Source organism: Oryctolagus cuniculus, chromosome 12, assembly GCF_964237555.1.
Source record: "Oryctolagus cuniculus chromosome 12, mOryCun1.1, whole genome shotgun sequence".
Lineage (NCBI taxonomy): Eukaryota > Metazoa > Chordata > Mammalia > Lagomorpha > Leporidae > Oryctolagus > Oryctolagus cuniculus.
The window spans coordinates 109,214,542-109,281,456 of NC_091443.1; the positions used below are offsets into that span (position 1 = coordinate 109,214,542).

Below are 66,915 nucleotides of genomic sequence, written 5' to 3' on the forward strand. Positions count from 1 at the left end.
ATGTACGCAACTGGCTCTCCAACGCCCTCAAATGGGAAAAAGGAATAAAGCATGTCTAGAATGACAGAGAAAGAATGGTAGGTAAGGGGCCGGCACTGTGGCGCAGTGGGTGTAAGCCCTGGCCTGGGGCGCCAGCATCCCATATGGGCGCCAGTTCTAGTCCCAGCTGCTCCTCTTCTGATCCAGCTCTCTGCTGTGGCCTGGGAAAGCAGTGGAAGATGGCCCAAGTCCTTGGGCCCCTGCACCCACGTGGGAGACCAGGAAGAAGCTCCTGGCTGCTGGCTTTGGATCAGCGCAGCTCCAGCCCTTGTGGCCATCTGGGGAGTGAACCAGCGGATGGAAGACCTCTCTCTCCCTCTCTCTGCCTCTTCTCTCTCTGTGTAACTCTGACTTTCAAATAAAATAAATAAATCTTTTAGAAAAAATGATAGGTAAATGTAAAATGCTAATAATTGGGGACTTTGGGTAAAGGGTAGAAGGGAGCTATTTCACACTACTTTTGCAACACTGCTGTCAACTTGAAATTGTTTAAAAAAAGCAAAAATATATTTTCAAAGACAATTTTAACATGAGAAAATATTCAAACTAAGTGAAACGTTATTAATTTTTTTTTTTGACAGGCAGAGTGGACAGTGAGAGAGAGAGACAGAGAGAAAGGTCTTCCTTTGCCGTTGGTTCACCCTCCAACAGCCACCGCGGCTGGCGCGCTGCGGCCGGCGCACCGTGCTGATCTGATGGCAGGAGCCAGGTACTTCTCCTGGTCTCCCATGGGGTGCAGGGCCCAAGCACTTGGGCCATCCTCCATTGCACTCCCGGGCCACAGCAGAGAGCTGGCCTGGAAGAGGGGCAACCGGGACAGAATCCGGCGCCCCGACCGGGACTATAACCTGGTGTGCCGGCGCCGCAAGGCGGAGGATTAGCCTAGTGAGCCGCGGCGCCGGCTGTGAAATGTTATTATACAAGCATGTAGAACTATCTAAGTTTTGTTGAAGACGTGTTATTTAAATCAATCAACTGTGTTTATTTTTTAAATGCAGAGTGACAGAGAGAAAGAGACAAAGAGAGACACACACAGAGAGAAAGAGCTCTTCCATTCGCTGGTTCATTCCTCAATGGCTGCTACAGCCGGGGTTGGGCCAGGCAGGAGCGTTAGCGGGTCTCCCATGTAGGCGAGGGCCCAAGCACATGGGCCCGCATCTGCTGCTTTCCCAGGTGCACGTGGGCTGGCAGCAGAGCAGCTGGGCCTGGAACTGGCACTCACACAGGATGCCAGCCTTGCAAGCAGCTGACGAACAACGCTGAGACAACACCAAGTTCTCGACTATATTTTCAGAAGCATAAAGTAAGCTAACAATTGCCGTCAGTCTGTGCTAGAATACCCATCCTATATCAAAACAAAACAGAATGTGAGCACCCATGCCACCAGAAGTCAGTGTATTCTGTAGATGTAGCTATCTTTGGGTACAGGAATCAAGATGCGTGGTACTGGCACAACGACAGAAAACTGTATTGATGGTGGGGCAGGTGTCTGAGTCAGTGGTTAACGGGCTGTTAGGGAGGCTGGCGCTGTGGCACAGAGGGGTAGGCTGTTGGCCTGCACTGCCAGCACCCCATACTGGTGCCAGTGCAAGCCCCGGCTGCTCCACTTCAGATCCAGCTGCCTGCTAATGCCCCTGGGAAAGCAGCAGCAGATGGCCCAAGTGCTGAGACCCTGCACCCACGTGGGAGACCAGGAAGAAGCTCTAGGCCCTGCTCCGCCCATTGTAGCCATCTGGGGAGTACACCAGGGGGTGGAAGATCTGCCTCTCCCTCTTTCAAATCCATCAACCTAAAAAAAAAAAAAAAAACACACACTAATGGGACAGAATTGACAGAAACTGACTCATACACAGTCACCTGATTTTTGACTTTCACAATAAAACTTTCCGTGAATATTTGCTAATGGTTTGCTCACACACACACACACACACACACACGCTCAGTTTGGCTCTCTTATTTCCTGTCAGACAGCTTTGGCTTGCTCCAAAGAGCATTTATGTTGCTTTGCCATGAGCCTCAGGACCAGCTTTGGGTGTTCCTGCACAGCCTTGGAAAGTCCCCCTCACACGGGCACAAAGACACGTTTCGGTTTCCGATTCTCGGGTGAGCCCCGACTTTCACACATCAACTCCCCGCCCACTGCCCTCGCCGGGCCAGGCAGAGAGAACTTCCCGTACCCTCCCTGCAGGCTGGCCGTGACCTTCCCCGCTCTCCGCCCTTTCACTTAGGGTGCAGCTATTTTAAGGGTTTCAACTTCAGGCGGAGCTGGTTGTCAGTTTCAGCATCTCAGGTGTTAAAGCAAAAACTCCCGCAAGGTTGCCCAGACCGCAAGTCTTTCTGGGGAGGGGCCCAGCGGCGCTGACGCTCACCGCTGCGTTTCGGTTCCTCCATCTCCGGCGGGGGCTTTTCCACTTCTCCTGGGACTGCAGCCGTGCGGTCCTCATGTATGACTCCATTCACGCTTGGGTTGCATAGAATTATTAGTATTCTACACACACTTGGGCTGGGACTTTTGCTGCTACCTCGCCAGACCCAGAAATCCTTGTATTAATTTCAAAAGCAGGAAAGAACGCTATTTGTAACATGTCAGCACCCACGTGCTGTGAGGGGTGCTGCGTGGGCTGCTCGCTCTCTTGCCGGTTCTGATGGCCCAGCGCTATCTCAGAGCCCCTCACCGTGGACGGGCCGAAGGGCTGGGCCTGCTCCTGCGTCCCGGTCTTGTGTCCAGGTTAGCATTTTCTCTAGGACCCGGCCGACCCTCACGTTGGAGCCCAGCGCCCATCCACGGCTGGGTTCCCAAAGAATCTGTTTATTCCCTCATCCACTTGCTCATCTCCTCTTGGGGAGCAAGACAGCTAGAGCGCATAGCTGTGGCCCGAAGAATCCATCCAACACTTCCTTACTGCGCACCCACTATGGGCCAGGCCCTAGTCCGGTGGAGGGCAGGACAGAGTCCATTCCCCCACGGAGAGGCCAAAACTACTCTAAAGAACATATTCACAAGCTCCCAGCGCGGTCAGACAGGGTCGCGGGCTCCTGCTGCAGGCGCCAAGGCACAGTACGGACGTCTGATAACAAGACGGGCAGCGTGGTCAGCGAGGCAGACAGGACCCCAAATAGGGCGGGATGGTTGGGGCGACTCCTGAGACGTGGCGTGGCTAAGGGCGGGCCGGTAGGGTGGGCTAAGGGGGCGCCTATGGGGACAGCCATGAGGGGCCTGGGCTTCCGTCCGAAGCCAGGGCAGACCCTGGGGGAGCCCAGCAGGAGGGCGGTCATCCTGTGGCCGGTGTCCGAAGCCAGGGCAGACCCTGGGGGAAGCCCATCAGGGGCGGGGGTCATCCTGTGGCCGCTGTCCGAAGCCAGGGCAGACCCTGGGGGAGCCCATGGCGGGGGTCATCCTGTGGCCGGCGTCCGAAGCCAGGGCAGACCCTGGGGGAGCCCCGCAGGGGGGCGGTCATCCTGTGGCCGGCGGAGCAGCCCCGGCGGCCGCCATCGTCTACCTCGCCACCTCCGGACATCCACCCTTTCTGCGGCGGCTCCTCTCGGGGCTCCAGGCCACCCCACCCCGAGCCCGGTCCGGAGTCTCTCTCCAGCACGGAAGCTAACTCTAAACTCGTGCAAACTCCCCCTCCGCACCCCGCCGCGGCAGAGGGCGCCCCGGGAGCCCCTCCGGGACCAAAGCCGGGCGCACACCGGGACGCCCCCATGGGTAAGTCGCTGGCGGCGGGCGCAAAAGAGGCCGACTCCACGCGTGGGCGGAGAGCCCACCGGCGACGGGCGTAGCGAAGGGAAGGAGGGGTCGCGGCGGGACGCGGGTCAGGGGCCGCCGAGGGCCCAGCGGCGGGCGTCTCCACCGCCGGACCCCACACGCTCCTCAGCGGCGCGCGGGAACCGCCGGGCTGGACACTGTCTTTGAAACAAAAAAAAACGAAAAAACCCACAAATGCCTGTCCCGCGACTCGCGGGGGCGGAAGATGCGGGACGCTGCCCACAGAGAGGCGAGGCGCAGCGCTCCCGCGGGGCAGTTCGAACATCCCGGAAGCCGCGCCCTCCCCGGAACCGGAAGCGTCGCCGCCACGAGCCCGCCCGGGGCGGGGCCACGGCGGGGACTGCAACTCCCACAATGCAGCGCGGCGCTTCCGGTTTCCGGCGCGAGGGCCTGAGTGAGTGTTTACACCGGCGGCCCTGCGGCCGGGTTCCTTCCGCGGGACGGGTGAGGGCGCCGGGCCCCGGGTCGCGCGGGCTGCACGGGGGGCGACTGGTTAACTGGCCGCGCGAGAGCGCTGGGGTCGCCGTGGGACAGCGCCCCTGCCCCCACCCGTCCCTGTCCGTGATCGTGACCGGGTCTCGATCGCGGCGTCGAGTGGAGGGATGGTGCTGCCCGCCTCGGGAACGCGTGTCCGGCTTCAGTGAGCGCGGTGCATATAAAAAGCCCCCTTCCCGCATCTCTTCCCTGTCTTGAACCTGGGGTGGGAGGTCCCTTGGGGGTGCAGCCTCGTGGCCTTTTCCGTCCTCTCTGCTGCCAGAGGCCTGCTTGAGGCGGTAGCGATGCCTGTGACAAGGGCCTGACCCGAGTCTCCCACCCTCAGAGGTTCCCGATTTATTTTCTGGCCGGCCGTGTGTACCAGGGACGGAGACCCTAAAGGCGGCAGATTTTAGGGTCTTCTTGGCAGTGTGGGGCGGGGGCGGGGGCGCTGATGGGAAGCTGTAGCCCCCTTTGCCTCCAGGGGGCAGGGGACGTGGACACGGAGGAGGTTGTAGGTGGGTCGGTCTTGCTAGAAGTGTGCCAAGAGGCCAGAAAGGGAAGAGGACACGGGTGAGCGGGCCTGTGCCCTGGGCGGTGGGCGGTGGGCGGCGAGGTGGGGCCGGGCGGAGCTCTGATGGGGCGGAACCTTCAAGCCGGGCCGTGCAGGTCAGAGCGTGGAGCCGCTGGAGCGGTCATAAGCAGAGAAGTGACCGGACCGCACCTGCGTGTCAAAGCGCTGGGGGGCCGGCCCGGGGGGAGGGGCAGCGGTTAAAGGCCCCGCCCGGGCGCCGCCTCCCACGTCGCAGTGCGGGGGTTCAAATCCCAGCTCCTCCTGCTGCACTTCAGCAGGTGAGGGCTCAAGGAGCTGGACCTCGGCCATGCACCTGGGACACGTGGGTTGAATTCGGGGCCCCCAGACACTGGCCGATGGGCAATGGAGAGTGGCAGGTGTCTGTTTCCGTGCCTTGCAAATAAAATGTAAATAAATCAGGTTTACGATGGTGAGTTGGGTGGCCTCGTGGAGGTTTGGTGAGAGGCAGCAGGCAGAGAACTTGCTATGAAGCCGGGAGTGAGTGGGTAGACGAGAGGGGGCTGGGTGGTTTCCTTTGGGCCTCAGGACATTCCTGTGGGGTTGGATGGTGCTGCAGGCCCCTGCTGCCCGACGCAGGATGAGTGCTGGTTCTGGCCCAGATGCTGCATCCCGGGCTTCAGGACACCTGTCTCAGTCAGCCCCTTGGCAGGTGGGCGTGGTGGGGAGGGGCCTGAGCTCCGGCCACTGAGGCTGTGTTCTTTCACAGGGAGAAAGAGAGAGCGCGAACGAGAGAGGATGTCTCTCTCAGACTGGCACCTGGCAGTGAGGCTGGCTGACCAGCCCCTGGCCCCCAAGTCTGTTCTCCGGTTGCCAGAGACAGAACTGGGGGAATACTCGCTGGGGGGCTACAGTATCTCCTTCCTGAAGCAGCTGATTGCCGGCAAACTCCAGGAGTCTGTCCCGGACCCCGAGCTGATCGGTGAGCCTCCGCGTCGAGGTTGGGCGGCTCTCGGCTCTCTCTGAGGAGGGCGCTTCTGGAGTCCTGGGCTTGGATTTGTCTGGAGGTGTTGGTACACCAGGGACGTGCGTGTTGGCTGACCAGACACACGTGTCTTACAACAAAGCGGCTGGTTGCCGTCTCAGTCCGTGTTGTACTGACCGCTTCACCACCAGCTGCTCGCCTGTGACCTCACTGAGCTCTGCCTCTCGAAGGGCAGACACCTGGGAGGGAGGGTCGGCCGGGGAGGACTGCTCAGCGGGTAGCATTCGGGACGATCGATTGGAAGGTCTTTTTTGTTCTTGCATTGTCCCGTTCATTTGAATCTCGCAGCGTCCGCAGGGTTAAGCTGGAAAGCTTTTCTGTGCCAGTTTCCGTGTAACTCCATTTTATGAGTTTGTCCTAACAATTGTTAAAATCCATTGATTGAAGCCGGCATTGTGATACCGCCGCTCGTGATGCCGGCATCCCATACAGGTGCCGGTTTGAGTCCTGGTTGCGCTGCTTCCAACCCAGCTCCCTGCTAATGCGCCTGGGAAGCCAGCAGATGATGGCTCAAGAACTTGGGCCCTTACCACCCACGTGGGAGACCCGGATGGAGTTCCGGGCTCCCGGCTTCAGCCTGGTCCATCCCCGGCCATTGCAGCCATGTGGAGAGTGAGCCAACTGATGGAAGACCTCTGTCTCTGCCTCCCCCTCTACCCGGCTCTGCCTTTTGAAGAAAGAAATTTTTTTTTTTTTTTGACAGGTAGAGTTATAGACAGTGAGAGAGAGAGACAGAGAGAAAGGTCTTCCTTCCATTGGTTCACTCCCCAAATGGCCACTATGGCCAGAGCTGCGCCGATCTGAAACCAGGAGTCGGGTGCCTCCCCCTGGTCTCCCATGCGGGTGCAGGGCCCAAGCACTTGGGCCATCCTCCACTGCCTTCCTGGGCCACAGCAGAGAGCTGGACTGGAAGAGGAGCAACCGGGACTAGAACCCGGCGCCCATATGGGATGCCAGCGCCGCAGGCGGAGGATTAACCAAGTGAGCCACAGTGCCGGCCCCAAAAGAAATACTTTTTAAAAAATCTATTAAATAAGAGTGTCCTTTAAAGTGTACATCACTCCCCAGCTGTCTGTGCGACCAAAGTAAGGTTCTCCGGGGCCAGAAACTGTACATTGTTGGAGGAGCAAACTGTAAAGGGGCGGTTCTTCTCAGATTTGATCTACTGTGGCCGGAAGCTGAAAGATGACCAGACCCTTGACTTCTATGGCATCCAGCCTGGGTCCACTGTCCACGTCCTGCGCAAGTCCTGGCCTGAGCCTGATCAGAAACCGGGTGAGTAGGGGTCGGCCGTCGCACAAGTGGGCGGGCCTTCTGTGAGGGAGGGGTCAGCGTGCTCCCCAGGCAGCAGTAGGGGGGTTGGTTTGTTACTTACGGGATCAGACCGCGTTGGTAAACAGAGTCCCGTTTGGGCCTTGCTGGCCGCTGCGGTGAGATGTGTGTAAGTTCCACTCACTGCCCTCGCGGGGGTTGGAACGTGGGTCTGGTCACAGTGGCTCTGGGTCCCTCCTTTAGTGTTGTTCTCGGCCCCGGGAAAGCTCCGCTCTTCCTTCTCATTGGCAAATCCTCACGCACGTCCGCCCCTCGGGCCCCGTCAGCTGACTCCCCTGCCTTCCTGGTGTGCACGTGGCTCTTAGCGTGTGCAGAGCTCCGAGGCCTCCTGATCCACCCACAGAAGGCGCCGCTTGGAATTCCCAGTGGAAATCTGTTCGGCGTACTAGCTCCCCCGCCCCCAGGGTAAAGCCACGTTGTGTGAGAGAGATTGACTTGTTCGACTCGCTGTTGTGATGTTCGCGATCGCTGTGACGAGCTGTCAGCCTAGGCCGACATTCCTGCCGGGAACGGGAAGGACAGACCATCTCCTGACGGCAGCGAGGAAGAGAGGGGCAGCCCTGCAGTGCTGTGGGCCTGGACACCTGCGCCGGCCGCCGGCCTCGCACAGGGACACCTGCGGCCACTGTGGGTCAGGCCAGAAGCAGGGTCCAAGCCTAACGCCTGGCCCAGACAGCCCCTCTCCTGGCACGCTGCCTTTCCCCACGTGCACCTGTCGTTTTCCTTCCTTGTAGATGAGAGTTCTAAAAGACGCCCAGTCGTGAGATCACCCCACTCTGCCTCTGCAGACCTCCCAGCCCCAGCCCAAGCCCGAAGCCTGCGTCTCTGGCTGGAGCAGTGGGCCCAGCTTGCTCGGATGCGGGCGGGCCGCGTGCTCTCTGGCTGGAGGAAGTTGACAGAAGGAAGAAACATGTGTGGCTCCCGTGAGCCAGGCTTTCCCTTTGATGCCACACTCCATCATCCCAGCGGCCCTGCAGGGGCGGCGGCGGCATGAGCGCTCCGTAGATGCAGAGGCCTGCAGGGGTATTATTCAAGGTCACCTACTCAGAAAGCAGAGCTGGGGCGGGACCTGGGTTTTCCTGGCCTGCAGAGCCTGGCTTCTTCCTGCCCCTCTTAGCCCGTTGCCAGCTCGGGATAGGACGAGGCCTTCTCCTGGACATTTATGTTTGAAACAGATGGACTTCGAGATCTCGAAAGAAATTGATTTGTGACACCATTCAGACTTTCTCCGTGGGCACTGCTCCAAGGAAGCACGTCTCTGGCTCTCCTGCTGGATGGGAGCCAGCCCTAGATGTCCTCGGTCCTGTGGGGCGGGAGACGGAGCCCTGAATTCAGGGTCTCACGTCAGCCTGCTCTAGGCCCACGGGTGTGCACGTGCCCCGAGCTGCAGTCCCAGGCAGCCGCTTGCTGCTCCTTCAGCACCCACATTCTGCTTTGTGCGTGTTCCTGCTGAGGCTCGGGGTACCTTCTTCCCCCAGGAAACACCTCTGCGGGAGGCAGCCGTGTGTCCTGGCCCTGCCTCAGTGATGGCCGTCCGCCGCCACGTTCCCAGTGTCCGAGCTAGGACGAGATCTCCGCTGGCGTGTGTGACCGTGGGCTTGTCCGTTGCATCCGGTCTCCTTTCTCCTGCCAGGGGCTCCCTGGTGGCGGGTTCTTGCCTGCAGTCCTGTGCCTGGCCCAGAGCCAGGTGTGGGCTTCACGCGCAGCAGGTGCCTTGGGTCACTTAGGTGCATATTTGTCGAAGGAGGCACCCTCATGAGGAGCACCGAGCCAGGGGCACGCTGCCAGGTTGCACCCCGGGGTGCTGTTCCCCTCGCTCTGGGAGTGTTGCCCTGGAGCTGGGTGGTGCAGAACGTGTAAGGTCACAGGGAGCGGCCTTGAGCAGTGCCCAGGGTGAGCTTCCCGCTGCTCCCCTCGCGCCACTCACATTTCTTCCCCTGTGAAGTGGGCTGATGTCCTGAATAGCGAGGGCACCCGGCGGACCCGAGACAACTGCCGGACCTTCTCGCACACACGGGTAGAAGTAATCTGCGCCAAAGCAAACTGAGCTTTTAATTCCATTTTCCATGAGCTTTCTGGAGTGCCCTGTGTATGGGTCGCAGTGTCCAGGGGTCGCAAAGGAATTTGGGGCCTGTTGACACGCTCGCTTTGGGGAGTGTGCTGAGTTGGGTAAGAGCCTGGAAGTACAGCGTGTTTTGTTGTTTGTATATTTCTTTAAGAGGGAAAAATAATATTTAGAGAAACCTGAAAGAAAACATCTGAGAGAAGCAGTGGCCGGATCCTGCCTCAGTGCTGTTTTCCCTCCTGTCTCCTCCAGTTGGGGGCAGGTGCTGGGCTTGGTGTCTGTGACGTACTGTGACACGGTCGCTCCGACTGTCACCACGCTGGCCTGGCAGAGTAGTGTCATACATTCTCCCTTTGAATCTGAGAAGCCTTGAGTCCCTGCCGCGGGCTGGCCATAGCGCTCTCTCCTGGCAGCTGGTTTATCTACTTGAAGGTACTCAGAAGAGAGTGCCGTCTTCACATGGTTGGCACAAAGCATTTTTTGTGAATGGCCGCTCCTTCCTGGGGAGCGAGAGGGAAGGGAGCTTGCAGACCAGGCTGACCTGGGCACGGGCTGAGGTGGGGCTGCCACGGGCGTGGGGCGGGGCCTGGGCTGTGGTCGCTGACGGTGTCGTGTCCCCAGAGCCTGTGGACAAGGTGGCTGCCATGAGGGAGTTCCGGGTGCTGCACACTGCCCTGCATAGCAGCTCGTCCTACAGGGAGGCGGTGAGTGTGTGAGCACAGGCGAGCGGTGGGGGTGGCGGTGGGACGCCTGCTGCACAGCAGCTGGGAGCTCCTGGGGAGGTTTGGCCCTGTCTGTCTGCCTCCAGAGAGCCAGTATCAGCCACACTGGAGAGTCTTTTTTTTTTTTTAATTAAACATTTGTTGGCCAGCGCCACAGCTCACTAGGCTAATCCTCCACCTAGCAGCGCCGGCACACCGGGTTCTAGTCCTGGTCGGGGCGCCGTATTCTGTCCCGGTTGCCCCTCTTCCAGGCCAGCTCTCTGCTGTGGCCCGGGAGTGCAGTGGAGGATGACCCAAGTGCTTAGGCCCTGCACCCCATGGGAGACCAGGAGAAGCACCTGGCTCCTGCCATCGGATCAGCGACGGTGTACCGGCCACAGCATGCCAGCCGCAGCGACCATTGGAGGGTGAACCAACAGCAAAAGGAAGACCTTTCTCTCTGTCTCTCTCTCTCACTGTCCACTCTGCCTGTCAAAAAAAAAAAAAAAAAAAAAAAAAAAAAAAAAAAAAAAAAGATTTGTTTATTTGAAAGGCAAAGTTACGGAGAGTTACAGAGAGAAATCTTCCATCAGCTGGTTCACTCCCCAAATGACTGCAATGGGCAGGGCTGGTTCAGACCAAAGCCAGCAGCCAGGAGCACCCTCTCCCAAGTGGGTGCAGGGGCCCAAGGACATGGGCCATCCTCTGCTGCTTTCCCAAGTGCATTAGCAGGGAGCTGGATCAGAAGTAGAGCAGCGGGGACTCGAACCGGCGCCCACATGGGATGTCAGCGTCGCCGGCGGCGGCTTCCTTTTAATGATAGAGCTAAGACCTCTGTCACAGAGAGAGGGTGGTGACAACCGAAGGGTGCACGCCCCACCTCTGCCAGGCCACACCCAGACGTTGCCTGAGCTGCCTGCCTGCCGCCCTTACTGGGTGGGATTCCTCCCCGGGGAGGGGGGCTGCTGAGTACAGCCGTGAGCGTCGCAGTCGGGGCGGAGTGAAGGAATTGTGCAGAGACGGAAGGGACTTCCGGGGCTTGGAGAAAGCTGCGCTCCTGGGCCGTGCTGAGCACTTGCGTTTCCTGTGTTAGAACTGCACACGGGGGCAGCCCACGGAGACGGAAGGTTTCCCGTGGCCCTGCGTTTTCTATTTTTGTTGTTTGCTTCCCTTGCTGGAGCGGTGTGTGTGTCTCCAGAGCCCTGCTCCCCGCGGGGTGCACGTGGCACGCGCTTCGACCGGGCCGTCCCGCGGCAGAGTGGGTGCCTGGGGAGGGCCCTGGGCTGCGGGGAGAGCTCAGCCCTCCCTGCCTCCTGCAGGTCTTCAAAATGCTCAGCAATAAGGAGTCTCTGGACCAGATCATCGTGGCCACCCCGGGCCTCAGCAGTGACCCCATTGCTCTCGGTAGGTGCGGGCCTACCGAGGACGTGGGAGGGGTTGGGAAGGAGAAACCCGGAGGAGCCAGTCTCCCTGCAGGCACTGGTCTGTGGGAGGAGGGCGGCATCAGGGTTGCTCCGTGCGCCCAGCTCTCTGAGCGAGCTCAGTCCCACGGCGAGACAGCGGCCCAGCCGGCGTGGTGAGGCGAGTAGAGGACGCATCCTGCACGCCGTAATGGATGAGGGAAGCCCTGGGGTGCGGGGAAGGCAGCTGGAGTGAGGGCCCTCGGGGCTGCACCGTGTGGGGTGAGGGGCGGGCACGCTGCTGGGTGCTCTGAGACCTGCAGGGTCTGGCCAGAGTTCCGTTCTCGGGGAACCCCTGTTCTCTTTCAGGGGTGCTCCAGGACAAAGACCTCTTCTCCGTCTTCGCCGATCCCAACATGCTCGACACGTAAGTGCGCCCATCACAGCCCTGCAGTGGTCAGGCCCACTGCTCGTGGGGCCGTCCCCCAGGCCGTCCCCCAGGCTGTCACCAAGGCTACCTTGGACACAGCCAGTGCTCCCTACCAGTGGATTTGACCAACCGTGGATTGAAAATGCTAAAAAAAAAAAAAAGAAGGAAAATTGCGCAGGTTTCCTTGTCGTTTTGTGACGACTGTGCGTGTAGCTGGTGCTGTGTTAGGTGCCCAGAGTGACCCCGAGAGGGTTCTGTGCCTGCACTGGGACGTGAGCACCTGTGGGGGTTTCTGTCTTTGGGAGGATGGGCTGAGGGACAACCGTCTGTCAGGAGGGCAGGAAGAGCGAGGGCTTCTCGGGCAGTGGGCAGCCCAAAGCCCCCTCCCCCTGGGAACTGAAGGCCTTGCTGCCGCGGCCGGGGCAGGGAGCAGGAGGGCAGAGCTCCCTGGCGGGAGACGCCGAGGACGGAGGAGTCGAGGGGCAGGCGCCCCACGCTCCCGTGCGGCCGAGCCCGTCTCCTGAGTCGCCCTTGGTGTTTTCCTGCCCTTGTCCCAGGTTGGTGCCTGCTCACCCGGCCCTGGTCAACGCCATCGTCCTGGTGCTGCACTCGGTGGCAGGCAGCACCCCGATGCCGGGGGCTGAGTCCTCTGGCCGGAACCTGCCCTCCAGCTCGTACCGCGACGTGCCAGGTGAGCCCCAGCGCCGGCGCTCCGGCAGCTATGTTTAGCGCTGGCAGAGGGCGTTCCTTGGGAGCGCTCGGTTTGAGTCAGGAAGTGCATCTGTCCTGTAATTTTCCGAGGGGAGAATGAGCTGACGGATTTGGAGAGTGACTGGCGCTGTCTGGAGCTGCGCCTGTGCCTTTCTGTTCTTCCTCCTGAAATCTGTTCGCCCTCCTCCAGGTGGCTTCCTGTTTGACGGGCTCTCTGACGACGAGGACGACTTCCACTCAGTGAGTGGCCTGGCTGCCTGCCCTCTGGGGGTGACGGCCCGAGAGTGAGCCCTCCCCGGGGCCAGGGTTGGGTCCTGCAGTCCCTTTCTGAGCCCGGAGCTTGGGGAGTCTCTCCCAGAACACTCTGGAGTGCGGCGGGGTGGGGGGCTTCCCTGGGAGTTTCCGGTGCCGCCCCCCCACAGAGTCTCTCCCACCTCCAGAGCTCCCGGCCCACGCCCTCCAGTAGCGCGTCCAGCTCCCGCCCAGCGTCCCTGGGCTACAGTGGGGCGGCCGGCCCCCGGCCCATCACCCAGAGCGAGCTGGCCACTGCCCTGGCCCTGGCCAGCACCCCGGAGAGCAGCTCCCACACGCCAACTCCCGGCACCCAGGTATGAAGAGGGCCGGGGTGGCCACGGCAGGGCTCAAGGGGCGCAGCTCCCCAGAGGCGGAGTGGGTCTGCCCCTGCTGGCCCTGGGGCTGGGCTGGAGTCCGGGGGTCTCAGGGCAGCTCAGCTCACTTCCTGTTCGGGAGCGCGAGTGGCACCGTCTCCCTGCCCTGTAGAGCCCATGCCACGCCGGCCCCGCCTTTCTCTGCTGGAACTGGCGTCCTGGGCCGGGCTGGGGCTCAGAGTCTGTGTCTCTGGAGCAGAAAAGCCGCGAACTTTCCTGGCCACGTGGAAAGCCTCTGGGTGCCTCGGGGCCGTGGCCCAGCGGGGAGACCGGTGCTGACCCCTGCTCTGTCCACAGGGCCACTCCTCAGGGACGTCCCCGCTGGCCTCGGGCGCGCAGCCCGGGACGCCCATCACCAGCGACCTCTTCAGCCAGGCCCTGCAGCACGCCCTGCAGGCCTCCGGGCAGCCCAGCCCACAGGTCAGTCCGCCCACTTCCTGTGCGGGGCCCCCATCCCTGCGGCTTCGGCTCCTGCCCCCAGTGCTCACGGCCGGACTGCCTGCCTGACCCAGAGGACCATTGGTCCATTCAGGGAGCCGGGCCCGGGGCCAGCAGCCCTGCTCCCTGTCCCAGAGGCCAGCTTGGTGCGGGTCCGGGAATGGTGAGGCGAGAAGCCCCGCCGCCCGGGGAGGGCCCGGGCCAGGGGGCGTTTGCTGAAGAAGCAATGCTGAAGCCCCTGGCAGGGGCAGGTGTGTGAGGCCGCGAGGGCACGGTTCCAGGCACAGGTGGCTCCTTGCATGAGCAGAGTCCGGGTGCACAGCTGCCAGGAGCCGGGCGGAGAGAGCAGGGCCTCGGCGGGTGCCGGCCCAGGAGCTCACGCTGGCTCTGACCGCGAGCGGGCCCGGGGCACGCGGGGGAGCGGTTGGCCTGACGGATCCTGGTGCCGGCGCTGTCTGTCCTCATGGCGAGCCTGTGGGCTGACCATCGCTCCCAGCCCTTGTCCAGGGTCGCAGAGCTATGCAGTGGGGAAGGCAGGGTTCCAGCGCCCGTGGTCGTCACTGCCTGGCGTGGCCCCGTGAGCAGTGGGGGAGCCGCGGGACACGTGGGCACCGCTGGGGGCCTGCTCGCTGCTCCCGGAGCTCCCTGGCTCCGCCCGCCTGTGAGGTGACTCCGGGTTGACGTGTGCGGTTTCTCCTCCACGCTCGCACCCTGCTGCTGCTCGGGACTGGCGTTTCTAACCCAGCCTTCTGCCCACGTGTGAACGCCTCATTTTCCCCACGTTGTGTACGCCTCTGTCAGGAGATAGGAGGTATTAATGAAGCCAAGGAGCGCTAGTGGGGGTGCGTTTCGTCAGGTCCTCACAGGGGAGAAGGCCGTGCAGGGCGGACTCACAACCTAGGGGCCGTGAGACAGCAGAGAGACGAGTGTGAAGTTGTAACGGGGACGACTTCTTCATGGCAAAGCAAACAACCCCACGCAGGCTGAAGCTACCTGGGGAGGCAAACATCGCGCCAAGGGCAAGCTCGCCTGTGCACGGGAGGGGGGCCGAGAACGGAGGAGCAGTGAGCCCGCAGGAGAACAGGCCGGCTTGCTGCGCAGGGAGTGCAGGCGCCACTGGGTCCCAGGGCGTCCCCCGGCCCCTGCGGGCTCCACCCTGGGCTGTGCGTGTAGATGACGTTTGAGCAGTCGGCGGCGTTAAGGCGAAAGATTACACACAGCTCGGCGGGGGTGGTTTCAGGACATCCAGGGTTGTTAAGGAGTTATTTTTATCATCTCGTGTGTGTGTGTGAGAGAGAGAAGGTACAGCAGGAGAACATGGAGTGATCTGTGTCTTGTCTTCGGGTCCTCATGTTAAGGCTCTCTGGGAAGCCTGCCCCAGCCTGTGGCCTGTGGCCGCCCGTGCTCCGTGGCGTCACCCCGGGACCCCCTCCCTCGGGGCCCCGCTAACCGCCCTGCCCCCGTCTTTCCGCAGAGCCAGTGGCAGCCCCAGCTGCAGCAGCTGCGTGACATGGGCATCCAGGACGACGAGCTGAGCCTGCGGGCCCTGCAGGCCACCGGGGGCGACATCCAGGCGGCCCTGGAGCTCATCTTCGCAGGGGGAGCCCCGTGAACGCCGCCCCCTGAGCTCCCAGCAGGCTGCAGGGGTGGCCGCCGGCGCCCCTCCCCTCCCCAATATACCTGATGGTCAGCTCTCCCACCTCGTCCAGCGCGTGGCCTTCTTGGCTGGTCGGAGCTGGGGGCACGTATGGAGACAAGCGGTGTGTGGGGCCTGGTACCGTGGCACCGGGGAGCAGGCCTGGTCCTGGTTCTGGGCCCGTCGTGAGATTCGGGGTGACACACCGTCATCTTGGGGAGAAGTTTCCAGGAGTGGCCCGGACTCAGGTGCTTTGGGTGTGGCAGCCTCAGGGTGTGGCCAAGGCCATGGCAGGGCTGCTGCCCAGTCACAGCTTGACCACAGAGGCTCCTGCCCCAAGTATCCGCATGTAGAGAGGGGCCCAGTAGACTTTCAGGGGGAGCAGTGGGAGTTGGCGGCCCCGCGCATCACTTCCCTCTCAAAGGCTTCCAGAAGATTCCCTGTCCCTCCCCTAGTCCTGCCGAGCACCCTCTGATGCCGGACTCGGGCCCCGGAGCTGCTCCAGGAGGCGGGTCCCTCCCTGTGGCTCTGGGAGCTGACACGGCGCAGGGCTCCCTGGGCTGTCTCACGCCTGCTGACGTTCTGAGTGCACTGACCCGTCCTGGCCACTCAGCTTCCTCTCGTCTCGCTGGGAGGGAGGGTTCACCCCTCGTGGGGACAGCCTGCTCACCCGTCCACGGGCGCTGCTTCCGGAGTGGGGTTCTGCTTGCCCCTCTGCCCTGGCCTGGTGGGGACCCCAGCACATCACGTTCTTTTCTCTGGATCACCCCCGGCTTATCAGTAATGGGTTTATTTGTTTTAGTTTATTTTCTCTGTATTTGAAAAATAGAGACAGATCTTCCATCTCCTGGTTCACTCCCCAAATGCCTGCAACAGCTGGGAAAGCCAGGAGCCCAGAACTCACTCTGGGTCTCCCATGTGGGTGGTGTCGCCTGCCGCCTCCCAGGGCGGGACATCAGCAGGAAGCTGGGTCCGGACACCTTCAATATGAGACGCAGGTGTGGCCTGGGTGGGACGCTAGTCCCTATCTTCTCTAGGAAATATGAAGTCTCTGCATTTCTTTCATTCTTTTTTTTTTTTTTTTTTTTTAGACATTAAAAAAGTTTTAAAAACAATTTGGAAGGCAGAGAGGAGGAGATACCTCATCTACTAGTTTACTCCTCCGATGCTCACAATAGTCAGGTGTGGGTGAGGCCGGGCCAAAGCCAGAGCTCACTCCATCCGGGTCTCCCATGTGAATGGCAGGGACCCAAGTACTTGGGCCACCACTGCTGTCTCCCAGGCCGTGCGTTCTCAGGAGGCTGGGGTTGTGGTGCAGAGGGTTAAGCTAAGCCTTGCGCTGCTGGCTTCCCATGTCAGGGCGGCTTTGAGTGCCAGGCACTCAGCTTCTGATCCAGCTCCCTGCTAGTGCGTCTGGGAAAGTGGTGGAAGACAGCCCAAGTGCTTGGGCCCCTGCCACCCCCGAGTGGGGACGCGGATGGAGTTCTGGGTTCCTGGCTTTGCCTGGCCCAGCTCCAGTGGTTGCCATCTGGGGTGGAGGATCTCTCGGCGTCACCCTCTCTCTGTCACTCTGCCTTGAACCCAGGAATTCCAGTAGGGGATGCGAGGGTCCTGAGAGGCCAGATGCCCACCGCTGCAGTTCTCACTGAAGCCTAGGATTAGCCTGGCAGCAAGGACTCGACTCTCCGGGCCTCTGTGCGCCTCAGGGGTCTGCCTGGAGCCCCAGCTGCCTCGTGCTTGGGAGCAGAGACCAGGGAGCCCCCACCTTCCACCTTTCACTGACCAGTGCGGTTCTTGGGGGCCCGAGTTGTTCAGGCGGGGCCCACACAGCCTCCGGGTGCCCGCCGTGATCCCAGCTGCGGGGGGCTGGTGTCCGTTCCACAGCGGCTCACCCCCCACCCCAGCACGAGCCCCTGGCTCCCTCCCCGCCCCCTCGCCTGCCCCTGGAGCTGGTCCTGCTGCTTCCCAGAACTGAGCAGCCCCATGGCTTCCCTTTCCCTCCTTTGTCAGGCCTTTCCTCCAGGGGCTGGCCTGCTTCCTGCACGGCGATGCCGAGCCTGACAGGTGCCCCCACTGAGTCTGGGGCTTTCCGCGGGCCGGGGACGCCTTCCTGACCATTGTCCCCCTCACTCTTTCAACAAACACGGAGCCTCCGCTGTGTGCCAGGCCAACATGATGGCGACAGCCAGGCCAGGGCCTGCGGGGGCTCACAGGAAGGGGCGTTCCCTGGGGCTCCCAAGCCTGAGGGGCAGGAAGGTGCGTGTGCTGAGTGCTGTGGGGAACAGCTGGGCTGGGGCGTCGGGCTTGCCCTCAGTGCATAAGGGAGACGAGAGCTGGAGGAGGGAGAGAATTTGTGATTTAGAATTAATAGTGCACTCGCTGCTGTGCACAGATTGGGGTGGGACTTGGGAGGGGGGCTTTAGGGGTTAGAACAGGTCTTTGGGAACTGGGAGTGTTCTGTTGCCATCTCACTGAGGGCATCACAGGATCGGGAGGTGGCATGGTCTCTCTGTGGTCTCAGGCTCGGGACAGGGACAAGCTGGCCTAGAAACCCAGGTCTGTGTCACTCGGAGCTGCCCACGGCCCATGGGTCAGGCTGGGTTGGGGTCTTATGGGGAGGGCACCCCTCGAGTGGCTTCCGGCAGGGCTGTATGTGGAGGTGGGGGGAGGCCCAGACTGCCGTGTGAGATACCAGCAGCTGCGTGGAGGCTGGACTTGGGGGAAGTGAGACAGGGTGGGCGGCCAGCTAGGAGGCTCCTGCCTCAGCCAGAGCTGCGGCGGGGTGGGGGGATGCGAGGTGCGAGGGACAGACCAGCTCCGTGCGTGCGGGGGAGCAGCAGGCAGGCTGAGGGGGAGGTGGCACAGCCGGAATCAGGAGCTGGGTTGGGCCTTGGAAGGCACCAGCGCTTCTCAGTGCCTGGAGCCCCCCACCCCCCAGGTGCCATGGGCAGGGGGTGGGGCTGTCCTGGAGGCCACTGGATGTCCCCAGGGCTGACAGCAAAAGTTAAAGGTGCAGTCTGGGCCTGTGTGGGGAAAGGTGGAGGCAGAGGAAGGCCAGCCTCAGCCAACAGGCACCGATGGGTTGCAGATGGGGCGGGCTGGACCGGGGCTCGCCAGAGCTGAGCTGGAGGGAGCTGGCCAAGGAGGGCCTGGTGTGGCCGAGGGGCCTTGAGCCGTGGTCACCTCGAGGGGACCTGGCGGAGCCGCTCTGTGGGTTGAGGACGGAGCAGGTGGGCAGTGGGGGGGGGGGGGCAGAGGACTGCTGGCCGTGGTGGTGAGCAGCGCGGTTCAACAGAGGTGAAGCTGGAACTCATCACGAGAACTTTTCTAGGAAGCTAAGGGAAACCAAAAAAAAGGAAGAGACCCCAAAATAGAATATGCAAATTCACAGAAATGGGTGAATTTTCCGAACAGATCCCTTCTCCTGATATAACTCGAGATTTGGCTGGGCCGACATGGGCTGGGCTGGCACAGCTTGCTGGGCACATGGGCCCGGTTCTGCGCCTTGCCGCAGCCCCATCTGGCCTGGGCCCCAGACCAAGCTCTCAGAGCCCTACCCTGACGTGGCTTCTCACTCCCTCTGTCTGCTTCCCCAGCATCTCCGAGAGGCTGGGCCCCACTGCCCCGCTGGCCTTGGCTCAGCCCAGCCCCTCGTCCCGCAGGCCGTGCCGTCGCCAGTAACTGCAGCGTGTTCTACAGTGACCCAGGCACTGGCCCAGTCTACCGTGGCAAAGCTGGCTCCCAGCAGAGCCGTACATGGTGCTCATCTGTCAAGCGTGCGCTCTGTGCCAGGTGCCGAGCAAGGCACACGCCTGTGCCATCTCGGTCTCCCCATCAGCCCTGGGCAGGAGATGCTGCCACCCCCATGGGCGGATGAGTGCCTCTCGTGAGGACGTGGGTGCTGGGGTGCTGGCCTTCCCCGGTGTGGGTGGGACTGGCTCAGGGTGGCTCCCCCAGGAGCCAGAGCTCGAGGGGAGGGAGGCTGAAAGGCAGAGAGAAAGAGGTCCGCTCACTGCTTCACTCCCCGAATGCCCACAACAGCCAGGGCTGGGCCAAAACCAAGATCTGCCACGTGGGTCGCGGGGACTCAAACACCTGTGTGTGCCTTAGCAGCCGGCACCCCATCCGGGCACTGGGATATGGAACGCTGCCGTTGTACACAGCAACCAAGCACCTACCCCGACCAACTTCCTTGACTTATGTCAGTGGATATGGACAGTGTGTGCATCCCAGGTGGCAGGCGCTCATGCAGGCCTGGGGAACGTTCTAGACACAGACAGGACGGGAGGTCGTGGCAGCTGGGGGGGGGGGGGGGACTTGCTTCTTCCTCTGCCGGTCACAGACTCAACCTCCCCGTCTTCCTCAAGCCTGCAGCCCAGTGTCGCTGCCGACGGTGTGACGGCCGAGCATCTCCACCCAAACGAGGCAGTGCCTTCTGGGCGCAGAAGTGAGGCCACTGTCTACCCCGGGCAGGGAGGGGCAGTCCTCCTCAGGGTGGGACCCACACTGGACTGCACGGAACCGGGGGTCGGGCTCAGCATTGACGGATCCTAGCAATCAGCCCAGGAGGGGCCTTTTTGGAAGTGGGATTATTGACCCCAGGGGTTGGGGTGGGGTGTAAAAGCTGCGAGCTCTCTGTTGAAATCCCCGAGGAGCGGGCTGGACCTGCAGCCCCAGAGGGCAGGCGAGAAGCCATGTCGTGGCTAAACGAGGTGGCCCCGGAGTGAGGGAGCTCACCATCACTGGGGGTGTGGAAGCAGGAGTGGCGCTGCGCCGGCAGGGCAGAGGTGTGGCGCTCCCAAGATCTGTGGTTCCCGGATCACTCATTCGCAAAGGAAAAGTGACCTTGGACTGACACCTCCCACCCTGTCCCTCTTGGCCCCTGCAGAGCTGCGTGGCTCCACCCGCAGGCAAGGAGAGACACAGAAGGCAGGAGCTGCGTCCACCTCTGGCCTCGAGGGGAGCAGGGTCAGGAGGGGAAGTGATGCTAGAACTCCTCTGTCTCCCTTCATCAACACAGAAACTAGGCGGCCAAGCTGGGCTTCATCCCCGGCCTCCCTGCCGTGTCCAGCCCAGAGATATTGAGTCTCGATGGGCTCCACATGACTTCCACGAGATGCTCTGGCTCGGGCTGTGGGCGCTGGGAATGGAGTCTTAGAGGTGGATCTGGGCGTGGTTGGCGTCGGGGAGGAGTTTATCCTGCGAAGGTCTGGGAGCCTAAACCTCTCTCTCGGCTGGGACGCGTCTGGTCCAGAGTGGCCACCAGGTGGCGCTGCTTCCACAAGCCCAGTGCTACCTTAGTCTCTGGAAGGTACCCATCCTGTTTTTGGGGTGAGCTGACAACCCTGCCCAGCACGAAATAGTCCTCTGTGGATTCCTCTCCTCTATCTTGTTTTAATTCGAGAGGCAGAGGGACATCCTGGCATTTGGGAGTAAGCCAGGAGCCAGGTCCCCCAGCTGGGTGGCAGAAACCCAATCACTTGCGTGTCCACCACTGCCTCCGAGGGGCCGCAGGAGTGGGAAGCTGGCGTCAGGAGCCAGAGGCACGCACAGAACCCAGGCTCGCCAGTGGGGATGCAGGCGTCCCAACCAGCGCCTTAATGGGAGAAATCCACTCCCCCCCCCCCCCAATCTTTACGACTTGTCCGGCACTGCACTTGGCTGGCTGGACTCAGATCTCATGGGTGGTTATAGGCCATCCAATGAACATGCAGCCAGAGTGACAAGGACAGAGAGGAGAGACGGGGGCCGTGGTGCTGCTGGGAAGCCCTCACCATCAGGGCTAGGAAGGCCAGTACAATCTCAAGAAGCCCTTGGCACCGTGGGTCAGGCTGTCCCCCGGGAGGCGTGGGCTCCAAGCCGGCCAGGGTCAGGAAGTGGGCACTGGCAGAGCAGGGAGGGCCGGGCAAGCTGTGTGGCCAGGGCCTGCTCAGTCAAGGAGATTCCCTCTACACTCCCCGCTGGCTGTCCCCAAGAAGCGGCACGCAGGGTAGGGTGCTGGAGGGCCCAGGCGGGGACCTGCACCTGCGTGCATTTGTCTACATGTAGTCTCTTGCTTCGGGATCATCTGCAGAATCTCAGCATCGACTCGAGGTGCGGCTTCTCCACGGTCCCCAAGGATTGCCGCTGATGGCGATCGCCCCGTGGACCGGGCAGGTGCCCCTGCAGTGTCCTCCAGGCCTTCCCCTGGCCTGCCTGCTCTCTTGGCCAGGGACAGCAGTGGCAGGCAGTAGCCATGGGCTGTGGGAACTGCCCGGCCTCCGGGAGCTGCTTCTGATCCTGGGAGCTGGCATTCTAGGGTCACTGTGTCCATGACCGCGGAGCGTGGCCGCGCGTCTGCGTGCATTACCTCTGCCCCATGTCCTCACACCCCGCTCAGGTCTGTTGTTCTGGGGCCTGGTCCCTCCTCGGAAGCCATGAATTGGGGACTGAGGAGGAGGGCGAGGAGGCTCAGGGAGCCCAGGGTTGGACAGCACTGGCCCCGAACGGCGAGAGGCTGTGGTTGGAACGTGTGTCCAGCCCAGAGTCCCTGGATCTCAGGCGCCCCTCCCTGGATTTGGCTGTGCCTCTGCGGCCTGCAGGGCCCAGGAGGTGACCTCTCGGAGGCTTTATCCTCAGGGTCAGAGGCTCCAGGGTCAATTCTTCCTCCCAGTGCCCTCCCCGCCGCCCAGCTCTGTCAGCATCCAGCACCTGTTGTTGCCTCCGCTGGCCCGTTTCTCCTTGTTGGCAGTGTGTGGGGACTGAGCCTTGGCCTGCAGTGCAGCCGCCGACGCCATCCCGATGTGACCTCCCTGGGCTGTCCACACGGGAAAGTCGGCGCCCGGTGCTGGCGCTGGTGCCTGCCCTGCTCTGTGGACCCTCTGTCCAGCGGCCTCCCCTCTGTGGTCCAGTTCTCGCATCCCCTGCCTGCCATCTGGCCCCGGCCCTCTCTGCCCAGGTTGGCCGACTCATGGTGCTCTGGCGTCTACCCTGGTTTCCATCTGCTGCCCTGTTGCTTGGGAGACTGAGGCAGCCCTGCCCAGCACCTGGGGACCCCGGGCTCAGTCTGGGTCCTTCTGAGGTTGGCCGGGACCCAGACAGGAGGGAGCAGCACCAGGGCACCTCACCCCTGAGAGCCCCAGCCCCACCTCTAAGCAGCTGTGTGGTCCTGGGCCCGGCTCAGGTCCTCTCAGTGCACAGCAGCAGTGTCTTAGAGGAGGGTGAGGGTGCAGCCAGCTAGGACGAGGCTGTGAGACACGCACCGCGCAGCATGCAGCGAGCACGTGTTGGCATGCTACCTACACTGCAGAGTGTAGGGCTGGGGACGCCTTGGGCCCCGCGGGTAAAGTCCCTGCTTGGGACACTCCCATGTTGGACTATGGGCTTGAGCCCTGGCTACTCTGCTTCTGACCCTGCTCCCCGCTAATGCAGCAGGTGATGGCCAAGTCCTTGGGCCCCTGCCACCTACCACGGGAGACCCAGGCTGAGTTGGGCTCCGGGCTTTGGCCTGACCCTGCCCTGGTTGTTGTGAGCATTTGGGGAGTTACCTGGGGGGTAGAAGATTTGTCTTTCTGTCTCCTTTTCTTTCAAGAAGAAAGAGAGAGAGAGAAATAGGGTATCTGAAATACTCCAGAATCCAACTCTTACAGGCAGGGTCGGCATAGCTGTCCGTGGGCTGTGTGTCGTGAGCAGCTGTGCTCCGGCCAATGCCGTTACTTTGAATGCATTTGGCTTCTTGGAGTTTCAAGGTGATTTCTTAGTTTGCCCTCTATGGCACAGAGAGCGCAGGTGGGAGGGGCTACCCCGGTGCAGCAGGTGAGGCTGCGGGCCAGACCCAGTGACCATCTCGGTGCTGGCCCGGGCCAGGCTATGCTGACCGCCTTGGGGGCCACAGGCTGGGGTGCAGCACTGAGGGGGCGGGGGGCGGGGGAGGGGACATCTTGATATTACTTCCTGCACCTGCTGTGCCCCCCCCACCGTGGGGTGGGAATCTCAGGGGGGGAAGGAGGAAGTGGAATGCAGAGAGCCAGAGCTAGATGCCCTGGCCAGAGCTGGGGCTGGGGCTAGGACAGCCGGCCCTGTGACTTTGCTGGTTGTCGGCAGTGTGTGAATCCAGTCTAGACCCGTGAATCCTGAAGGTCGAACGCTTGCTCACCGGCTTCTGCTACTCCCCCCCACCTCGCTTCAAGCTGAGCGCCCCCCTCCGGCTACATTTGCAGTGGGCACCTGCTTACTGCACCTGCTGAGCCTGGGCTCTCCCTAGCTTGGGGTGGAAGGGACCTTTGACCAAGGGCAGGCAGGTGCAGAGACAGGGACTGGGCCTGGCCCCGCGGTCCCTGAGCCCTGGAGAGCTCTCTAACGCAGATCTGACCCTCGGCGCCGGCCAGGCCAGAGTCCGGGGCAGGCCGCGGGAGGCTCCCTTCTTCCCACTTGGGGACGGGGCCTTCCTAATTATATCCCCCTCCGCGCACATGGAAATGAGTTTGGATTTTCTGAGCTTGCACCAGCTGGCTGGGGGGAGGCAGCCCAGAAGGCTGCTGGCTGGGGAAGGGAGGAGAAAGGAGAGGGAGGGGAGGGAGCCAGGCCAACACGGGTGCTCCGCGGGCAGCGCTGCGGCGGGCGCGAGCGCCCCGCACGCGCCCCTCGCCACCCCCCGCCCAGGGACAGCGTCCCGCGCCCGTGTCAGCTCGCTCGTACGAGCCCACGCTCCGGGAACCACAGCAGACCCCTGAGCCGGCCGCGGCGAGGTGGCCCGGGGCGCCCCGAGGGAGCCGCCCTGCCACTTCCAGGCCAGCGTCCTGGGCAGCGGGGAGCCCCCGAGCCCGCCTGGCGCAGGTGCCTGGCCCCGCGGCGGCGAAGCAGTCCGCCCGCCTCTGGCTCACTCGGGCTGCGGGCAGCCGGGGGCGGCGCGGGGCGGGGGAGGGGCGGGGTGGGGTCAGCCGTGAGGCTCCGCCCCCTGGCGCTGGCTTCTGCCTGCGGCCGGGCGCCGGCTCAGTCTCGGCTGCTCGCCGCTGTCGCTCCGGGGCCGCGGGATGACGCCTCCTCCGCCCGGACGGGCCGCCCCCAGCGCTCCGCGAGCCCGCGTCGCCAGCCCGCCGGCCCCGGGCGGGCTCCCGCTGCGGCTGCTGCTGCTGCTCTGGGCGGCCGCCGCCTCCGCCCAAGGCCACCCGAGGAGCGGACCCCGCATCGCCGCCGTCTGGAGAGGTAGGCGGCGCCGCGCGGCCGGCGGGCGCGGGACGGACGCGGCGCGGGCGGGCGCTGAGTGTGCGGCACCGGCGCGAGTGCGTGCGCGCGGCTCTGCGGCCCGGGGCCGGCCGCCGGGGGGCGTGGGTCCCGGCGCGGGGGTGCGCCCGGCGCGCCAGGGAGCGTGGGGCGTTCGGCGAGCCGCGGGGCCGGGCCCGGCTAAGTCGCTCCAAGTCCGCCAGCGGCGCCGCGGCGCGGGGCAGGGTGCGGGCCCCTCTCCCCGGCCCCGAGCGGCTCTCGGCCCTCCGGCGTGGGGGAGCGGGGTGGGGCGGGGAGGGAGGGCCTCCGCGCGGGACCCCTCCCCGGCCGGGCTCCCGACCTCTGCGCCCACCTCCCGGGCTGCGGGCTCTGCCCGCGCGCAGGGCTCGGGCTGGCTGGCGGGCGAGGGGGGCGCGGACCTCTTGCCGCCGCCGCCGCCGCCGCCGCTGCCGCTGCCGCCGCGCTCCGGCTGCGGGAACAAAGACCCCGCCGCTTGCCCCCGCCCCCGCCCCGGCCCGGAGCGCCGGCCGGGCAAGGGGGTGGGCGCCCTGCAGCGAGCCGGGTGCGGGGCGCGGCGGGGGCTGGGGGCACCCGGGCGCCGTCGTCGCAGTGCCGGGACCGGCCGCACCCCCCGTGCCCGCACGTGGCAGTTGTCACCAGCGATGGGCGCCGGCGTGGGGGCAGTGCCCGCAGGGCGGGGCGCGGCGGCCGGGACCCCCAAGCTGCGGTACTGGGGCGGGGGCGCAGGCTCCGGCCGCTGTGGGTTTGGGAGGCTGGCCGGGGTGGGGGGCTCAGTTTAGACCCCTGTGCAGTGGGACAGCGAGCCTGCTGGGCGGGGGTGTGAGGCTCACTGCCTTCCCCGCATTGCACACAAACGCCTCCCCACCCCCAGGCCCACCGGGCTCTGCCCCCAAATTTGGCGTCTCTGCGGGCCCCCCCTGTGGTGGAGGTGGGGCGCGCTCGCGCAGCCGGCGTGGGGGGATAGGTCGGGTGCCCCCCGCCGGGAGCCCTGTGGTACTTTGCAGCCACTGCGGAGTTGGATCGTTATCTGGGGCAGGTATTCTTAGCAGAGGGAAAAACCCACACACAAAACCAGGGGCCCGACTGCCGCAGCCGCAGCAGCGCGGTGGAGGGAGCGGGACTCGCCCAAGGTCACTGAGCAGCCCGGGAGCGCACCGGGCCGGCAGGGGCTGCGCCGACCTGGCACTGCACCAGTCCCGGGCCTGGGGGGTGGGGGGAGGAGAGAAGTGGCTGGCGGTTCTCCCACTGCAAGTGAAGTGTCTGGTCTGCAGCTCTGCCAGCAGCCAGAGGTGGTCCCGGTGGGAGTGGGGCTGGGCAGTGGGAGCTCTGGCCACCTGCACGCCCTCAGCTGCCCCCAGCTCCTGCCCGGGCTTCTTCGGCACCCTGCACCTCGTGTGCATCCCCTTGGCCGACTTGGACACTGCAGCCGTGGACACTCTGTAGGGAACCAGTGCCACTGAGGGCTCTCTCTGGAAGCTCCCCTTGCTGGTCTGAGCCCCCCTTCCTTCCCCCACACACTTAATGCACACTCACTTCTTAGCACTTAGTGCACATCAGCAGTCCCACCCCGAGGCTTTTTGAAGCTGCTCTCAGGCCTCTTACCCACTTTGCTGAGTGTCCAGCCTAGCACGGTACCCCACCCCCTGCCCCACCCTTCACTGCTGGGAGCACACGGGCCTGCCCTCTGCTGACCCCTGCTAGCTGGGGCCCACCAGCCTCTCACCAGTCTTGTCCAAGGACAGTCTCTGGTCTCCTGCACCAGTGCCAGGTACCCCACTGGCCAGACAGGCCCTGCCATTCACCTGCCCCCCAGGGCCACCAGCTGGTGACCGGTGCGCCCGGCTGACAGCTGCCTCCTGTCTCCTGTGGGGTTAACACATGGCAGTCGGGCTCGAGTAGGGACAACCCTGGAGTGGGCTGAGAGGGGTCCGCCCCCGGGCGCCTGCTGTAAGCCTGAAGCCCTGTCCACAGGCGGGTGGCCGGGGCGTGGTAGCCGCCAGGAGCCTGGATGGGTGTGGGGCCTGGGGGGGGCACTGAAGCCCCAGGGAGAGACCAGAGCCTGCACTTGCAGGGAAGTGGCTGTCTCTGGCAAAGCTCGGGCCTGGGCGAGGGTGGGGAGGGTGTCCTTGAGCTCTGCACCTGCCCGGGACCCTCAGGGCTCACCAGGGCGGGAAGGGCTCTGGGGTTGTCCCCTGAGGGCCTGGACAAGCCACAAATGTGAAGGTGTGGTCCTAGCAGGACTGTCTGGGCAGCAGCCCGAGGAGTGGGGTGCAGGGGAGCACGGGGGTTGGCATTGCCCACGGCAACTGGAAACTCTCTGTGTTCCGTGCTCGGTTGGAGGAGCCCATGAGGCCCAGGGAGGTCATGACCCCCGAGGTCAGAGGTGAGCCCGCCTGTGCACAGATAGGGCAGAGCCCAGTCTGCAGCTTCCACCTGTCCGGCTGGTGGACTGCTCTCTGGCCCAGTGAAAGACAGGATGTTATTGTTGACTTGGTGGCCACTGGGGAGCCATTATGGGGCCCTGCTCGCTGGGGCAGGGGCTGCTGTCACCGCCTCTGGGGGGTGAGGTCACAGCTGGGGCTCCCCGCGCGGCTGCAGTTACAGTGGAAATCCTTGCCCACCTGGGACCTTAGATGTAGTCATCGCCTGCACGGTGAACTCCCCCTGCACATCTTGGGGGGAGGTTAGTTCCCGGGAGGAGGGGGTTTCCTAGGTTGGGAGTGATGTCACCAGGAGCTTCCTCCCGCGCTCTGGGAAGGCTCAGTCCGGCACCGTGGAGATACCAGGGAGCAGGTGGCAGTGGGGTGGACGCTGCCCTGGTGTTTCGGGAAGAGTCCCAGCTCGGGGCTAATTTGCCGTGTGGTTCTGGCCAAGTCCTCACCTAGCTCCGAGCCTCAGTTTCCCCAAATGTCCAAAGAGGGTCGAAGGAGGGGCCCATTCTTCTGTGAGCCCCACTGCCCTGGCGTTGCTGCCACTCTGGGGTGGGAAGAGCGGGCAGAGGCTGCTTGAACCCCTGCCGACTTCGGGAAGGTAGAACCTGGGAGGAGGGGAGGGGCGGTGCCTTGAGTTTCCTGTTGCTTTTCTCTCCTGGGCCGAGTGTTGAGATCAGTCCAGGGGAGCGGTCTCCAGGGTGGACGTATTCACTCCACGGACTTGGCTGGGGCCTACGTCAGGGTCGATGTCCTTGGAGGAGATTCTTAGGTGTAGGTGGGGAGATGGGCAGACAAATCTGCCGCTACCGTAGCAGGTGGCTGTGGGGCTGGGGGAGGTGACTGATCCAGTCTGCTGGCTCAGAGGGCTTCCTGGAGGAAGCGGCAAGCTGACAGCAGGAGAGGAGTCCGCTGGGCTGTGGGAGCGGACAGGAGGGAGCATCCCTCCTGGTAGCTGGGACCACAGAGGAGAGACAGCCAGGTGCAGGCCTCACAAGGGAGGTGTCAGGTCAGCCAGCCTCGGCCTGGGGCCCCGGGGGGGTTCCTTGCAGAAGGGGACATCTGAGTCGGGCCACCTCTTGTCCCGGGGGTGCCTCTCGGGGGACCGAGGCAGGCAGGGGAGGCCTCTGATGCCGGGGCGAGGGGTGCCCGGCTCTCTCCGCAGTGATTCCCGTGGGGGCGAGGCGACCCCCAGCTCTGTCGCCCCAGGCTTCCTCCGCAGAGGGGAAGAGCTGCTCACCACCAGCCAGGCCGCAAGGCGTGGGCACTGCCCTTCCCCGGCCTGCTTCCCCTTCCAGCAACCTTGATCTCTTTTGCAGGGAGGAGGGGCGCTCACTCTGTGAGCAGAGGGCGGGGCCTGGCCACCTGGAGGAGGCAGGGGCGCTGGGCTCCCCTCTCTGAAGAGGGCCAGGCCGGGTGGCCGTGGGGTGGGCCGCGGGGACGTCCTGCCTCCCAGCCCCAGCCCACGCCCCCGGTCTGCCCCGTGCGGTGTGGCTGGCGTGTCACAAGAGACTGACCTGGCTTTTGCTGGCGGCCCCGAGCCTGGCGAGTTTCCTCTTCTCCCGGCTTCCTTTTTCTCGGCCGGGCCTGGCTGCCTCCTCCAGGCCAGGGTGGCGGGGAAGAGGCCGCTGACCCGCTGCCTTCAGAAGAGCCAGGGCTTCCTGGCCTCGCCAGGGGCCACCAGGTGTGCGGCCAGCTGTCGCGCGGGCCAGAGAGAAAACTGGGGGCCGGGCAGGGGGCGTGGACAGTGGCCCCCGCAGGTAGCAGGGCCTCCCCCCTTCCCTAGCCAACCTAGGCCTTGAGGGCTCTCCCCTCCCCACCTGTGCGGCACAGGGCGGCTCCTCCCTGTGCAAGGCTGTGCCAGGGGCCTTGGATGGCCGCCCCTGCCCTGCCACCTCCCTCCCCACCCCCCACCCCCAACTCCTTTCCCCTGCCTCGGGCACATGGTGCCGCTGGCCTGGCCGACTGGCTGTCACTCCCTGCGTGCCCACGCACCCCCCTGCGTCTCAGTTCCTCCGAGCCACCGTCTGCGGTGACCCCAGCCCACACAGGCTGACGGTGCCACACTTAGGACGGACGTCAGAGCAGAAGTGTCAGCTGAGCCAACCACACACCGCACAGACGGGACGCTGAGCCGGGGAGGTGACAGGGACTGGCCTGGGTCCCCTGGCCAGACAGACAGAGCCGGGAACAGGGCTGAGTCTAGTGCCCCGAGCCTGCTGGGGCCCTAGCCCTCGGCCTCTTCCTGGTTGTCGTCCTGGGCTGTCCGTCCTTGGCCAGCTTGCTGGAGCCTGGACCCTTCCTGCTGCCAGGAGCCCCACCAGCCCTGGCCGTCCTCTCTTCAGCCCCCGCCCCTGCTGCTGGTCCCTGCTTGGGCTGCTGCGCCTCGGGTCCCCGGGGCAGGTTGATCCGTGTCACGGCTGGGGCTAATCTGGGTTTAACCGTCACGGCAGCTCAGGATTAGACTCATCCTGCTGTGCCTCCTGCACCCCTGCTCCCAACAGGGCCTTGGGCCCTGTGCCAGTGCCCAGGGACCCCTCATGGTGGAGGGCAGCCAGCCCCAGCCCCAGCCCCAGGTGCTCGGAGGGCGGGCCCCTGCCTGTGACACGCAGACGACCCCTAGGGAGGTTAGGCGGGAGCTGCAGGGGTAGCTGAGGTCTGGGATGGGGCAGCCGGTGATGCCTTCCTGGGGCAGGGCCAGGCGGCTCTGAGAGCCCTCCAGCCTGCCGTCTGTCTGTCTTGGGGCCTGGCTGGCCGTGGAAGGGAGGCCACTGTGGGGAACACTGTCCCCCACCGTGGCCCAGGCCACTTCTCTGACCTGCGGGCTCGAGTGATGGTGGAGCCAGGAGTGCCCGGCTCTTTCCCCACCTGCAGATGCCCAAGGCCAGGCAGGACACAGCAGACTGAGGTCCTCCCTGGGGCCAGCAGCTCAGGCTGGGTCCTCAAGGCTGGGTGGGCACCTGGGAGCCAGGGAGCCAGGGAGCAGAGCGAGTGTTTTGCCCAGGGCTGGGTGGGTGGGAGCCCAGCTGCGCGGGAGCAAGCAAGGGCTGGCTGGCGGGCACACCCGCCCTTCACAGTGGTCAGCCCGGACTGCACCGTGTTTTCCTAATTGCAGAAGAGATATCCCGGGAGACTTATCTTCCCAGTTATGCTGGGTGGGGCTGTGAGCTGTGCCCCCTCATTCCTGTCCGCCCTGGGCTTTAGGGTGTTGGGCGTGGAGGTCAGGACTTCGCTGGCCAAGCAGCCTCTCCGAGTCTGTGTGGGGAGGGCTGACAGAAGCTGCCAGGGGCCTTGGCGTGGAGCAGGGACGCAGGCTGCAGGCTGCCGAGGGCCAGCCCCGCTCCCGTCTCTTCCCAGCTGCGTGATCTCTGCCTCCCTCTTCCCATCTGGAAAATGGGAGTGGGAAGAGACCCCCGCCCCCTGCGCGCTCATGAGAGTTCAGGGCCGAGTCCATGGGGCCACGTAGGAAGTGCTGTGGGAGGGAGGCTGGCGGTGGGGCCGCCTCGTCTTCGTCCCGGCATCTCTGCTTTCTGATGGAACTCGGCCCTGGCAGCCCATCTCCCTGGCCGGCCGCGCCCCTGGCCGGCCGCCCTGGCTCTGTTCGCCTGCTGGTCCGGGCCACCTTCTGTCTCCCAGCAGCATTGTCCCCTCCGCCTGGGCTGTGTGGCCGTTCTCTGCCCTCTCCCTCCCCCACCCCTGCCCTGGCTCCGGGGCCAGGGGCAGGTCTCAATTTTGCCAACTGCTGGCCTTGGTCTGACTGGGACTTTGGGAACCCCCTGGGCTGAAGAGCCACTGGAAGCTGGGTGGGGTCCAGCTTTCCCTCCCGGAGCCCCCACGTCCTGCTCACTCTCCCCCACCCCGGCCCACCCACCCAACGCTGGCTCCCCACACTGCCCCTTCTGCCCACGACATTGCCCCGGCTTGGCGCACAATGGGACAGAGCACAGGACACTGGCCCTTGGTGGCTCGGATGTGCCGTTGTCCTGTGTGCACAGCCGGGGCATCGGCCTTACACCCTTAGGTGTGGAGTCGGGGAGGCCGCTGCTTCTGCCGTCTCCGCTCCCAAAAGGCCGGGCCTCACTCGTCCCTGAGATGAGCTGAGAACTTGACTCTGACTATCGTGTGGTCTGTCCTAAGCATTGTGGTGCTGGGCCTTAACGAGTGTCAGCCCCACGCCCCCCTCGTCCGCAGGGGAGGGAACTGAGGCCAGGCAGGCTCAGCCCCGGTGAACGGCACAGCAGCAGCCGCTGCACCGGGCGTCTGGGAGCCGGGGCCGCTGACCCTGGTGGGCGGGACGGTGCTCCCAGCTTGGCTGGCTGTTCCTATAGAAATGGAGCGCTCACTCCTCCGTGAGCCCCACGGCCCCGCCATCTGCCCCAGCGGCCGTCTGGAATTTGACCCTGTGTGGTGGCTGCCAGGGGGCCCCCAGCAGCAGCCGTGTGCTACCCTCTGCACGGGCTGGTGCCACCCTGGAGAGCGGGAGAGACGGAGCCCTGGGGGAGGCACCTGCCCCTGTGCCGCGCCCGCCCCGCCGTGCCAGGCACCTGCTGCCGTTCCACCGTGACTCACTCCTTCGGGCTCAGAATTTGGATGCTGAAGGCCTTGGGAGACCCGGGCCCAACCTGGAGGGCGGGTGGGTGGGTGATCCCCGCCAGGTGTCAGCTTAGTGACTCGGCAGCTGGGAGAGCGAGACGCGCAGAGGAGGGGTGACGCAGCGGGGTAGGGGCGAAGCAGCCTTTTCCAAGAAGGGACTCTGAGGGCAGTCCAGGATGGGGTCCCCCGGGGAGATGGGGCTGAGCTGTGGGGTCAGAAGCCCTGAGCCCCCCTTGCTGTCTGCCCTTGGGCCAGTGGCACAGCCTCTGTGGCTTGTGAGCCTGTCAGCCCGCCTGTCCTCTGACTCCAAGTCCCATGGGTGCTGTGAACTCCTGGACCCGTGTGGGCGCATGCATAGTTAGGGAGGTGCGAGGGGGCCTGGTAGTGCAGGGTGGGAACGGCTGAGCCCAAGGCTCCTGCCGGATGTGGCTGGGCCCCCACGCGGACCTTGGCCCAGGGCCCTCCGGGCTGCCTGTCGGAAGCATTTCAGGCTGGGCCACCCTCATTCCAGCCGTTCCCAGCCTCTCTGCGCTCGAGGTCAGTGGGTCAGGCCCGAGCAGGGGGCCCCGCCCCTGTTGTTCCTCTTCTGTTGACAACAACCCCCCCTACCCCGCATGCCACCTCTCAGGCTGCCCTCCCGTGTCTCAGACGTCCCAGGTATGGGCACAGAGGGGACCAGAGGGTGACAGCTCCCACAGTGAGTCAGGAGAGGAATGGCATGCCGCTGGTCAGGCCTGCTGTGGGGACACCGCCCTGCGGAAGTCCACACGTGCCACAGCACTCGGTGGCTGGAGCAGGGCTGGGGGGTAGAACTCCCAAAGGAACCAGGTCTGATTCTTCCTGTGGGGACCAGAGCCCCTGGGCTCCCCTGGCAGGGGGCTGGGGGCGTGCGCTGTGTCAGAGCGAGGCTGCCCCGCAGTCCTGCGGTCCTGTGACCCTCACACTGGCCGGGGCGAGGAGGTGGGGCCTGGGCCCGTGGAGTCCAGCTTTGGATGGAGCGGCCTGCGGGTGCTGTTTCCCGGCCCAGCAGAGCGAGGACTGGCTGGGAATCACATGGTGTCGGGTGGAGGCGGGGGTGGGGGTTGTCTTGTGCCTGGCCTGCCTCTGGGGCTGTGTCCTCCCTGTGTGCCCCTAGCCCCCTCCCCTGCCCAAACCCCTGGTTATTCTGGGAGCTTTTAGCTACCACTTAGTCAGCCACTAATGCGTCAGGCCCGGGAGTCGGGGGGTGGGGGGTGCGCAGTGCCAGACGGTGCTCCTTTTAGATGCCCGGGATGGGAGGGGGAGCCGGGAGGAGGGGGCACTTCCTCTCAGCCGGCAGGGGACACTGATGGGCAAGAGTCGCAGTGTCCTTGGGCTGCGCTTCCCCCGCCCCCATGTGCTGGGAGCCCCTGCCCGCCGTCCCAGTTTTTCTGGTTGGGACGCGCGGCCTCTTGTCATCTGCACCTGCCCAGCCGTCTTTGGCCTGCAGCTTCCCCGCCTCGCTCAGGAGTTCTCTGCTTGGCCGGTCTGGCTGTCATCTGCCTGTCCCGTGCCTCCGATTCACAGGGCCGTGAAGCAAGTGTTTAGGCTTGGGGCAGGGCCCTGGCTCAGCCCCTGCCCGGGCACAGCCTCGAGGGCTGCCCTCTCCCGGCCCAGCTCGCTCCGTGTTGGTCCACGACGGCTCGGTGCTGCCTGCACTTCCAGGCAGCCCTCCTGCCCCTGAGCCCCCAGCCCCCGCTCCTGCTGCCCCGCACAAAGCGTCTTTTCATGCATTCATCGGGCACTGCGGCCCCGACACTTCCCGGCACAATTGGGCCCTTTGAGGGCCCCCGGCAGAGCGGGAACCGGGCTGGGGCTCGGATGGAGGCCGGGCCAAGGGCTTGTCCTGGGGCCGAGCTGGTGCCGTCCCCTCACCCCGTGCACGTCACCAGGCATGGGGGGGGGGGGGCGGCAGGGGTCAAGGGAGGTGAGGGTCTTGGGCTCCGACTGCCCTTCTGCACTTCCTGCCTGCCCTACCCTGGCTGTGGGGCCGGGCCTGGCACGGCAGCCCTCACCTTCCCTGCGTGTCCTTGGCAGGTTTTGTGAGCGGCCCTGGGGTCTGCAGGAAGGTGCTGTGTGTGCTGTGGGCTGGCCGGGTAGGGCCAGGTCTCCCCCTCAGACCTCACCCTCCAGAGCCAGGCTGTGTCTGCTTCGTCAGACTCGATGGCCCGGGCAGGACTGAGCTTCCGCCATCAGACTCGACTGCCCAGGGCAGAGCTGCGTCTCCCCCATCAGATAGTCCTGCAGCCTCCCGACAAGAACCTCTGGCTCCTGCCCGCTTCCGCCGGAGCAGTCGTGTGTTGGCCCTTTGAGCCCCACCGAGGTCTTGGTGCAGGTGTGGGGGTGGACATGACGGCTGCCGGCGGCCAGAGGGCTCCTCTCCAGGGCCTTCCAGGGGCCGTGGGTCTCGGGCCCCAGCCCAGCATTTCCGATGCAGACGGTGCCTCCTGGCTGCTGGGCCGCGGGGCGGGGGGGGACTGGGAGGGGAGCTGGGGCCGCACAGGCTGGATGCGGCACAGGCTGTGCGGGTGAAAGGGGAGCCGCGGGCGCTGAGTCAGCCGTCTGCAGGCTGCACTGCTGACCCCAGCAGCAGGGGCGGGAGCAGGGCGGCACCTGAGCCCCGCCAGCCCTGCCAGGGCCCCCGGCCAGCAGCCGCACAGATCACAGTGCCTTGTCCATCTGAGGCAGTCGGGGCGGTCACCTCGGGCTCCAGGGAAGGCTGACCGTCCCAGAGCAGCCTGTGGTCAGCCCTGTTTGCAGCGCAACCCTGGGGAGCCAGGCCAGCTCGGGGCCATGAACCCAGCACTCCTCTGTGTGGCCAACTGTGCAAACATCTCCCCAGATGTCGGAGAACCGACGCCGGCTGGTCAGGTCCATCTGTCCTGTCTGCCAGTGTGACCTTGGGCTGGACACGTCCCGGGCTTGTGTCTCAGTCTCTTCCTGTGCCCAGCGAGTCGCGCTGTGGCAGAGAGGAGAGGAAACAGCCCCACCTTTGGGGTGACTGCCACGGGGTGGGGGCGTCCAGTGCAGTCCGGCTGCCCTCGGCCCCGCTGAGTGCAGCGTCCAGCCCCCGTGGCAGGAGGCACCTGGGGCTGACCTGAGGAGCGGCCACTCCTCCCTGCGTGGGTGATGCCGCCACGCTGGCCGCCCCGGGCTTCGCTGTGGCTGCGGACGCCGTGGTCAGAGGAGTTCCGGGCCGAGGCCCCGGGCTGGGCTGATCGCGGCCACAGCCGCCCCATCCCTGTAATTTGGCCTTGCGACTGGACGACCTTAGCATTGGCACCGGAGATGACACATCTGTTCCCCCGGGGGTGGTGGCGACTTTGTGTTCCGGGCTCAGTTGTCCCAGTCTGATGAAAGCCCTGTGCATCGGCCCCTGTCCCAGCGTTGTGGGGGAGGCAGAGCCGTTCAGCCCCAGGAGAGCTGGTGTCTCTGTGGCTGAACCCAGCCACCATGTCCCATCCCGGGCAGGGCTGGGAGCCTGCTGCTAACCTGCTTCCGTGTGCCCTGGGCTGTGTCCCCCGGCCTCTGTCTTCCCACCCATGAAATGGGAGGGAGTGGGTGTTCAGATTCCTTCACGGCTGTGACCTAGCGCCAACTCAGGGGTGGAGGTGGGATGGGGGGGGGGACTGGGGTCTGAACAGAGTGCATCCTGGGAACCTGGACTCCAGCTGGGTGCTCGGAGGCCCTGCTGGCTGCGGAATGGCGCAGGTTGCGATGGCCGCTTCCTGCATCTCTGGACTTGGTCTGAGGCCCTTCTGGATGGGGGGGCGCTGAGCCTGGACCCGGCAGTGCCCCTACTTCTGCCCGTGGCTCTCTGTGGCCCTGAGCACCAAGCACTAGCTGCCAGGCGGTGGCCGGATGCATCTTCCTCTGGGCTCCGCCTCAATGCTTCTACCCCTTGCCTCCTTCCCAGGCCGGACGGGACAGGACAGAGTGGACTTCGGCCAGGCTGAGCCGCACACGGTGCTCTTCCATGAGCCGGGCAGCTCCTCAGTATGGGTGGGCGGACGCGGCAAAGTCTACCGCTTCGACTTCCGGGAGGGCAAGGACGCCTCCGTGCACACGGTGAGCCCTGGCCTCGGGCCTCTCTCCCCACCTCCCGGCTCTCCTGTCGCCCCCTGGCCCTGGCCAGGGCCTCGGGGAGAGAGGGAGGAAGTTCCCGGACGAGACCCCCACCTCCCTACCCCACGGTGGCTCCAGGGAAGGCTCCCCGCGAGGTCAGTCAGGTGTGGAGAAAACCGGAAGCCCACCCAGCCCTGGCGGGTGTAGGAGCCGGGCTGCACAGCCCGTGTCAGCCGGGGGCCTGTCCCGAGGGGGCGTCCTGCCCCTAGCTGAGTGGTCTGATGCCTCCCCTCCCCTCCCCCAGGTGAACATCAGCTCCTCAAGGACGTCCTGTCTGGACAAGTGGGTGAGTGGGGGAGGGGGCGCGAGGCCCCTGGGCAAGGGGAGCAGACCCTGGAAGCCCCAGGCGGGCGGGTGGGGTGGGGGGGCAGAGGCAGCCCTTGCCTGCCCTGGGGACTCCTCCTGAGCTGTCGGGGGCTGGGCCTGCCAGGGCCGCCCCTCCCAGCGTCTGTGTCCCCCCCACCCCCCCAGGACTGCGAGAACTACATCACGCTGCTGGAGCGGCGAGGAGAGGCGCTGTTGGTGTGCGGCACCAACGCCCGGCGCCCCAGCTGCTGGAACCTGGTGAGGAGGCCCCGCCCCCGGCCGGACCCAGGCCCCGCCCCCGGCCGGACCCAGGCCCCGCCCCGCTGCAGCCTCCGCGTGGGGACCCCGAGGCTGCAGAATTCCCCCGAGGATGGGGCCCCTGGCGGGACACTGGCGCTGATGTGGGCGGCAGGGGTGGGGTCGCCCGGCCCCCTGACCCCCGCCCCCGCTCTCCGCAGGTGAACAGTTCAGTGGTGCCGCTCGGCGAGATGAGAGGCTACGCCCCCTTCAGTCCCGATGAGAACTCCCTGGTTCTGTTTGAAGGTGGGTGGGCCCCCCGCGGGCCCTGGGAGGGAGGCCGGGAGCGGTGCGGCGCCCCTTGCCTCACCCGCGCCCCCCGCCCGCCCCCAGGGGACGAGGTGTACTCCACAATCCGGAAGCAGGAATACAACGGGAAGATCCCGCGGTTCCGCCGCATCCGGGGGGAGAGCGAGCTGTACACCAGCGACACCGTCATGCAGAGTGAGTGAGGGTGGACACCCACCGCGGGCAGCAGCCGGGGTCCTGGTGTGCCCCTGGGGCCTCCGGGGGCAGCCTGCACGCCGGTGCCGGACCCAGCTCCCTGGGTCCCAGGGAGCCCCAGACCTGGCACGGGGTCCCCGAGAGCCAGAGTATCCCCCCAGGTGAGGTCATGTTGGGGCAGCCCTCCTCTTCCTCCTCATTATGGCTCTGCCAATTAGGCAGAAGTGACACGGGGGCCCCAGGGGCCTTCCGGTCTCCAGGCATGAAGTCATTGCTCCTGGGGCGCTGGCGTCAGTGGTGCAGAGGGAGGGCGCGGCAGGGGTGGGGGTGCAGAGTGAGTGCCCCTTGGGGTGTTAGGCCTGGTGCTTGGGGTTTGTTTCACACCCTGGGCCTGTGCCGGCCCGAGTGGGCGTGGGCAGGGCCCCCAGCCTCACGCCCGCCCGCCTGCGTCCCTGGCAGACCCGCAGTTCATCAAAGCCACCGTCGTGCACCAGGACCAGGCCTACGACGACAAGATCTACTACTTCTTCCGGGAGGACAACCCCGACAAGAACCCCGAGGCCCCGCTCAACGTGTCCCGCGTGGCCCAGCTGTGCAGGGTGAGCGGGCGGGGCGTGGAGCGCGAGTGCGTGTGTGAGGGTGCATTGTGAACATGTGTGAACGTGTGTGTGAGTGTGCATGTGTGAACATGTGTGACTTGTGTACATGTGTGAACATGCGTGTGACTAGAGTGTGACTGTGCATGTGTGAACATGTGTGAACGTGTGTGTGAGTGTGCATGTGTGAACATGTGTGACTTGTGTACATGTGTTAACATGCGTGTGACTAGAGTGTGTGACTGTGTGCATGTGTGAACATGCGTGTGACTAGAGTGTAGAGTGACTGTGCATGTGTGAACATGTGTGTGACTAGAGTGTGTGACTGTGTGTGCATGTGTGAACATGTGTGTGACTAGAGTGTGAGTGTAACTGCATGTGTGAACATGTGTGTGACTAGAGTGTGAGTATGGCTGTGCATGTGTGAACATGCATGTGACTAGAGTGTGTGTGCATGTGTATGTGTGTGACTGGAGTGTGAGCAGTGTGTGTATGTGAGTGTGCATGGGACAGTGGTGGAGCGTGTGCATGCGTGCACACGTGTGCACCTGTGTTTACATGTACGGAGTATGGGTGTGTGTGACAGTGTTTACAGTGTGAAGTGTGTGTGCATGTGCACATGTGAGAGCAGTGTGTGACGTGCGCTGGGAGTGTGTGAGTGGACAGACGTGAGCCTGAGCCCGTCTGCTGTGTGGGAACGCGGCGCCCTCGGCTCTGTGCCCTGGGCCAGCCGGTCTGCACCCTGGCTGAGGTCCTGGGGCACCTCGGCTTCACCCCGCCCCCTAGCCAGCCCTCCTCCCAGGTCGTGTGGTGCTGGCGTGGCGGGCAGGGACTGAGGGCCTCCTGTCCCCCGGCGCGGCAGGGCGACCAGGGCGGCGAGAGCTCGCTGTCCGTCTCCAAGTGGAACACCTTCCTGAAGGCCATGCTGGTGTGCAGCGACGCCGCCACCAACAAGAACTTCAACCGGCTGCAGGACGTCTTCCTGCTGCCCGACCCCAGCGGCCAGTGGAGGGACACCAGGGTCTACGGGGTTTTCTCCAACCCCTGGTGAGTGACCTTGAACGAGCAGAAACTGCGGGCTCCAGGGTCAAGGTGTTGCGAGGGCGGGGCGTGGAGTGGTGTGTGCCGTCACGTGTGGGAGCATGTGCGTGGCCTGCATCTGCGTGTCCCGCTGCCTGTGCGTGCTCAGATGGGTGCTGGGCCCTGGGTGCCGGCTGCTGTCACACCCGCCTGCCGGCGCCTGATAATTCACACTTCTTAATCACTCTCATTGATTGCAAACAAGGCAGGCGAAAGTGCCGGGTGTGGGAGAGAGAAATGGGGTGTGCAGGCAGGGCTGGGTAGCCGAGACCCTGCTCTGCGGCTTCCAGGCGGCCCCCAGAGAGGGTGGGAGGGCCGGGTCTGTGCTGGGAGCCCCTGCCTCGGGTTGGGTGACGTGGACGGCTTCTGAGCTCGCCCTGTGGTTGCAGGTGACCGCCCTCCCTGTCCGTCCTCCCTCCCCCTCCCTTCCTTCCTCCCTGCCCGCCGCGGTGCCTCATGGCCCTGAGGGGCCGGCCTGGGTGAGTGGGGGGTCCTGGGCCCCCACTGAGGCGCCCTGTGTCCCTGCAGGAACTACTCGGCCGTCTGCGTGTACTCCCTCGGTGACATCGACAGGGTCTTCCGCACCTCATCGCTCAAGGGCTACCACGGGAACCTCCCCAGCCCTCGGCCAGGCAAGGTGAGCCCCCGCCCGGCCCCGCCCAGCCCCGCCCCTCGGCGTCACTCCCGGCCGCCCCACTGACCCCGGCCGCTCTGCGTGCCCAGTGCCTCCCGAACCAGCAGCCGATCCCCACGGAGACCTTCCAGGTGGCTGACAGTCACCCCGAGGTGGCGCAGAGGGTGGAGCCCATAGGGCCTCTGAAGACGCCGCTCTTCCACTCCAAGTACCACTACCAGAAGGTGGTCGTGCACCGCATGCAGGCCAGCCACGGGGAGACCTTCCACGTGCTGTACCTGACCACAGGTGAGCCCCGCCTGCCGTGAGAGGCTCACACAGATGGAGGAGTTGGTTAGTGTGTGTGTGGCTGTGCAGGAGTCAGGCAGGGAGGGCTTCCTGGAGGAGGTGGGGCATCCGATGGTGGGGGGAGAAAGGCATGCGCCAGGATTTGCAGAAATGCGTCCAGCCTGAGCCGAGCCTGAGCCCAGCCGGTATGTCTTGGGCAGGGAAGAAGGTGGAGGGGAGAGAGGTGGAGAGGTGAGGGGAGGGGGACCTGGACCCAGGCAGAACGAGGCCGCCAGCCTTGGGGGTTGTGCGTGTGGGGGGCTGGTGGGCACTCACACGTGAGTGAGGTGCGAAGCCTGGACGAGCCTGTCCTCGTCCCTGTCCAGGACCTCTCTGGGGGGGCCAGGGGGCTGGACAGCTGGGACATGGAGCCGCCAGCCTCAGCTGGGTTTGTGGCAGCTTCCAGTCCCGCGTGGTAGCCAGAGGGGACCCCGGGCGTGGGCTCAGAGACCAGTGTGGCCGGGGCAGCAGGCTGCCCTCGAGGCTAGAAGGGCCCAGCACCTCGGGCTGTGCAGATCTTGTACACACACACACACACACACACACTCACACACACACACACGGCTTCCTGCTTGGGGCTGAGGCTGGAACCCCAGGGCCGTGGTCTGACTCCTGCAGCACTGGAAGAGGGGGCAGGGCTGGGGTCTCTTTACCCCTCCACCCTCCTGGCTGCCCCCATGGGCCCTGCCCTTGCTCTGACCGTGGCGACAGGAGGGTGGCAGGGCTGTGGGGACTGGGGGCAGGGAGGTCCCGCACAGCTGCGCTGGGGCCTGTGCACACACTTCCTGCCCGCACACCCGTGAGGCAGGCACACTGAGAGCTGAGGGCAGGTGCTCGGTTGTCCCCAGGGCCGCTGGGGAGTCGCAGGTGGCACTGCTGGGGCAGAGAGCAAACAGGACTTCCTGAGCCGCCGCTGGGCACGGGAAGCTCTGGTACCCGGGAGAAGCGATGTCTGGTCCCTTTGAGTTTTCCGGGGGGGGGGGGGGGTCGTTTTGGAAGGAGGCTGCAGGGCGGCCGGGGTGTGCGTGAAGGCAGGGCTGGCCGGGGGCTCTCCTGTTTTTGGGAGGCAGGTGCTGGCCAGGGGAGTTGGGAGGAGCGGGAGGTGTTCCAGAAGTTGGGGCAGCCGTGAGCGGGTTGGGAACCCGTGAGTCCCTGACAGGTGTGGACGGGGAGAGGGGGCCAGGCAGCCCGCCAGCCTGTGTGACCTTGGGGTCCTTCTCAGATCTGAGATCGTGTCAGAATAGAAGTGTGCTGAGGCTGGGAACAAGTGGAGGGCATTTGAGGGAACGAATGAAGGGCCTTGAGGTCGCGGCTTGATGAGCAGTGACAGCCGGGGCTGGGGGGGGGGGGGGAGGCGGGAGGGCCGGGGCCAATGATGGCTCCACAGCGACTAGCGCACCCGTTTATGTAAGACGGTCACCCCCCGGGGAAGCGGGGGAGGGGCAGACAGAAACTCTCTGTGCTGTCTCTGCAAGTTTTCTAGAAATCTGAAATTATTCCCGAGTTAAAGACCTATTTAGAGAAATGCGGGGCTGGGGTGGGGGCGGGGCAGCTGCGGAGGAGCACAGGGGCCGGGCTCCGCTGGACCTGGACGCACCTTGGTCTCTGCCCCCTGCTCCCCTGTGGCCAGGAGCAGGTGCGCTGTGCCCTCCCGAGCCGCCGCCGCGCTCTGCAGACGGGAGGGAGCACCCACCTCCCCAGGTGATGGGGTGATACTCCCACAGGCTGCACGCGGTGCCTGGGAGTGGGGGAGCCCTGGCTCGGATCTCCAGGCTCGGCTTTCATGGGGGACCCTCTCTGGGGAGCCCTGGGCAACCTGGAGATGGCCACCGTGACCTGGCTGTCCTTGGGCTTCCCATCGCCCCGCCCCACCAGGCCACTCCCCTCTCACCCCTCACCTGGGGTCGTCTGAGCCTGAGCTGACTCTCTGCCCCGTCCACAGACAAGGGCACCATCCACAAGGTGGTGGAGTCGGGGGAGGGGGCCCACAGCCTCGTCTTCAACATCATGGAGATCCAGCCCTTCCGCCGAGCGGCCGCCATCCAGACCCTGTCGCTGGACCCTGACCGGGTGAGCCTGCCCTGCCCAGCCCCGTCCTGGGGCTCCTGCACGTGCGATCTGTGTGTCCAGCCTCTGGCAGACCCCCCAGCACCTGGGGGCTTAGGACTCAGCGGCCCTGGCCTGACCTGGCCCCTGCCCACCTCTTGCAGCGGAAGCTGTACGTGACGTCCCAGTGGGAGGTGAGCCAGGTGCCGCTGGACCTGTGTGAGGCCTACGGCGGGGGCTGCCACGGCTGCCTCATGTCCCGAGACCCCTACTGCGGCTGGGACCAGGGCCGCTGCGTCTCCATCTACAGCTCCCAGCGGTAGGTCGTCCCTGGGAGAAGGGGACGGGGAGCGGGGGAGGGGTTGGTGGGCCGCAGGGCTGAACCCCCTGTGCTGAGCCGGTCTCCCCCTTCCCGCCCTAGGGCAGTGCTGCAGTCCATCAACCCCGCTGAGCCGCACAAGGAGTGTCCCAACCCCAAGCCAGGTACGGCGATGAGCCCCAGGTGCCCTGGTGGGAGGGGACGTGGCCTCGTGCTGAGGCCCCCGGAGGGGTGGGAGCAGGGAGACCGGGGAGAACAGAAGAGCAGGGGGCTGCCCCCCACACACCCCGGGTTCACTGGGAGACCCTCCCCGCTGAGCCCCGGCCCCTCCCCACCCCCCCAGATGAGGCCCCGCTGCAGAAGGTGTCCCTGGCCCGGAACTCCCGCTACTACCTGAGTTGCCCCATGGAGTCCCGCCACGCCACCTACTCGTGGCGCCACGAGGAGAGCGTGGAGCAGAGCTGCGAGCCGGGCCACCAGAGCCCCAGCTGCATCCTGTTTATCGAGAACCTCACGGCCCGCCAGTACGGCCACTACCGCTGCGAGGCCCAGGAGGGCTCCTACCTGCGCGAAGCCCAGCACTGGGAGCTGCTGCCCGAGGACCGCGCCCTGGCCGAGCACCTGATGGGCAGCGCCTGCGCCCTGGCCGCCTCCCTCTGGCTGGGGGTCCTGCCCACGCTGGCGCTCGGCCTGCTGGTCCACTAGGGACCCCCAACCCACCCCCCTCCCCGGGGGCTGCCCACGCCCCAGGCTTCCGACGCCCCAGGGCTTCTCCAAAAGTCTCCTCCTCAGAGCCGGCTGGCCCGGGAGCCCCTCCTCTGCTGCTGCCTCCCCGGGTCAGAGGAGCCCCCGGGGGACGTCCAGCCCAGCCGCGGGCGGCTGCGGGGCCCCGGGAGGGGCAGTGACAGACCGAGAGGCCGCAGCACCGGGGATGTCCCAGGACTTAGACTTTCCAAAAGCTCCTGCTTGGACTTAGGGCAGCGATGCCCACCCGCAGGGGTCAGGAGAGGGCAGCTGGGCCTCGGGGCTGAGGTCCGTCCGGGGCCTTGTGGCCCCCCTTTCTCCACTGCCTGCTTCCCCTGGGCGGCCGGCATCCTGCAGACCAGGCCCCCTCGCGCGGCCCTGGGTCCCGCCGGACGGCCGCCTTGCATGTTTATGGAGGATGTTTGCTTTCCGGGCAGAAGGACGGAAAAAGCTCTATTTTTATGTTAGACTTATTTCATGTATAGCTACTTCCGACTGCATCCGTATGAAAATACCAAAAGCCCTTGCTGGGGGCGGGGTGGGGGGTGGCGGGGAGGGGACTGGGGGAGAGGGTGGTCCCTGTCCGAGGCTCCCAGGGGGGCGGGGGTGGGGTGGGATGAGGGTCCGGAGACCGGGGTAAGTTCGGGAAGGGTGGCAGGAGCTGGCCCTGGCCTGGGAGCTCGGTCCCAGGGGACATTGTCCAGGCCCCCCCCCTCCAGGGGAGGGGGTGGTTGTGGGCAGGGTCGGGTGCGGGAGACAGGCGAGAAGGAAGCCCTGGGTGCACCGTTGGTGTTGCGGAACGGAGCCAAGTCCTCAGGGGGAGGTTCCAGGACTCAGCCCCTTGGCGTTGGGGGTCGGGGAGGCAGGGGGCGCCTCCTCCCTGCCCCTCGGCCCCCTTCCCTGGGGGCTGTGCTTCCATGCTCCTAGCCTCCCACCTTCAGCTCAGGACTCGTCATAACTTAAGCTAAACTGTGAAAAATTCCGTGGGGACGGCCCTGCCCCCAACCCCGGCCGTGGATTTTGTCCCGAGAGCTGGGCCCCTTCTCCGGCTGGGTCTGGCTGCTTGGGGCTGGGCCTGGGGCCCCTGCATCTCTTCTCAATGCACTTTAATAATAATGTAACATATTACTAATAAACGAGCTATTTATTTACCGGTGCCTGCTGCTTGCTGCCCAGCGGGGGTGGGGGGTGGGGGCTCCTGTTTTGCAGATGTTCTCACTGGGAGGTGAGAGGTGGGAGCGGGGGCGGGGGGGGGTCTGAGCCCACACCCCCCACCCAGCCTGACCTGGAGCCCCAGGACTTCTGTGGCCTTTTCTGCCTCCCTGGTCTGCTCCAAAGAGCGCCAGGCCTCCCCTTCCTTCAGGGCTGTTTTGGGAGGGAGCAGTATTCAGACTGGGCCCCGTGGGGTGACAGAGGGGCGCGTCGTGTGCAGGCGCTGAGGCTGGGTGCTCACTCCCCACCGGCCACCCCCGGGTGGGGGTCTGGGAGAGAGCTGTGTGTGGGGATGGAGGTGGGGACCAGGGCAGTGCTCTGGGATGGAGGCGGGGTGCAGGGGGAGCCCCCATGGTCCCTGCAAGCTCTCACTGCCCAGGGTGGCTGGGAGCACTTCTGAGCAGGAACTGCTGGAGACGTGTGTGGGGCAGTTGGGACAGTTCCCACCTGCACTGGACTCCAGCTTGTGGTGGGGCCCGTGGGGGCTGCAGTTGTCCATGCCTGCCCCCCCAACACGCACACGCACACACACACACACACACACTCCGTCCCCCACTTCAGCCTGTCCTGGCCGAGGCTTTCCCAAGGCCCTGTGTGCTCTCCACCCCAGCTCTCCCAGGCGACCAAGGTGGCTGCAGGTGCCCGGGGCCAGGGGGACCCAGGAGAGCCTGGGCTGAGGCCGAGGCCTGGGCTGCTGCCCCCTTGTGTGCTCCTGGACTGACCCTCGTCTGAGTCGGGACTTTGGAGGGGCCACTGCTTGCACGACTGGACTTGGCCCTATCTCTGTATGCCAGTGCAAGGCCAAAAGCAGCGGCAGCCCTGGGGCTTTGAGGCCACGCCCCCTCCAGCCAGCCCCCAGCTGGCAGCAAGCAAGAGGGGGGGGGCAGGCGGCAGGGCCAGCGTGAGGTGACCTCCAGGGAGATCTGTGCACTCCCTGGTCCTCCGTGGGGCTGTGGGCGGGCGCTTGAGTGCCACAACACACGCCTTTGTCTCGGCCGAGGCCCGCAGAGGCCGGCTGGGAGGCAAGCCGTGTGCATCCAGGCATGAAATGAGCCCATGTAAATCCCATGTAAATGAGGTTCCAGGGAGGGGTGGCCAGGAGAGGCTCCTGCCGGTTTGCTGAGACGGGCGAGCGGCATAGCGGCCTCGGCCTGGTGGAGGTGAGCAGGACCCCTCGGCCGGGCCCCTGTGGCGCCACGGGAGTCTGCCGCCGGGGTAGCCAGCTTGACACACGCATGGCCGATGCTGGCCTCCCGAGAGCCAGGCCTGCCCTTCTGCCCTCTGCCCCTGCCTCCTCCCTGGGGAAGCCAGCAGGGACCTGAGGCCCTCTGTGCCTCCCTCCTGCTTCACAGATCTCAAGGACACTGAGAACTGTCCCCTCTCCCCTGGGGGACAGCCACTGCAAATGTGGGAGTCCTGGTCCAGCATCCCCGGTTCCCGTCAGGCCTCCGCTCCACTTGCTGGAGCCCCTTTGCACCTGTCGTCCCCTCTCCTGGGTGCCAGGAGCCAGAGGATGTTCACCTGGAAGGTGTGCGTGGGGGCAGGTCCTGGGGTTCCGGGAAGGAAGGCACGGCCCCTGCACCCCTGCCTTGAGACCCTGGCAGCCTGGTGGGGGAGGGAGACGCCGGGCTGCAGGGAGACGTGGTGTGATGGCTCTAAGTGGGCGGTGGGAGCCCCGGGGGGCTGCTCAGAGAGACGAGGGAACAGAACGGAGGAGGGTGCCCTGGTGGGGAGGGGGCCTGGGCCTGGCTGGAACCCTGCGGGCGGCACAGAGGCAGGGGTCCACATAGTAGGTGCTCATGCATTCTCCATGGATGGACCACTCCGCAGAGCCATGTCTTGGGAGGGGGCCTCTCAGCAAGGGTGGGGCAGGTGAGGACGATGGGGGCCGCGCACCCCTGCCGCATCCTAGGCACCCCAGCTTCTACCTCGGCCCGAGCTCACGCTCAGAATGATCCGGAGAACCAAGGGCAGCGGGCTCAGCTAGGGTGGGTGATCCCAGCCAGGGTGCCTGCCGGACGGGAGGCCTGTGTGGGCTGGCGGGGTGGGGCTGCAATGGCTAAATCAGGCTCAGGAAGCACTGTTCTGTTGGAACTGGGAGGAAGAGACCTTGGGACAGGAACAAAACAAAACCTGTGTTCTCAGGGCCACCCGTGGCCGTGAGCCAGCTCCCTGCGGGGCACAGAGCTTAAGCCCACACCAAGGTCTCCTTGTGGAACTCAGTTTTTCCAGGTCGGGCAGAAGGTGAACATGTGCTCGGGGTTGGGGGGGGCCTGCAACCTGACCCAGCCTGTGCCCACAGCAGACATCACTAATCGATGGTGGCATTTCTATCTCCCCGCTCAGATGTGGGGCGTCCTTTAGCACTGACTTTCCCCAGGGCTCCGCTGGGCTGCTCCTGTGAGTGGAGGCGTGCAGGCGGGATAAAAGACTCTGGATTTCAAAGGCGTAGTGTGGGGAAAAGCGCTTTATCTCATGTTGTTATATTGACTGCACATTGAAATAACGCTTGGGATATATTGGGATAAATAAAATGCATTCTAAAAATGGATTTCACCTACTTTAGCTTTTACTCCGTGTGGCTTCTGGAGCATTTAGGTTCATGCGTGACACGTGTTGCATTTCCCTCAGACAACTCCACACTCTGGGAGGCCTGGGGAGTTGGACTTTTTTTTTTTTTTTTTTAAGAGTTATTTGAAAGGCAGAGAAAGAGGGAGAGATCTTCCACCTGCCAGGTCACTCCCCAAATGGTCACAGTGGCCAACACTGGCCAGACGGAACAGGGGCCAGGGACTCCATCCGGGCCTCCCACCTGGGTGCAGGGGCTCAAGCACTTGGGCCGTCCTCTCTGCTTTCCCAGGCGCATTAGCAGGGAGCTGGATGAGAAGTGGAGCAGCCGGGACTCAAACCAGTGCCCATACGGGATGTCGGCGTCGCACGCAGCAGCTTCCCAGAGCTGGCCCTGGATTTTGGCTTTTTGGTTCACAGCCGATTCTCTGGCCCCTGGAGTCGTGCCTGGAGCGTCGTGGGTGCTTACTACGTGGCTCGTGGGCTGGATGAATGTGTCCCCGTCAGCTGTGTTCCCGGGAACTGGAGCCCAAGTGTGCGCTGCCTGGCCTGTGCCGTGGTCGCCTCGTGCTAACAGCCCCTTCGCAATCTCTGTCACTCTCTCGGGACTCCCCTGAGATCCAGTGGGGGCAGCGCGGGGTGGACTCGCTTGAGCACGCCGGTCCCTGAGGGTCCCAGAAGGGGACTCTCACTTCCTCCTGGGCAGGATGGGACCAGCACCCAAGTGGCACAGGTGTTTGCATATATGGGTGCCAAGGGTGCCTCCAGTCCACTCCAGGCCCCTGGTCCCTAGGGGCCAAAGAGGCTGCCCTGGAGCAGGGGACAGGGGCCGCCTTCGTCTTTCTCCAACCCGCAAGGGCTCCTAGCCCCCAGCGTCCTTGTCTTTCAAATCCAACAGGAGGGGCCGATGCTGTGGCTCACTGGGTTAAAGCTGTGGCCTGTAGTGCCAGCATCCTATATGGGCACTTGTTTGAGTCCTGGCTGCTCCACTTCTGATCCAGCTCCCTGCTAACGTGCCTGGGAAAGCAGCAGAGGACCTGGGAGACCCGGAAGAAGCTCCTGGTGTCAGCCTGGCCCAGCCCTGGCTGTTGCAGCCACTTGGGGAGTAAACCAGCAGATGGAAGATCTCTCTGTGTGTCTCTCCTCTCTCTGTGTAACTCTACCTTTCAAATAAATAAATAAGCCTTTTTAAAAAATTCAACAGGGACCTAAAAATAGCCTGCACTCCCAGCCTCCCCCACAGTAGCTCCGAGCCAAGCAGGCCTGCGCCAGCCAGCTCCTCCACCGTGTAGACGGCTGCCTGATCCACTCCAGCCACTGACCCCATCTCCCTGGCCTTGAACCCAGCCTCCCCCTGGGATCCTCACTCCAGCCCCCGGCTGTCGGGCCTCTGCGCCCTGCCTTTCCTAACACACTGGGTGCCGAGCCAGCCCCTGAACTTGAACTCCAGGCTCTGTCCAGCCACTGCTCTCAAGGGGACACGGCCAGACGCAGCAGTGGGGGAGGAGTCCTGGGCAGGGAAGCCGCACTGGTCGAGCCGAGTGGTGCAAGAGACCACGGACTGGTAGAACGGGGCCGAGTGGCAGGGCCGGCACTGGGGCAGGGGTGCTGGCTGCTGCCCCCAGGCATGGGTCCCGAGGGAGGACCAGGAAGCCTCAGGCAGGGGCTATTGTCACACACACCTTGGGGAGCCTCCACGAGGGACTCTTGGGGACCAGGGCCTGTCCCCCCGTTTTGGATTCCATGCCTGCTCTTTGCTCTGGCATCCTGGGGCTCCTGCTGGTGCAGAAAGTCACAGGCCGGCCGGTGGCTCTGCGGCCGGGCAGGGACAAAGCCCTGCACATCCCGCTGCCGGCCGGGGTTGGGCAGTTCCTGCTGGAACACATCCTGGGGTGCTTTCCTGGTGGTGAGAGTGAGCAAGCAGGTGCTGGTGCTGCCCGTGACGCTTTCACACTCCGAGCTGAGTGGGTCCCAGCTGCAGGAAGTGGGGGCAGTGGAAGTCAGTCACCTTCCTCTCTGGGGAGGTGACTTTGGGGGACGTCACGGAGAAATGCTGAGCTCACTGGGTGGGCCCACGGCCCGTGCCGGGAATCCTCTACTGAAGCCCCCCCTTTGCCCCCTTCCCCCCCCCCAACAGGAGCCTTGCCAGAGGCAGGGGTGAGGCCAGGGAGCACTGCCTCGCCCCTCGGAGCCTGGCCTGGAACCCAGGATCCTGCCTCTTCCCCCCCAGAAGCTCCTGGACGTGGCTCGCCACGGTGAAGGTGCCGGGGAGTTTCAGACCTGAGGTTTCGCTTGTCTCCACCCCCGTCTCAGTTCCCAGCCTCCCCACTGTGTTCGCCCGCCCCCTGTGAGGTGTTAGCTGCCCCTGGGGCCTGCCGAGCCGCTCACCTCTTCCTCCCGCCACCCACCCTCCTGCTCTGAGCTGCTGCAGGAGCCCAGAGCCACCTGGAGCCCCCCCTGCGCCCCGTGTGGCACCCAAGAGACCCCCAGGGCCCACTTCCTCAGCTTGCAGAAAACTGCAGGCCCTGGGGGGACCCCGGCTGGCCCTGAGGGTGGGGAGGGGTGGGAGCCGTCAGCATCCTCGCCCTGATGACGTCTGAACTCCACGTCCTGAGAGGCTGCTCCCCACCAGGGGGCAAACTCAGCCAGAGCCCCGAGGAGATGCCAGGAGAGCCCTCTGGCCTGGAGCCAGCGCCGGGGCGGACGGGCCGGGGCCTCCCTCTTGGACTTGGCCTCAGCCTCAGTCTCTCACCCCTGTGCTCCTCCTAACTCCCTCTCTGGCTCCAGGTCTCCTGTTCACCCCTGTGAAACAAGCCTGTGTCCATGCCACACGCAGGCACATGGGCCCGCCGTGCCCTGCCCCATCAGGCTCACGCGTGTGTCTGTGTGTGTGTGTGTGTGTGTGTGTGGCTGAGTCGTCCTGCCTCGGGCCTGACCCTGGGCTCTGAGAAGGGGCAGTGTTGAAGCTGTCTGTTCTCAGGCCCTGAGCAAACCCATGTACAGGCTCCCTGCCTCCCCGTCACCGGCAGCCAGGCCCCGAGGCTGGGATCCCCCGAGACGGCCAGTTCCCCGGTGGGGGACCGCCAGCAGGGTATCTGCTTGGTGCGGCCGCTGACACTGCACTGGGGACACCTCCCAGCCCATCGGAGCGCCTGGGTCTGAGTCCCGGCTCTGCTCCTGGTTCCAGCTTCCTGCCAACGTGCACACGGGGCGGCAGCCGTGACGGCTCCAGCGGCTGGGGCCCTGCCCCCAGCGTGGGAGATCCAGGTGGAGTTCTGTACTTTGGGCTTTGGCCTGGCCCAGCCCCAGCTGTAGCAGGCATTTGGGGGAGTGAAGCTGTGGTTGGAAGATTCTCTCTGTCTCTGTCTCTCTGCTCTTCAAATAAAAAAGAAAGAACTCACTGAGATAAATTGCGTAAAAGATTTGCCACTGTCTCACTAGGCTAATCCTCCACCTTGTGGCGCCGGCACACCAGGTTCTAGTCCCAGTCGGGGCGCTGGATTCTGTCCCGGTTGCTCCTCTTCCAGGCCAGCTCTCTGCTGTGGCCAGGGAGTGCAGTGGAGGATGGCCCAGGTGCTTGGGCCCTGCACCCCATGGGAGACCAGGAGAAGCACCTGGCTCCTGCCTTCAGATCAGCGCGGTGCGCCAGCCGCAGCGCGCCGGCCGCGGCGGCCATTGGAGGGTGAGCCAACGGCAAAGTCTCTCTGTCTCTCTCTCTCACTGTCTAACTCTGCCTGTCAAAAAAAAAAAAAAAAAAAAAAGATTGGCCGCTGAAGCGATGGCAGCTCCAGGGCTGGGGGTGAGGGGACTCCCAGGAGGTGAGCAGCAGGGGAGGGTGGAGCAGGAGGAGGTGGGGGTTAGGGACCCCCATGCCACGTCTGCATGACGCTCCTGAGAGCCAGCGGGGGACAGGAGAGGCCAGGCCGCAGGGATGCCCCCAGGGACGGGGCTGCCGGGCAGGAGGCTGACTGCGTGTGTGCCTCCAGGGAGAGGTGGGGGCTGGACCTCCCTGGGGACAGAGGACCGGATGAGGGCAGGTACTGGGCTTTCCTGGGCGGGTCGTGGCTTTCCTGAAATGCCCAGCACTGCCGGTGTGTCAGGGTTGAAAGATCCCACAGGAAGGGCTCTCGGGGTGGGGGCAGGAAGCCGCTGGAGTCACCAAGGACAGAACCTGCCCTGCCCTGGCGTCTGTGTCCCCGCCAGCCCGAGCACAGGGCCCTGTTGTGTTCAGAGCCCCCACCAGCACCACCCAGCGCAGGCAGGAGGCTGGGCGGGGGCGGGCGGAGCTGGGGCCAGGAGGAAAAGCCCCCTCCCAGGGACACAGCCCCCTGCCCAGGGGGGTCAGAGCTGATCCCAGGACCCCAGGGGTTTCCTGGAACACGCCCCTTGTCAAAAAGGGACACTGACCCCACCTCTGAGGACAGCACGAGGGGTCTTCAAGGTCACAAAAATGCATACCGGGAAGGCACCGTACGTGGACCCTGAAAATGAACGCCAAAAACGGACAGCAAAATGAACTTTGACCTTTGAAGCCCACTTCCCACGAGCTGCTGGAGGGAGCCCTGCTGGAGACTGTTCTGGAAACTCCACATGAATAACCTCGGTTTTCTCACCAGCCCCAGGGGGTTAACGGTGTTAATTTTTTAAAAGTTATTTGTTTGAGAGGCAGAGAGACAGAGGCATCCACCAGTTTATTTCTCAGATGGCTGCCACGGCCGGGGCTGGGCCAGACCCTAAGCCAGGAGCCGAGACCCACATCCGGGTCTTCCACATGGGCGCTGGGGACCCAGCTACGTGAGCCCTCACCACTGCCTCCCAGGGGGCATTAGCAGGGCGCTGGGGCTGAAGGCAGAGCTGGGGCTGGGACCCAGGCAGCCTGTATGGGACGTGGGTGCCCCAGATGGTGATTCGGCTGCGTGCCTGGGGTCGATGTGCCCCCCTGTCCGTTTTGTAACTGACAGATGTCTCCGCGAGCAGCAGCTGTGGGGGCTGGGGCAGCCCACATCCTGCCCCACGGTGGGGAAGTGTGCATCCGGCAGTGAGGACCCCCGAGGGGGCTCGAAGCTGAGTAAGGCTGAGTCACACAGACTCAGTGGATGCCTGTGCCCACCACTCTTTCCAGCTGGGATCCTGTGGTCAGACCGAAGGAAGAACTGCCCACTGCTGTTCCACCCGCAGCTGCAGAGCAAACCCAGAGGGGCCCTGGGGGTGCCGGTCTTCAGCTCTGTCGCCCTGCACTCAGCCCACGAGGAAACTGGGGGAGAGGGCGAGGCCGGTGCCAGAGCTGCAGCTGCCGCCGGGCTCGAGTGCCCTTGTCACGGGGACAGGGAGGGAGGCTCCCCCACTGCCGGGCCCTCCTCTCCCATGGGCTGGTCTGGGGGCACGGGGACAGGGAAGGGGCTGCAGCTTCCCTGGGCAGGGGGAGAAAGGCACACCAGCCAGCCAGCCGGACAGACAGGTTCGTCTTCCCAACACGTTCTCCGTTCTCCGGGGGACTGTTTGCCTTTCTTTCTTTCTTTCTTTCTTTCTTTCTTTCTTTCTTTCTTTCTTTCTTTCTTTCTTTCTTTCTTTCTTATTTTATCTAGTGAGTAGCTGCATTCACATAGCATAAAATTTGCCACTATTTTTTCTTTAAAATGCATTTTAAACATTGTAAACTTATTGAGAGAGAGAGAGAGAGAGAGAGAGAGAGAGGCGCAGAGAGCTCCCACTGGTTTACTCTCCACATGGCCACAACAGACAGGGCTGATCCAGGCGGAAGCCAGGAGCCTGGAACTCTGTTCCGGCCTCCCACGTGGGTGACAGGGACCCAAGCACTTGAGGCGTCGGCGGCTGCCTCCCGGGGTGCACGTCATCAGGGAGCTGGAGCCAGGACTTGAACCCAGGCACTGGGATAGGGGATGTGGGTGTCCCAAGCGGTGGCTTAGCCGCTTGTGGCAAATGCCCACCCCAGCCACTCTGAAGTGTGCAACCCGGTGGTCTTCAGGCTATTCACAATGCTGGGTGACTCCTACTACTAATTCTGGAACATTCCATCACCCCAAGAGAAGGCTGATACCTCTTCGCTCTCCCCTCCCCTGTCCTCCAGTAACCTACTTCCTGTCTCCAGAGCAGGTGTTTCGAGGCCCAGCACGCATGGCTGTGCCACGTGCCGCCTGTCCACTCACCATCAGCTGACGGACACTGGGCCGTGTCCTCCATGGCGCCTGTGAGCCAGACCACACAAACATCCTGGCACAGGCTTTGGGGCGATGATGGTGTTCTGTGCTATGGGGTCTCTGTCCCCCAGGAGTGGGGTTTGAATCCCGCGGGGACTGTGCCACGCACAGCCACCACACTGTCTTACGTTTTTCTTTCAGCACCGATCTTGCTGGGCACCCGCTTGGTGCCAGGCCTGTGCCGGGGTGAGGGACGCAGAGCAAAGGGGGAGAGGACACGGGAGAGGCCGGTGCTGAGAGATGCAGCAGCCGAGACTGACAGGGCCAGCGGCACAGGACTAGCCGGGCCGCCCAAGAGAGGCCATGTGTGTGTGAGCGCCAGGAAGGCTCTGGCTGCTACTCCCCAGGGCCCTGCCCTCACCCTGTTCCCAGCGCCCACGTCCTTGGCAGGGGCAGTGGACAAGGTGCCAGGCCTCAGTGCTGGCCTGAGATCCACGCCCTGTAGCTGGGGCCTTGTGTCCCCAGTGCATGCCGGCAGCCCAAGCCGGTGGTGGTGGTGGTGGGGGCGGCGGGAAACTGAGGCACGGAGGCGTGCGTGACTTGGGGAAGCCCGGAGCTTTGAACTCAAATGTGGGGGAGGCTGGGCAGGAGGGGCAGGTGGTAGGAGCCAAGAGGGCCCAGGTGGGAGCGCCAAGCTTGGGAGGCGCTCCCGGGCGGCAGGAGGAGGCTCTGGTCAGGCGTGGGAGAGACGAGACGGAGGCCCCCGGGGCCTGCCGGACCGGTTTCTCTCTGCTCGGTTTCAGTTCTGCTCAGCTCGTCCCCCGAGACCCTGGCTCGGAGGTGGCTCGGGATGGGGGCCCACTCTCAGCCAAGCTTGTCTTGGTCCCTAGGGAGGGGCCCCCACTCCAGCTGCCTCCCTTCAGTCCCTCTTCCGGGGGTGGAGCTCGAGGCCTGGCTGGGTCCCAGCTGGGTCCCTGCTGGGCAGAGAACCTGGCCAGCCCTTTGTCTCCACGGCTTCTCTTGCCTTTGTCCCTGGGGCTCGGGGACTTCTTGCCCAGTGACCTGCGCTTTGTAGGACTGAGTTCAAACACACTCACCTCCTTATACACCCTGCTGACTCACGGCCCTGCGGTGAGTCGCTGGCTGAGCAGGTGCTATGAGTGTGTGGGACTGCGGGGGCTGTAGCCCCGTCCTGCCTCCCTCATGCTGGGAGTGCCAGGAAGGGCAGCAGAGGTGCCGAGAGGGGGCCCGGCCTGGTCCGTGTGCTCCCTGGCTGACGGGCCAGCCGAGAGAACCACTTCAGGGGTGGAGAGTGTTGAGGGGGGACTCAGAGGCCACCCCCTTTAGCCACCAGAGATGGCCCTGGGCAGCCCTGGGCTTGGCAGGGGCCTCTGGACCCTGGGGTCTGGGGGGCCTCCACGCCTCTGGCTTGCTGGGTAGCCCCCAGAGAGACCCAGGCTGCCAGGGTGGGACCCCGTTCCTTCCCTGCCTGCCCGGTCCCCCTACGGCTCCTCATTCCCTCATCTCGCGTCTCAGCCCACTCAGGCCCGGGCTCTGCTTCCTCTGAGGTGCCCACGCCTGCCCCTGAGCTGCCGAGAGAAAACGCAAGCCATGGGGGGAAGTCCGGAGAGGGGACGCATTTCCCGGGCTGCCCGCCCTCTGGCCCCGGGGAGGGCTCACTTCCCCATCTCTCAGCTCCTGCCTTGGGCTTTGGGGGCAGTTTGTGTCACAGAGGGCCTAAGGGGGCCTGGCTTTTCCTAGGGGCTGCCCAGGTGCCGGGACCCCGGAGGGTGGGGATTCCAGCAACTCTAGGGCTCGCCTGGCTGAAAGCCCCGGATGCCCGGACGGCTGTGAGGACAGGGTCAGGTCAGGGGCGGTCCGTGCCTTTGGAAGGAGCTGTGTGTGTGGGATGGGGCTCAGGACTCTAACAATGACCTCAGAAGGGGGCTTTGGAGGACTTGGGAAAAGGCTTTAAAACCAAGGCCGGGGGCGGGGCAGTGCTGTGGCACAGCGGGTTAAAGTCCTGGCCTAGCAGCTGCGGCATCAGGCGCTGGTTCAAGTCCTGGCTGCTCCACTTCCCATCCAGCTCCCTGCTAATGCACCCAAGTGTTTGGGCCCCTGCACCCACATGGGAGACCCAGAAGGGGTTCCAGGTTCCTGGTGTCAGCCTGGCCCAGACCCAGTTGTTGTGGCCAGTTGGGGAGTGAACCAGCGGGTGGAGGGTCTCATTCTCCCTCTGTCTCACCCTCACTCTCTGTACCTCTGCTTTTCAGACCATGCTTGGGAGATCCGTATCCCACACTGGAGTGCCAGGGTCAAGTCCTGTCCTGCTTCCGATTCCAACTTCCTGCTAACTCGAACCTTGGGAGCAGCAGGTGAGGGTCAAGTACTTGGGTCCCTGCCGCCCACGCAGGAGACCCGGACTGAGATCCAGGCTCCTGGCTTTGCTCTGCTCTGGCCCAGCCCTGGCTGCTGTGGGCATTTGGCGTTCCGGTAGATGGAAGATCTCTCTGTCTCTGTCTCTCTCTGCCTTTCAAATAAATTAAAAATAAAGAAATAAGAAAATGTAAAGCCAGCAAGATGCTGTGTTTGTGCCTGGGGACCCCCCGGCTGGGCAAATGCCTCCTGTGTGCTGCCCTGAGGAGAAGTGGGACTGGCTGGGCACAGAGGGGGCCCAGGTAATGGGCCTGCATGGGGGCGCAGGCATGCGGGTCAGGAGCGCGGTGAGCTCTCTGGGGGACTGCAGGGTTTCCACACAGCTTGCTGGAGCCGAGGTGCGGGGTTTTGGGGGGGCGGGTAAGAGGCAGAGGCGGCAGGGGCTTGAGAAGGACCCTGGAAGCAGGAGCTCCCCCAAAGCTGGCTCGGGGCACACTCTGGGCCCCCAGCCTTTGCCTCCTGTGTGGAGCTGGCCCGGGTCCCCAGGGCTCCCCAGCTCCCACAGCACCCCCCTCTGTGGCAGATGGCAGCCTCAATCAGCTCTGCTGGCAGCATGGCCTGGGGCTGGCTCTCCCGCCCGCGGTCTTGATTTCTGCTTTCCCTCCTTACGGCTCTGTTTGCTCAGCCAGCTGGGGATCAGCCCAGTGCTCTGCTCCCTGGGCCCGGGGATGCCACCAGTACCTCCCTCCCTCCCTTCCCGTTCTCCTCCCGTCCACCACCTGGAAGGAGCAGGCAGCTTCCCTCCCCAGCCAACCTCAGCTGGGCTGCTAGTGCCCACATGCAGGCCTGAGCAGACTGGCCCTGCTGGACGCAGATGGCCGGCTCAGACCCCCCGGGCTTGCCCCAAGCTGCAGTGGAGACCCCGGGGGTCACCCTGGGCTCAGCATGCCTCCTGTGGGGCACCTGCACCCACGTGACCACGACCTCGGGGCTCACAGCTGGGCTCGGGGACAGCAGACTGGAAACACCCTCCGTGCCGTCCCCACGTTGGAAGCCACGTGGTTGGCAGAGGGAAGGCCAGGGTTGCCTCTGTCTGAGTGTGCAGAAACACCCTGGGGTTTTCGCTCCGGGAAAAGGCAGGTGGACGTCACGGTGCAGAGCTGAGCTGAGATCAGGAGCTGAGGGGAGCTCCCCGAGTGGTGGAACCGGGGGCCAGCCTGGGAGGGTCCCGTGCTCAGAGAGAAACCGAAAATTGCCAGGAACTCGGGGCCGGTGTTTGGCCGCCTCGAATGTGTCCACCTTGGCGGCGAGATGCGTGTTTGGGGTCTCCCTGTCCCCCTCAAACCTCTCTGTGCTGCAAACCTGGTGAGCGAGGGGCACTAGCTCATCATCACCTGCTTTGCACAGAGAGGGGAAGGAACCAGCAGAAGTCACACAGCTCAGACACGGCCGAGCCAGACGACTGCCCCGGAGCAGTGGCCGGACCGGGAGTGAGGGCTGGAGGGAGGGGTGCTGGGAGGGCCGGGGTGGGTGCTGTGGAGGGGGGAGGAGTCCGAGGTCATTCATTCATTCACACAGCCTTCTACCCAGCGTCTCCTGGGTGCCAGGTACCTCCCAGGAGCTGGACTTCTTTTTTTTTTTTTTTTTTTGACAGGCAGAGTTAGACAGTGAGAGAGAGAGAGAGAGAGAGAAAGGTCTTCCTTCTGTTGGTTCACCCCCCAAATAGCCACTAAGGCCAGAGCTTCGCCATGCGGGTGCAGGGCCCAAGCACTTGGGCCATCCTCCACTGCCTTCCCGGGCCACAGCAGAGAGCTGGACTAGAAGAGGGGCAACCGAGACAGAATCCAGCGCCCCGACCGGGACTAGAACCCGGTGTGCCGGTGCCGCAAGGCGGAAGATTAGCCTAGTGAGCCGCGGCGCTGGCCCGGGAGCTGGACTTCTAACAGTCACCAGTGGGGCGGCCAGGGCGGGGGTCTCCTGAAAAGGTGACGTTTGAACAAACACGTGAAGAAGGCGAGGGGACAGCCGGCAGAGACCTGGGGAGGGCCAGTCTGGGCGGAGGGCACAGCAAAGACCCTGGGGCAGGCAGCTTGTCCGGCACGGTCCAGCCGTGGCAGGTGCTGGATGGCGCCCTAGCTGGGTGCCCTTTTGGCATCTGGGTCTCGGAGGAGGGGCAGAACGGCAGGGCTGTGAGTGCTTGAGGGACACCCTGGAGGTGGTGACTGGCTGGTGTGGAGCTTAGGAGAGGAGCCAAAGGGCCTGGCCTTGGGGATGCGGGAGGAGGGGCCGACCCCCTGGCAGGAGGGGAAGAGGAGAGCCCCGGGGGGGTGTCCGGAGGAGGGGCAGGGGTGGCGATGGAGATGGCCCGGGGGCCAGTGCGGCCAGGGAAGGGACGACTCCCCCGAGGTGGCAGCTGGTCACAGGGCAGGACTGCGCGGGCTACGCGGCTCCAGAGTCCTGCGCAGGGAGGGGAGGGTCATGTGGTGGTCATGGGAGGGGCGTGGGAGCGTGGCCTTCCTCTCAGATAACAGACCACGGGTGCAGGCGGGCCTCTGGCTGTGCAAGGCCGTGGCAAGGAGAGGGCGGCTGGGTGTGAGGGGAGGATGGCCTTCAAGAGGGCGGGGGCATTTGGGACACGGGCAGGCAGGACACGCGGGAGAGGGGCCAGCCTGCAGCTGAGGGGGCCTTGGCCAGGCACCGCTTGACCGGAGACGGCCCACAGCCCCCACAGCCCCTGTGTCTGCCTCCTGCCAGGCTCACACCCGTCCTGCCTGGAGGTGGCTGGGCACGCGGCACAGACCCGGCTGGCACAGTCTGGCTGCTCTTGCCTTCCTGAGCGCACCTGGCTCTCACCGCCAGATGTCCGGGCTGGACGCCGGGAGGGGCGGGGCAAAGCTGTGTAAGAACCCACCTATTTCCTGTTTTTTGAAAAATCGGACCGACCTGGTTGACTTCGGGGAAAAGGAAGTGCCCCTTACCGGCAGCCCCTCCCCCACACAAGGGTCAGTTCGTCCCTCACCTGAGTGACCCTCCCGACGCCTCCCGCACGGGCTCTGTTGTCCCCGCTGCCGCACTGGACAGGTGGGGACGCTGTGGCTGTGGGAGGAGGTGCAGAGAGTCCCTGAGGCCGCACTGCATCCAGGCTCTTGAGGTCACAGCTATCTGTCCCCTGAGTGTGCCACCCTCCCTCACCTCCCTAAGTCCTCGTCTCGCCTCCGTCTCAGGGCCGTCTGGGGTCCCTGCTTGTCTCGGGACCGACAAGAGACCCCTGTCCGTCCCTGGGCACAGGTGCTCCCACAGCCTGCCCCCAGCACGTCCTCATTCCTGCTTGGAGAGGAGGGGCCCGGGCAGGGACAGGAGCCCCAGTGCCCTCAGTCCCCTCCCTGGCGCCCGCCTCTGGACGCACAGCCTTCCCGAGCACTCTGATGAGCAGGGCTGCCCTGGGCCTCGAGGGGCCCCCGCTTCCCAGCTGAGGGAACAAAGCAGACAGGGGCGTGTGTGGGGGCTGGGATGCGCAGAGCCCCTGTGGGTGGGTCACACCCCACGCGTGATGGCCTGTCCTCACTGGGGTCTCCGCAAGGACCCTTCCAGGGTGCCCTCGTGCTCCAGGGGTGCCCACGAGGCTGCCATGTGCAGGGCCCTGAGAGGCTGTCTCCCGGGAAAAGGAAAGACGAAGTCCTGACGTCACATCAGCCCCCGAGAGGCCCAGGGACCCCTGACGGCCGGGGCCCGCGCCAGCCCAGATATGAGCCCAGATGAGGGCCATGCACCCTCCCACCCCAGGAACCTGGCACCTGGCATTCCTTCCTCTAGAATGTTCTTCCTCCACATGCAACCAGTTCATTCCTTTAGGTCTTCAAGCTTTCTTTAAATGCCTATATCTACATTTCTATAGATATATAGATATTTGAAAGGCAGAGAGACAGAGGGAGGGAGCACGAGAGGCGGCATAGACAGAGACAGACACAGAGAGACAGAGTCCAGCACAGAGCTCGTCCATTTGCTGATTCGTTCCCCTAACTGACCGCCACGGCCGGCAGGAGCCAGGGGCCAGGAACCCCATCCAGGCCTCCCCCAGGGGTGGCGGCCACCCGAGCGCTGGAGCCATCTAAGCTCTTGCTCCCAGCGTTCGCGTCAGCAGGGAGCTGGACTCGGAAGCGCAGCCGGGACTCGAACCCAGGCACTCCCGTACGTGCTGCAGGCAGCCCAAGCAGCGTCCTAGCCACAGTCCCTCCTGTTTCCTCCGAGACCTCTGTAGCTGGAGGTCGGAGCCGGGGCACAGGTGCTCAGCAGGGCAGGACTTGTGTTGTGGGGTTCCGGTTCTCACAGCGGCGCTCAGGGGTGTCTGTGAAGGCACTGGGGTGGGAGGAAGCAGGCAGGGAGGGAGCAATCGCTGTGGCATTCCCAGCAGGGGCCTGGCGTGCACTTTATCTAATATCGCTAACGACTTCCCACGGCAAATTGTATTATCTTCATTTCATAAATGAAGTGCGGGAGGCCTAGTAGCACCGGCGGGAGATCACACGGGGAGGGCGGGGCGGGGGTTCCATCCAGGGGCGACTCTGGGGCTCTGAGGGCTGAGGCTTGTCCCTGCTGAGCTCAGCCTGGGCCTGGGGGCCTCAGCTTCCCTTCTCAGACAAGGGGGCTGGGCTCACTCTTGGGCTAAGACCATGGCTCCATGGCAGGATGGCGGTTTCCAGGCAGGCTGGGGTCGGGGAGGCAGGCCAGGGTCCTCCTGGGCTTGGGGATGAGAGAGGAGAGGCTTGGCCGTAGAATGAGCCCAAGTCAGGGACCAGAGCACCCTGCCCGGGATGCATAGGTAGGCGGACCTCAGAGTGGGTGGAAGGGTCAGCTGCACGTCCCCCCGGGACTGGCCCTGTGTCACCACCCAGGCCGGCCGGAACGGGGACGTGGGTCGTGGATGGGCACAGCTGCTGGACTCATGGATGGCGTCTCGTCCCTCGGGGAGGGTGAGGCCAGAGGGCGGTAGGATGCAGGCGCAGGGCAGGGGCCCTTCTTGTTTGGGTCTGGGGCCAGACTGTCCTCGGAGCACCCACCCCCTCTAAGCGACCCAACCCCACTGGCCCGGGGACAGGTCCCCTTGATCTCTGCTCCTCTCCCGCCCAGCCCTTCTCGGCTTCTTTCTGTGGAGGAGGGCAGGGGGCTGCCGCCTTTTGTGCCCCACCTGCCTCTCGCCTCTCTCTGGAACGCACGTCTTGTTTGCCCGGCCGGCTCTGCAGTGTAGACTGCTCCTGGGTGCTGGCTCCGGGCCCTGCAGGCAGTGGGCAGCTTGGGCCTGAAAGTGGGGCACTGCGTCCACTTTAGCCAGGTTTCTCGCTCACTCAGCGGAAAAGAGCCAGAGGCTCCCCGAGGCTCCCAACGCTCACCCGCGCTGGCAGCTCCTCGCCTGATGCCGAGTGACAGTCTTGTCACGGCTCCCACACCTACCCCGCCGCCCTGCTCCTGGTGCTGCCCCCACGGGAGGCTCGGCGTCTGCCTGCTTGGGCTTGGCCTGGCTTTCTGTGGGTGCCCCTGTGAGGTACCCGCGCCCTCCCAGCCTGGGGGCACGGGGCAGAGGCTGCTGGCAGCGTTGATGGGCACCTGGCTCCGGGAAGGGGTGACAGGGATTTTTAGGGGAAGATGCCCGCCTGGGGCCTTCTCCAGCCCCCCTGCCCCCAGTCTGAGCCCTCAGGGAGGGTCAGGTTGTGCCTCTGCCCCCAGCGACTGAGCCACTGCTGCGGCTTCAACCCGCTCCTGTCTTTGTCTTTGTTTTTGCTGTGTCAGCGTCACTGCCGTCCCCTGCCCTGTACGGTCGCCGTCCTGCAGCCAGTGTGGCTCCCCTGGGAGGGCACTGCTGGGGTGGGTGGGGGACCAGGTCTGGGGCCCAGAGAGACAGGTGCCTGCTCACCCTGCCTGGCAAGGGGTGGTGGGACAGGCCTGCCTAGGGAGGGTCCTCCTCTCCGCCCCCTGCCCCTGTCTGTCTCCCTCCTGTCACGCTGTCCCTCTTTGCTGGCTCACTGGGGCAGACGCCTGCCCTGTGGGTCAATGGAGAGATGACGAGGACAGGGGACCCAAGAGAGGCAGGGGCTCGAGGTGCCCGCGGCACTCTGGCCCGGGCCGCCGGTGCCCGTCTGAGAAGCAGGTGCGGTGTCTCGTCCTCCGCCGGGGGCCGCGTGTCACCCGCTGCCCAGCCGCATCCCACTTAGGAAGTGACGCTCCTCTGGGAAGGGCTCAGGAAGCAATCGAAGGTCTGACCTTGACTCTGACCTTGCGTTCTTGCCCATCCGGCCCCGTCTGGTGCCAGATGTCTGTGGTTAGGGGGATGGGCAGGAGACGCGGCTGCAGGATGAGGACTGGACCCTCTCGAGCGCAAAGCTGTGCTGCCCTGCTAAGGGGACTTGGGGTCCCACCGGCGGGTCAGCGTGGCCACCCGGCCAGCAGGGGAGCCCGCCGAGCAGGGACACTCAGAGCCGGGCTTCGAGGCCGCCTGAGGCCCAGGGCTTGTGAGAAGGCAGCTTTGAGACTTGCGCAGGGCAGGGGTGCAGGAGCTGCCCTCAGCTGTGGGTGAGGGGGCTGTCTGGGGACAGAGGCTGCCTGGCGGGAGGCTCAGCGGGGCCGGGCCCCCGTGTTCAGGGCCATCCACTTCCTGTCTGGGCTACACCTCTCTAATGAGCTTGCTGCCTGCTCCCACCTGCCCCGCTGCTGCAGGAGCAAATGAGGTGATCGGGAGACTCTGAAGCAGAAAGGTGGGATTATTATTAGCAGGAGTCATATTTGACTTGCTAATTAGCTCCCTAAAAATAGTGCTGTCTATTCTGGCGCGGGGAGAACCCGGAGTTGGAGCTGGCGCCCTGGATTCTCCGTGAGGCTCTGCGCCAGCCTTGCTGGGCGACCTTGGGCCAGGCCCTGGCCCTCTCTGAGCATCCGGTTCCCAGATGGAGGCTGAATGAGCTCTACAGACTCTGAGTCAGGGTCGGAGCCGTTGGCGGTCCCCGGAGCTGTCCTGGAACTGCTGGGGGAATTCTCAGCAGAATTCCTGAGTTCCTGACCTAGGAGCCCAGAGCAGGCGCCCCCATCCACAGCACAGGACTTGGGGTGATGTGGAGCAGGGCTGGTCCCTAAGTCAGCTCTGGTGGGGAGCAGAGAGGGCACCGTGGGGCCAGGAGCACGCGCAGGGTGCGGGGCAGTCAGGGAAGGCTCCTTGGAGGAGGTGGGGGTGGATGAGTCGGCCCTGACGCGGTAAAGCAGGAAGAGGAGGGAGTTTCCAGGCAGGGCAGGAGTGGAAGTATCGGCCCTGGGGCGGGGGCTTTGTGAGCACAGGGGCCGAGGGAGGGTGTATGTGTGTGTGTGGTGGGGGAGCTGGGCCCAGGGACCTGCCTTCAGTCCCAGCATCACCCGGCCTGGAAGGCAAAAAGTCTGCATTCCGAGGTTCTTCCCAGAAATGAGGGCTATGGGGCAAGGTGTGTCCAGGCCATAATATCCAGCTGGGCTGGAGGCTGCTGAGTCACGAAGTGCAACCTGCCCCCTGTCTGGTCTCTGCCTCCTGGGTCTGAATCATGGCCTAGGCGGTGCAGGCCTGGGACCCCCGTGTGGTGTCCCCAGCTCCATCCTCCTGCCCCTGCACCCCCAGGGCACCTGCTGTGTCTCCCCAGCTCCTGCCCACCCTGTGTGCCCTCCACGGGGTGGGGCCAGTCAGCTGGTGAGGCCTAGGGGTGGGCAGTGGGGCACTGTCCCCAGCGGGGACCTGGTACGTGGTGGCACTGCCCCTGGAGCACTGCCTCGCTCACCCTCCACAGCCAAGGAAGCAGCACTGCACGGGGACCCCAGACCCTGGGCACTCAATTTTCTTTGTTAAAAACGTATTTCTTAGAGAGGGTGGGGAGGGAGGGAAAGAGGGATCCTGCACTTGCTGGTCCATTCCCCAAATGCCTACAGCAGCCCGGGCTGGGCCAGCTGGAAGCCCGGGGCTGGAAGCACTCCGGGTCTCTCCCGTGGGAGGCGGGGACCCAAGCCCTTGAGCTGCACCTGCTGCCTTCCAGGGTGTGCATCAGCAGGAAGTCGGAATTGGGAGTGGAGCTGGGACAGAAGCCCAGGCACTCCCATCCGGGACGTGGGCACCCCCAGCCGTGCACAAATCCCCGCCCCATCTGGGAGTTTTAAATCTGGAAGTGGCTGGACCGTGGGGGTCCCCCACCCCCACTATCCGTCTTGTGCACCCTGGGACCTCTGTGCTGGGAGGCTGACCTCAGGGGCAGCTGATAGCAAGGATCCCCCCCCCCCCCAAACTGCTTCTAGAACAAACCCTCACGCGGGGTAAGGGCTTGGGGAAGCTCTCCTGGGGGCCTCCCAGCTCCATTTCCAGCCCCTTCCTCTCCTGCCCTGGGAAGACATCAGCCCCTCACCCAGTCTGTCGGGCACCCCCGGAAGTGCTCCCTCGGGTCTAGCCTCCTTTGACGAGAGCTCTGTGCACCTGTGTACCAGGGACACCGTCTCTTCTCCAGCCCCTCCCCCTCCCCCAAGAGCAGTTTGGATGGAGCCAGGTGGGTTTCTGGAATGTTCTCGCAACCAGTAGCAAGCAATGAGGAAGGGCGGGCTGGCGTTCCCCGGAGCCCAGGCTGGTGGGGTGGCATCTGGACGGGCTGTGCTGGCTTCCCCCCAACAAGCCGGCCCCAAGTCCTTGAGATGTGCCCCAGGGGGAGCCTGGGGCTGCCACTCGGGGCAGCACTGCCCCCTGTAGGGGGAGTGGGGGCTGGAACTTTCCGTCAGTCCCTGTTCTTCAGCCCAGTGCCCCGCTGCGGGGCCCCACGGTGCACCCAGGGCCAGGCCCTCTGTGGCCCATAAGTTCCCGCTCCTACGTGGGGCTCGAGTTCCCTGCCGGCCGGTGCCGCGAGCAGAGCAACCCACGAGGCCCTCCCGGATCTCCACGAGGTCTGGAGCCTGCCCGGGACCCGCCCCTCGCAGCCCTCTCTCCGCCTCCGCAGGCGCAGGGCTGCCTCCGGGAAGACCCAGGCCCCGCCCCTGTCGGGTTCGCATTCGGCCTGGAGCCGGGCGGGGCGGGGCGGGGCGTGGCCGGGCGGAGCCACGGGAAGCCCCTAATTCCCCTCTGCTGCTCCCGCCCCCGGTGCTGATGGGACCGCAGTCCATTGTGCAAGGGGTTAACACCCGCCTCGCGCGCCACCGTTATGAGGGTTAAACAAACTAACTAAGGAGGCTTTGCAAGCGAGCCCTGTGGGTGGCAGGTGTGTGTCAGTCCTCCCGGGCTGTCTCGGGGGCCCTGGGACCCCTCCTCCCCAGACGCCTGCCCTAGGGGCCATGCCGGGCCCGGCCTCCTGGGGTTGGGAGTCAGGGCCCCCCCCGGGCAGTCCAGTGCTGGTCCCTTGAAGAAAGAGGCACTATTAGGACAGTGACCCACAGAGAGGTTGGGCAGCTGCTCGAGGCCACACAGCGAGGGAGTGGACGAGCAGGGAAGGCAGTCCTTTGGAGCTGTGCCCCAACCTCCATGCAGAGTGGCCTCTGGGGACACACGGCAGGGTCGGATTCAGCAGGGGGCTCCAGAGGACAGAGGCTGGGGGTCCGAGTGGTGTGGGTGTGGCCCGGGGGCTGCCTTGGGCGGCGGGGGGGGGGGGGGAGGGGCTTGTGCCCAGCACCCTGTGGGGAGCAGCGCAGGGGTCTCTGAACCAGGCTGTCTGGAAACTGTGGTCTGAGGAGCCCAGGGGGCAGACACCAGGTCCAGCGCTGGGCAGGGGCCGTCCATCTGCAGGGGCCAGAGGGGGCAGAGGCCCCCAGAGGGCGGTGGAGGGAGGCCGTCTGCTGGGCACGTGGCTGGGGGTCCTGGTGGGGGGGCGCGTTGCTTTGCAGATAAGTGAACAGCGCCTTCGAGGGGCTCTGACGCAGGCTGGAGCCAAGAGGGGCGCAGTGTCCCAAGGTCACCTGCTGGGTGTGAGAGCCCTTAGCCCCTCCCCAGCTCTCAGGCCCCTCTTCTTGGGGGAGGGGCTTCCCCTACCCCCTGCACCCACGTCCACCCCAGGGCAGCCCTCCGAGTCAGGTTTCCTGGGGGGCGGGGGTCCTGCCCCAGGGGCCATGCACTGGCCCTGCCTCCACGCTTCCGGGGCCCTGGGGCGGCAGTGGGCAGGCCGGCCCGGGCAGGGGGCTCCTGCGATGGTTCCTGAGCCGCCCTCCGCAGTGGGGCCGCCGGCTTGGTAATTAGAGGTGGCACAGGGCCCCAGGAATGACTGCAATTAGGGCTCCTCTCTGCCGTCAAACCAGTTTCCGGGGTCACCTGGGGGGACTGGCTGGTGGGGGAAGGGAAGGGAAGGAAGACTCAGGAGACCTCCGCTGTGCCCCACCCAGACCCCTGGGGGCTCCAGACCAACAGGCCCCCCGGTGACAGAGCAGACACACAGAGCGGGGAGAGGGTTGGCCCCAGCGACAGGCATCCGTAGCAGGACCCCGCTCTGGACCCCCGCTAGCCCCGCAGCCAGAGGAGCCACTCAGTGCCCAGCCAAGTGCTGTCCCCGATCCTGCTTCAAGTCTGTGACACCACCTCCAGGAAGCCTTCCTGGGCTGGGCCCTGCCTCTCCACAGGGTCCTTCCGGTCCCCACCCTAGGGGCCCTGTCTCCCTCCACACTCAGTGCCCAGGGCTAAGCCGGAACCCCCTTATACAACAAGCCAAATCTCACAAGTAGGTTCTTAAACACGGCGGGGCGGTGGTTAACCCTTTCCACGACATAACTTGTTTACAAAAAGGAAGCGTACACCAGAAGTGCACCACGGTTGCATTATTCTCCTGTGATTCCTGCTCAGAGGGCCGGCTGCCCGGTGCATCTCGGGGTGGCGACACGAGCCGGGGGACCCTGCTGAGCCCTGACTCAGGCTTGGACTCTCTGGCCCTCCGGGCAGGGCTGGGCCTCTTAGCAGGTGCTCCTTGGACAGACTCTGCCTTGGGAGCTGGGATGCTGACCTCCGAGTCCCTCCCCCACCCTGGGGTGGGGGTGGGCAGGGCCTGTGGCGGGGGTCAGGGGTGGGGAGCAGTTTCCCAGGCCAGGGCTCAGGGCGCCAGGGAGTCAGGCAGGTGTGGGCGGCCTTGGCAGGGCTCACGGGAGCTGGGCCCCGGGGGGTATGGGTGTGGGTGGGGGGAGATCCTGCCTCTTCCTCCAAATGGTCCATGGCAGAGTGCCACCTTCCGGCGCCCTCCCCGCCGGCCACCCAGGAGGGGTGGTGGAAAGGCCGAGGGGCTGGGCCGGCTCAGAGAGACGCCTCTGGTGGGTCAGGGCACCGGCTGATGCTCCAGACAGCCCCCCACTCCGGCTGGCCCCACAGTCAGGAGCGCGGAGGCTGGGGTCCCGGTCTGGGGCAGGCGCAGACTCTCACGCCCTGCTGAGGCCCTGGGTGTCTCCAGCCCCTCAGTTACAGAAGGGGGGCTGGCTGGGAACAGGGCAGGTGGGCAGCTTTTTCAAGACCATGCAGCAATCCCGCCCCCCAGCCCCTGGAGACCGTGTCGCCAGCCCCGGGGCCTGAGACTTGCCCACCCGTCTCCTCTTCAGCCACCTGGGACCCCCAGCCCCTCGGCGGCACTTGCCACTGCTGCTCAGGCACTTCTAGAGGGCAAGAGGAGGCAGGGCTGACGGTGGAGGCCCGGGCCGGGCTGACGGCGGAGGTTGCGGGGTGGCCTGAGGGGTCGGGGGGGGGGTGGGCTGGAGTCAGCTGCACCTAAGCCACAGGGGCCGTGGTGGGAAGGCTGGGCCAGGCCCCTGCCAGCCACGTGGGCCTCACCTTGTCTGGTGCTGGCTTCTGGAACTGGCTTGGGAGAGCCCCTGGGGCTACGTCTGGGGGGTGGGGACCTCAGCCCCCCTCCGCCACCTGCAGGGCTGGGGGTGCAGGACTGGCAGCTCCGGGATTTCCTCCTCGCTGGCAGGCGGCTCAGCCTCCGTGCCCCAGAGCCCTTTATGTAGGAGGGGCTTTAAAATGCCAGTGCGGCCACCTGGGGAGTGAACAGGGGATGGAAGACCCCCTATCCCTGCCTCTGCCTCTCTGTAACTCTTTGTTTCAAGATTTATCTAATGGCCGGTGCCGCGGCTCACTAGGCTAATCCTCCGCCTTGCAGCGCCGACACACCGGGTTCTAGTCCCAGTCGGGGCGCCGGATTCTGTCCCGGTTGCCCCTCTTCCAGGCCAGCTCTCT

General features: G+C 64.7%; 2 protein-coding genes across 4 annotated transcripts; both read left to right on the forward strand.

The window, feature by feature from the left end:
* The first annotated feature begins 4,120 nt into the window (after positions 1 to 4,120).
* UBL7 (ubiquitin like 7) lies at positions 4,121 to 15,303 on the forward strand. Of its 3 annotated transcripts, none has more exons than XM_008252404.4 (11): positions 4,121 to 4,202; positions 5,584 to 5,796; positions 7,015 to 7,134; positions 9,878 to 9,960; positions 11,277 to 11,361; positions 11,727 to 11,784; positions 12,345 to 12,478; positions 12,689 to 12,738; positions 12,939 to 13,106; positions 13,464 to 13,586; positions 15,079 to 15,303. In XM_008252404.4, the coding sequence occupies exons 1-11, from the start codon at positions 4,163 to 4,165 to the stop codon at positions 15,214 to 15,216; spliced, it is 1,212 nt and encodes a 403-aa protein (XP_008250626.3). In that variant the 5' UTR covers positions 4,121 to 4,162; the 3' UTR covers positions 15,217 to 15,303. The 3 variants fall into 3 exon arrangements, with proteins under 3 accessions (XP_008250626.3, XP_051690520.1, XP_051690519.1); XM_051834560.2 differs by having other exon boundaries at positions 4,144 to 4,252; XM_051834559.2 differs by having other exon boundaries at positions 4,186 to 4,457.
* An 8,890-nt stretch (positions 15,304 to 24,193) lies between these two features.
* SEMA7A (semaphorin 7A (JohnMiltonHagen blood group)) lies at positions 24,194 to 43,571 on the forward strand. Its single transcript, XM_051834561.2, has 14 exons — positions 24,194 to 24,423; positions 35,419 to 35,570; positions 35,872 to 35,913; positions 36,099 to 36,191; positions 36,392 to 36,476; positions 36,564 to 36,674; positions 37,134 to 37,273; positions 38,133 to 38,317; positions 38,879 to 38,987; positions 39,074 to 39,272; positions 41,254 to 41,381; positions 41,522 to 41,676; positions 41,779 to 41,840; positions 42,020 to 43,571. The coding sequence occupies exons 1-14, from the start codon at positions 24,252 to 24,254 to the stop codon at positions 42,379 to 42,381; spliced, it is 1,995 nt and encodes a 664-aa protein (XP_051690521.1). The 5' UTR covers positions 24,194 to 24,251; the 3' UTR covers positions 42,382 to 43,571.
* Positions 43,572 to 66,915: the final 23,344 nt, after the last annotated feature.

What these genes read in the sequence shown, in the direction of transcription:
- SEMA7A (XM_051834561.2), top strand. Translation starts at nt 24,252, where the DNA reads ATGACGCCTCCTCCGCCCGGACGGGCCGCCCCCAGCGCTCCGCGAGCC. An exon ending in CATCGCCGCCGTCTGGAGAG is followed by an intron (nt 24,424 to 35,418) that starts GTAGGCGGCGCC and finishes CCTCCTTCCCAG; the next exon opens with GCCGGACGGGACAGGACAGA. An exon ending in AGGACGCCTCCGTGCACACG is followed by an intron (nt 35,571 to 35,871) that starts GTGAGCCCTGGC and finishes CCCCTCCCCCAG; the next exon opens with GTGAACATCAGCTCCTCAAG.
- UBL7 (XM_008252404.4), top strand. Translation starts at nt 4,163, where the DNA reads ATGCAGCGCGGCGCTTCCGGTTTCCGGCGCGAGGGCCTGA. An exon ending in CGCCAACTCCCGGCACCCAG is followed by an intron (nt 13,107 to 13,463) that starts GTATGAAGAGGG and finishes CTCTGTCCACAG; the next exon opens with GGCCACTCCTCAGGGACGTC. An exon ending in CCGGGCAGCCCAGCCCACAG is followed by an intron (nt 13,587 to 15,078) that starts GTCAGTCCGCCC and finishes GTCTTTCCGCAG; the next exon opens with AGCCAGTGGCAGCCCCAGCT.